A 67,998-nucleotide genomic window follows, 5' to 3' on the forward strand; every position below is an offset into this window, starting at 1 on the left:
GCTTTACTATACCAAGGTTCAGGAGAAGGAGGCATAGACAACAAATGTTTTATATTTCTGTTCATTTTAGTGCTGTAGATTGTTTTTTTTTTTTAATTACCTAGGGAGCGTAAAGCTTATATTCATAGATGAGTTGTTGTTGAATGCCTACCCCAAATGGTTTCCTTCCTTAACTAGTTATCACTTAACCCAGAATACTATAATACAAAGGTCAAAGCTCCAGAATTCAAACAAGGAAAACCACCTTCCTGTTGCTCAAGCAAATACCAGTTTTAAAAAACAAAATTAAGCAAAAAAGACCTTTCCCAAAATAGGCTTGTTATCAACTAGCTTTATACGACCCATTCCTAAAAAAGCCACATTCCATTTCAGAAAACATGACTGCTTAGGACAGAGCCCTTGCCTTTAGGTGCTTAGTTTTCTTTTGCTTAGTTTCTGTAAGTAAGTAACCTCCGAAATGCTTATTTGTGCTGCCTTCCTGAAAACTGTAACTTGTTTTTACAAAGGAGAAAGAAAATCGCAAAGAGGTGTCTAACTTGGCAGGTAGCATGTTATGACCAGCCGCTAAATGTCTTCCTCACCCTTTCTTATTCAACAAGATGGGTTCTGTGGTGTCGCATGAGGTGTGAGTTCGAAATGAAAGCCGCACCGCACTTCTCACATTCGTAGGGCTTCTCCCCAGTGTGGGTTCTCTGATGCACAGTAAGGCTTGACCTCTGCCTGAAGGCCTTGCCACACTCGTTACATGTGTAAGGTTTTTCCCCATTATGTATTCTCTGATGAATAAGTAGATAGGAACTACACGTGAAGGCCTTCCCACACTCATTACACACATAAGGAAGATCTCCACTGTGAATTCTCTGGTGGACAATAAGGCAAGAGAGCTGACTGAAGGCTTTCCCACATTCACTGCAGTCATAAGGTTTCTCTGCAGTGTGAATTCTCTGGTGCACAATAAGGTGTGAAAAACAACTGAAGGCTTTCCCACACTCTTTACACTCATATGGCTTCTCACCAGTATGGCTTCGCTGATGGACGATAAGATTTGCACTCTGGGTGAAGGCTTTGCCACAGTCATTACAAGCAAAGGGCTTCTCCCCAGTGTGGATCCTCTGGTGGACAATGAGGTTTGAGCTCCGCGTAAATGTCTTTCCACATTCATTGCATTCATAACACTTTTCCGTAATGTGGACTTTCTGGTGCCGGGCAAGCTGCGAGCTGTAACTGAAGGCTTTCTCACATTCACTGCACTTAAAGGTTTTTTCTAAAGAGTGAATTTTTTGGTGGACAGTCAGATTTGAACTCTGAGTGAAAGCTTTCCCACATTTTGCACAAACGTAAGGTTTCTGTCCAGTGTGGATTCTCTGATGTACAACAAGGTTTGCACTCTGGATGAAGGCCTTCCCACACTCATGGCACTCAAAGGGCTTCTCCCCAGTGTGGATTCGCTGATGCACGACAAGGTTTGCACTCTGACTAAAGCCTTTCCCACATACGCTACATGTAAAAGGCTTCTGCCCGGGCTGGATTTTCTGATTTTTCATACAGCCAGAACTAAGGCTATATTTACCCCCAGATTTCTTACATTTTTGGTCTTTCTCTTCTTTGAAGTTTTCAGGTAAGTGACAATCCTCCACTGTCACTTGTCTGAAATCTTTCTTTTCCTTCTTTATTTTCTGCCTCTTTTCCATGTTTCCTGTTTCACATGATTCTCTTAATTCAGGTCCTTGAGTGTCAACTTTCTGGATTCTTCCTGACACTACAAGGGGTTTTTCAGTTTCATCACATATCTCAGATTTTGGAACAAATAACTGTAGATTCTTGGTTTCAGCATCTGAAATGAAAAAAGAAAAATACAAATGTTAGCTTAGTCTGGCCTAGATAAAAAAATATCAAGTCAAAAAGGCCAGGAAGCATATGACTTCAGAACCTTTACAAATTTGCTTCATTAAAGGAAGGAATCCCTTCATGTTACTCCTCCGCTGTAGATTCTTCTGCAGGGACCATGTTCTGCCCCATACCTGGCACTGAATGTGCTCACTCATGCTCTTTTTGGCTTTTCCACTTACCTCCATGAGATATTAACCCACTGCCTCATAACAGAGAAGCCCATGCACTTCAGACCCCTTTGTACACCGGCATGAAGGTAATTTTGTATGGATCTCACACTAAGACTAGTTATGAAGGACACCAGCCTCTCCCTAAGCTTGCCTTTTACCTGAGCTACTGGTGTGCATTTGCTCCCAATTCACCATTTGATTAGATACAATCTCCCCCTGTGAACAAAAAACTACCAAGTTGAGCCTTACCGTGTGAGGATGGTGAATATCATAGACAGAGTAAACATGGACAGAAAGGTCACGCTGGATGTCAAGAAGTCCAAAGAAGTCAATAGCATCTGAAACATGAAGAGGCTGTATAGCTCAGAGGTTAAAAACATGGACTCTGGAGCCAGACCGCCTGGTTTCAAATCCCTACTCTACTATTAACTAGCTACGACTTTGGGCTAGTTAACTTCTTTGTTCCTCAGTGTCCTAATATCTAAAACAGGGATAATAATACTATCTACCTCAAAAGGCTATGATTGGATTAATGCAATTACTCTGTCAACTGCTCAGAACAGTACATGGGACACATCAAGTATTCTGATGTCTGCAGTGACTTTCAGTCTGATGGATGGTGCTGTTAGGGGCCAGGAGGAAAGATGAACCCTTAAGGGATGGGAGCTGCTATGATGACAATCAGCTACAGTAGGAAGGATTAAAGAAGAAATTGAACATAGTAAACCTTTATTATGTTCCTTGTATCAAGGAACAGCTTAGTATTTCATCAAGGAAAGCTGACATTCCGGTGGAGTTAACTGTTTAGAAATATATAATCTATAAAACTTGAAACTTAACTGAACATGAATTAAGGAAAAAGTATAAGTGTTCTCACTTTTATAAAAGTACTTTTAAATGTACAGATGAAAGTACAGTAAGTTATGTTTAAAGGTGTAAAAAATGGTTTTTAAGGGAATAAACTTTAATTCAACATTAATTAAAACTGAGACATTTAAAACCCAGTGATCACTTCCAAAATATTTTGTATATCATAGGTTGAACATTCCTTATCCAAAATGCTTATGACCCAAAGTGATTTGGTTTTTCAGATTTTAGATTATTTAGAGACATGCACGTGTGCGCGCGCACACACACACACACACACACACACAAAATGAGATATCTTAGATGGGACCAACGTATAAACTTGGAATTCACTTATGGCTCATATACACCTTATACACATGGTATGAAGGTAATTTTGTACATTTTTTACCATACCTGTGTTTTGACTAGAACGAGTCATAGGAGGAAAGTGTAAATTTTCTGTTTGTCATGCTAGTACTCAAAAAGTTTTGGATTTTGGAGTATTTTGGAATTTTGGATTAGGGAAGCTCAACTTTATCATTGAGATGCAAATGTTCTTCTTCAATTGTGTGGGAACTAAAAAGGCATAAGACTGTGTCTTATTTAATTCTGTTTCCCCAGCCCTTATTTTACTGCCCATCACCCAGGAAGTAGGCCTTTAACAAACCCTGTACCTTATTCAATCAATGTACCCTAGTTTGTAGAATAGGAAACACAGGTCCCAAGGGGACTTAATCAAGATCAGAATTACTAGAGGCAGGGCAACAACTACATTCAGGTCTCTCTAACAATTCCTAGAGCTTGGTGTTCCTGCTATTACTTGCAGCTCTGGAAATGGTCTGTAGCACAAAATGGTAAGTCTTGGGTGGGAATAGTCTTGGGGTAAAGAGGCAGAGAAGGAAAACTGGCTGTTCCTGATGAATGAGTGCAGCTCTTGGAGCCCACTATGAACAGATAATAAAGCAAGACAGAATAGACATATGGGGGAATACACCAGAAAGAATGGAACAGAAAGCAGGAAGTATGGATAATGCTGAGAGTGTAGGGAATAATTGAAGACAAGAAAAAGAAAGGTGGAGATTTGAACTGTTTCCACAGCCTTGGTTTAAGAAAACAACTTGGTCTGCAAATGCCTGAGGAATTGTCTAGGGAGGAGAATGGGTTTAAAATGTTCAGATATTGGTCTCTATCAGACAGACACATAAAACATGAGTATCTAGGGACCTGAAAGCCATCCAGGTGATTGCTTATGCAACTCTGGGTCAAAACTGTGGTAGCCATGAGCCCTTAGTTACACATCACTCCTCCACAGGCTAGCTTCTGTCACAGTCATGACATTTATTTGATAAATGAAGGCAATGTCTCATTGTTTTAATTAGTCTTTTCTTTTTACAATCAACAAAGTTAAATGTTTTCATCTACTTCTTAAATATTTTTGTTATTTTGGAAGAATAATATCCATATGCATTATAACTATTTTTAATTAATTATTTTTCCTTTTGGGGAGGACAGGGGTACTGGTACTGAACCCAGAGGCACTTTACCAATGACCTACACCCTCAGGCCTTTTTCAATTTTTATTTTGAGATCGGTTTGCACTAAATTACCCAGAATGGCCTCAAACTTGCCATCTTCCTGAATCAGCTTCCCAAATTGCTGGGATTAGAAGCATGTGCCACTGTGCCCAGCACAGCTATTTTTAAATAGGGCAGTTTTTTTCATTCTTTTTTGGGGACGGAGGGGAGGGCACCAGGGATTGAACTCAGGGGCACTTAATCACTGAGCCACATCTACAGCCCTATTTTGTATTTTATTTAGAGACAGGGTCTCACTGAGTTGCTTAGTGCCTTGCTTTTGCTGAGAGTGGCTTTGAACTCGCAATCCTCCTGCTTCAGCCTCCCTAGATGCTGGGATTACAGGTGTATACCACTGTGCCCAGCAATTTTTTTTTTTCATACTAATGGTTTATAATAGCTCTTCATATGTTAAAGGTATTTGTTTTTAGCGAGCACGCACACACACATACACGCACACACACACAAAGACATTTAGAAAATACTACCCTTTGCTGAGTCCAGTTTGGAGAGAACCAGGTGATAAGCCATCAGTATCCTCCACAAAGACCTAGTTTTGACCATAATTATGGTTGACACAGCTGTTCAAAATCCTCCAGAATTTGCACAAAGATCTATGAAAACAGAACATCTCCAGGACATTTTTTCAAAATCAGCACAAAAGTTGACCTTTTCTACCTTTGCTAGCTTCTTCTGCAGGCTCACCAACCTATAATAACCATAAAAAATATGAAGAAAACACATGTCTATGCATATGCATAGATATGAAACTCACTGAGCAATAAATATAATTAAAAGGAGAATTCAGAATTTATGTCTGTCTGGTATCTTCAGATTGTGTGCAAATAAGACATTTCCTAAGATAACTGCACAGGCATCTCTCAGCTATCCTCTCCAGCTCTCCTTAGCACTTTCAACACCTCAATACTCTTGTTGCTCACACGGAGAAACCAGATACCCACCCACACTCTTGAAAAGATTCTAAACCCCAATGGTCAGAATCTGAATAAGGGAGTTTAAACCTTACCCAGAGAGTTCAGGTTCTCATGAGTCTCCAGTATCTCCCTCTTGGCCAGAGTCCTTGGTAATGAGTAACTGCCAAGTGGTGCAGCAGCAGGGGCCTCTTGTGTTGCTTTTAGGACTACTGCCATATCCCAGAACATATTCGGATCCTATAGACAAGCAGGCATTTATGAAGGGATTGATGGTAGGAATACTGTGATTGTAGCTTTGAGGATGCATACACAATCATCTATTTCTGGAGGTCAAAAACCACTTAAAAAAAAAAAAACAAAACAAAACCGAAAGGAAGCCAGAATCTTCCTCTTCCCCAAGGTGAGAGACAAAGAAACAAATTTGCTACTTTGATTTCATCCCATCACTCACTCCAGCAGCCAAACCTAACTTACCAATGAGTATGTGACAAGAGAGCACATGAGGGTGTTTTTCAAAGGAGACTTTTCTGGGTCCTAAAGATCAAAGAATCAAGGTTCTAATCATATTTTTTTTTCCTTTTCTTTTCTTTTTTTTTGCAGTACTGGGGATGGAATCCAGGGTCTCATACATGCTAGGAAAGTGCTCCATCACTGAGCTATTTCCTCAGCCGGCCCCCCCTTTTTTTTTTGAAACAAGGTCTCACTGACTTACTCTAGCTGGCCTCAAACTTGCAATCCTACTGCATCAACCTCCTGAGAAACCAGAATTACAGGTGTACACCACTGTGTCCAGCCTGATTGTGTTCTCATATAACTTTTCTGGGACCATTCCAGCCCTTCTTTGCCTAGTGCTGGTAATGGGTGTGTTTAAAAACATTAAGAACACAGTATCATTTATAGCCTCATTACTGAAAACGTGGTCTATGGGAGCTTGTGAGAAATACAGAATCTCAGATCATACCCCAGGCCTCCTGAAACAGGATTAGCATTTTAGTAAGACCCCAAGTGATTCCTATGCATACTAAAGTTTGAGAAGCACTGAGAGCTTTCAAAATACAACTGGAATTACCTGAGGAGTGTTCTTAAATACACAGAAACCCAGAACTTATCCCCAGATTCTGATTTCCTTAGAATAGTCTACAACATGGCCAGAAAGATTTTATAAAAGTTCCCCATGTTCTTTATAGGAAAGTTTGAGAACTACATGGTTATAAAAAATACTGAATAATGCATCAATCAGAAGGGAACATCTCAATTATGTTCCAAAGGACTTACGGTCAGAAACCTAGCTAGGAAATAAGATGCTGTGTTTTAAAGCAGAGAAGCAGTTTTCCTGAAACCTTTCCTGAAAGGTCTCTCCTTCTTTCCTCCCAGGTCATCATTTACCTTTTCCTCCTCTTCGGATATATCAAGGCCTGTCTGAGGCCCCTCATGTGGGGCCCAGACTTTGAAGTTCTCAGAATGTGCTTGTTGGCTGGATTCCTGATTTAGGAAATTGTCCTCCTCTTCCTCCTCCTTTTTCACCTTCACTGGGCCCCAAGGGTCTGGAATCATGGCCTCTCTCAGTTCCATAGTCATCTTCTCTGCACAGCAGAACAACTCCTATAACTAGGGTTGCCCAGCAGAGGTCAAGCCCCATCTAATCTCTTAAGTTTCAAAAGCTTCTTCTTGATTTTATTCTCAGGGCCAAGATGAGTACTGTCAACTGAGAAATGAAAAACATTGTTAGCAATGAGCACAGATTTGTCAGGATGCCACTCAGTCTCCAAGCCAATTTCACCAATGACTGGCCAGTGATCACTATAGTGCAAAGAATATTCTACTTCTATAGATGGAAAGAGTTAAAATATAAATATGTTGGGGCTCGGGATGTGGCTCAAGTGGTGGCGCACTGGCCTGGCATGCATGAGGCACTGGGTTCGATCCTCAGCACCACATAAAAATAAAGATATTGTGTCCACCTAAAACTAAAAAATAAACATTTTTTTAAAAAAAATATATATATATGTAAATGCAAATTGCTGAATACATCAATCATTGATTTTTTTTTAACTAAAGGTTCACTTTTTAATTATAAAAACTTTTAAACTATAGAATGATTAGGAAAACTCACTCGACTACCTCCAAAGGAATAATCACCATGTGTTGTAAACTGAAAATTTTTTTAAGGGAAAATCTTCAAACATACTAACAATAATTATGACTTTATAAACATTTTGTTTTTGACAGGTATGTTCACAATTATTATCAGTGGTCTTAAAAATAGGAATATTACAACACAAATGTTTCTATATTGTCAAGGATGAAAAATTAGCATGAGAAAGAAGTGCCAAGCAAACGACTGGAAGTATATAGACATCATGTTAGGAATAAGTGGGTGGATAGCTCCAGGTGGTGGAATTACAAATTGTTTCAAGGTTCTTTTTGTTTTTTTACATTTTCCAAATGTCAGTAAGACCAAGTATTAGTCTTAAGATTTAAAAAAAGAAATCATTTTCCATTGTCATTGTTCATGCTTATTTTGATTTCCTACACAATATCCTACAGTATTGAGATTGGGGACTTAGTTCAGTGGCCAGAGCACTTGCCTAGCACACACAGGGGTGGGGTTGAATCCCCTGCACTGCGGGACAAAAAGTGAGCAACAACTGCCCCCCCCCAAAAAAAAAGACAAGGCAAAAATAATCTATGGTATTGACAAATTTTCACTCTCATTGAAAAGGACCTATTCACAAACATAAAACATTAAATGTATTTCTTTTTTTTTTTTTTTATACTGGGGATTAAACCCACAGGGGCTTAATCACTGAACTCCCTATCCTCCAGCCCTTTTTTATATTTTATTTAGAGACAGGGTCTCCCTGAGTTCTTAGGGCCCCCATCTTTTTAAAATTCTTTTAGTTGTAGATAGACACAATGTCTTTATTTATTTATTTTTCTGTGGTGCTAAGGATCAAATCCAGTACCTCACCCATATGACGCAAGTGCTCCACCACTGAGCCATAACCCCAGCCCTAAATATATTCCTTATACATACGTACACACAGAAATTAGTCATTAGTTGAATGGACATCCTAGTCCTTTTTATGTTATTTACATTCATATGTGCATTCGATGCTTATTTTTCTAAATCATACTTTAAAACTCACTGTACACTGTTCAGCAAGTTGCACTATTTGTCTTTTGAACTAATCTCCTTATTTCATAAGTATTGGTGATCCTTCAATACACAGTACACACATGCCTCATTCTGGCAGAATATTCTGAATCAGTGCTATACTATAATTTACCCCATTAATGAACCATTCCTTTAGTAAAAGGAGTCTTAACTGTTTTCAGTGTATTCTCTTACAAAAACGTTTGAAATGTTTATGGCAACGTTTTTTCTTCTGCTCCATTATTCCTTTAGAATAAAGAGAGGGATCACTATCTTGAGGACTGTGTAGTTGGAACATTTTTTCAATGCTTTCCAGAAGCACCACATCAACTCAAGTCACACCGAGACTAATTAGCAGGACCCCTTGACCACAGATGAGCCAGCAGGGTTTTTGTTTCTGCGAGTCAAATAGCGAACTATTTTAGATAAATATGAGAATGATATTTTTCTATTTCTCTTTGGAAGTTTTACTAAAAAAAAAAAAAAGGTTTGCTGAATTTTACTAAATCCCCTTTTGCAGCTGAAATGATCACATTCGTTTTTCTGTTAATTACTGGCAATTTTTTGCACAATTGAATTCCTAGAGTAATGAAATATACTTACATTCCTACGACAATTCTTAATTGTGAAGCTTAAGGTATCCATGACTAGTAGATTTGGAGGTTTTCATGACTAGCTTAATTCTACCTCATAATTTTCCCCAAAACATTCAAGGACGGCTTTGAAGACCGTCCCATCTTTTGTAGACAGAATTGTCTACTTCGCTTACTGTCATCAGACTCCTGGTAAGATTCAAATGGATCCCCCAACCCAAGGCGACAGAGAGCCCTCTATCAAAGGCTTCCTTTTTAATGTCCTTTTTCCAATTCTGAACGTGGCAATCCGTTCCCTCCACCTGTATGCCCTGGCTCCGGGTCTCCGGGATCCTCCTGGCCCCTGGGCGGTGCGCCTCGGTCCTCTGCCTGCCCAGGCGCCCGTCAGATGGCCACACGGACGGCGAAGCGAAGGGGCGCGGAGCCGCTCTGGGACTGCCGGGGCTAAATCCCGAGGCAAAGACTCCTGGGCCGCTTCGGGACCGCCGTTCCGGGCACCGCCCTGCTCCCCGTGGTCCCTGGCCACCCCGTAAATCCGCTCACCATATGGAGTGAAGAGGCCTAGCTCGGCGCACCGACTCAGAGTAAGAAGCTGGCGCTGCAGGACCCCTGCCCTTCCAGGCGCTAGAACAATGACCGGACAGGAAGTGCCTCGGGATGGGCTTCCGGCTCCCAGATCGCCAGGCCGGCCTCTCTAGGAATCTCGGAGGAGCCTTCTTCTCGATGGGCGTCCAACTCAGTCCTCGACCAGGGAAAGGGCGCTCTAAAGCCCTTTGTTTTGGGACGAAACGATGGGACCTTCCCAGGATGGGCAAGTGGCTCGTGCAAAGATGGCACCCGGGAGTCTGATGCTTAAAGATTAATCTAGAAATACCGGATAATTTTCCCCAAAACATTTTATTTTGAAAATATCAAACGGTACAGAAAAGTTGAGAATGATATAAAGAATACCCGTATCCTCCATCTGGGCTCAACAATTAACATTATGCTATGTTTGCCTTATCTCTATTTAAGGTTATCTTTTCAGAAAGCTGTAAACATCAAAGCGCTTCATTCCAAATAGCATGCATACCTTAAGAATATTCTCCAAACTAACACCACCATCATCACACGTAAGAAAACAGTAATATTCTAAAACCACTTAATATACAGTCAGTATTCAAATTTCTCCTAAGGTACTGAAACACATTTCAAAGGTTTTTTTTTTTTCCAATTCAGTTTCACAACACTGTTTTTTAGTTATGGCTCTTTTGTGTATTCATATTTTATGTTAAAATGACAATTCCACAGGAAGTTGCAAAGACTTTCCCCCCAATGGTTACATCTTATGTAATTAGAATGACAAAATCGGCAAGCATATATTGGTACAGTGCGTGCCTATGCATTTGTCATTGTATTGCATGAGATTTGTGTAATTGCCACTATTACACAACTATTCCATCACCAACCTCCCTGGTGCTACCCTTTTTATAGTTACATCCCAATCCTCTCCCTCACACCATCCCTAATATATGGGATTCCCTAGAAATCCATTCTAGTTGTGACAAGCTGTAGGTCATCTGTCTTATTGCCAAGTACTAAGTACTCCATGGTATAGACATACCATAGTTTATTTTAACCACCTGATACCTAAAGGTTTTGAATATTAATATAGATTGTATGAACATTATGTACAAGTCTTTGTGAACATAAGCTTTCATTTCCTGGGACAAATGCTAGGGAATGGAATTACTGAGGCATATAGTTAAGTGCATGTTTGGTTTTGTAAGAAACTGCCAAACTGTTTTCCAAAGTGATTGTGCCATTTTGCATTTCCAAAAATGTATGAAATCCAGTTTCTCGGCATCCTTGTCAGAACTGGTGTAATCACTTTATTTTAAAAAGTTTGCTAATTCTGATAGGTGCATTGAAGTATCTCAAGATTTTAATTTACATTTCCCTAATGGATAATGTCGAATATCTTTTCATTTGCTTATCTGTCAACTACAGTGAAATGTCTGTTGATATCTTGTGCATTTCTAATTTTTTTTTTTATCAATAAGTTTTCAGAGTTCTTTATATAGTCTAGATACAAATCCTTTGATGGATATGTGATTTGCAAATAGTTCTCTCCCAGTCTGTAGTGTCTTTTCATCCCCTTAAAAGTATCTTTGTAGAGAAAAGTTATCTTAATTTTGATGAGGTCCGATTGATCATTTTCCCCTTTTACAAAACATGCTTAGCTTGATGACATCTGCAAGTTCTTTCCTTAATCCTAGTTCTCAAAGTTGTGAGGGGTTTTCCCCTTATGGATAGCTTCATTAATGATCACTCTTCTTTCCTTTATATCATGACTTTTTGAAGAATCCAGAGCAATTTTCTAATATCCCATGTTCTGAAATTTTCTGTTTCTTATGGCATCTTTTATATTATCCCTATGCTTTCTGTATTTCCTACAAACTGCCAATTAGGTTTAAAAAACTTGATTAAAATCAGGCTAAAGATCTTTTGGCTTATTACACTACAAGAGGAGGCACATCATATGGGCTCAGTTAGCTATATTGTATTTTTACTTGGTTACAAGGTAAATGCTAGCTCTCTCCTTTGTTAAAATATGTCCTTTTGCAATTATTATATAAGCTATGGTGATTCTTGTATAGCATTAATAGGAAGAATTTTCATACTCATTACCTCATAACAACTTTGTGAGGTAGATATTTTTCCTCCTGTTTGACAGATGTGGAAATCATGTCTCCAAGAAGTGAAGAGATTTGTCCAAGGCAAGTGGCAGAACCTGACTCATCCAGATCTTAAAGAGTTCAAACTATGGGTCCCTTCCAGTTTTCAGTATACATTTCAGTATAATGAGGAACCAGCCCTCAAAGGAGCTTTGGGGTTGAATTAATAACATGTCATAATCAACATACCACTCTGATATTGCTTGTATTAGAAAACACCATCCTGATATACATTTACATTCTACCTGCAAAACTGGAATTTGGAGAATTAGAAGATAAAATATAGGAATACAGAATGAATTAACCCAAATAAATGTACAATAGGGCTCGAGCTGAATGAACAACTGGTTCATAGGGAGTAAAGCGCAGTGGCTGCCTAGAAGTGGATTCTGCATTGGCTAAATCAGAACTTGAAGGCTTGGCTGTGTAAAAATTTAGATAGTAAATTAAGTGCTGGGACAGAAAGTCTTTTTGTAAGTGACAATCTATCACATGACAGCAACAATTAAATGTTGACTACAATGGAAAATGGCTGTGGCAAGGATCATCAGCTCAGCTAATGGGGTTATGTATTTCTCCCAATAAAAAGAAAAAGCAACATAGGACTGTCCTTCAATTTTGATGTTCTATTAAGTTCCATATTCAAAGATCAAAAAACAAATAGCTTTCCTTGGCATCACTGTTAATGGCTGGCCATAATATATTTTCCATAAAAACAAAGTAGACATTTTATACATTAACTCCCTTAGACATTTTAAAATTATATTTTTCAAAAGTCTTTAGAGTACTAAATCCCAAAGTTAGCTATCCGTCATACATCCCCTCATAAAAATGACTACCTTTGAGGTTCATGGAATCCTCTTCATTCTAATATTGACTTAATGAACAAACTTAGATTATGCCATGTCCTAGACTCTGGCCATACCTCTCTCTCTCATCTAACTTTATTGTAAAATGGTTTCATAAACATCCTTTCACTTACTCCTCACAACAACCCTGTGAGGTAGGCATTCTGAGGCTTAGAGGTGGGCTTAACATTAACATAGTAAGGGAAAGAGAATCCAAACCTAGCTCTTCTAATTTTACATCTAGTCTTAAGGATGAGCCAGGTAATCTCTTGCCCACTGAATTCCACATCTCAGTGTCTGCATTTTACTGTCTATACAGACATTCTGCAGCAGAGATGCTATCTTTAAACTGTATAATATACATATTTTCAGAAACAATGTCCACTTTAATAAAGACATTTTTGCTATCACTTACAACTGCACCATTATCTCTTATAAGACCCAAATCCAGTTTCTTCTGTCTTCAATTGCTCCAAGGTCTATTTCCAAGGTCATAATAAATGATCTGGAATACAGTATCCTTGAACTAGAATTTGGATTATGTTTTTCTACACTTGAAGGTCTAGACTAACTTTCTTTCACTTGTTCATAAGAAATGGTCATGATTTTTTTCTTATAGAAACTATATATCATTCATCTAACGGTTAAATAGGATTCTATTCCATTTTACAAATGACACTATTTTTTTTTTCTTTTTTGCAGTGCTGGGGGTTGTACATGCAAGGCAGTACTCTACCACTTAGCCACAATGCCAGATCTCCACTAGATTTTTTGAATCTCTATCTTAGACTCACTGGCATTTTTTAGCCAAGAGAATTCCTCCACAGTATGGACTTTTTGTTGAAAATGAAGTTTTGAAGTCTGAGAAAATTCCTTTTCAGCCTCACCACATTCACAGGGTTTTTCCTCTGTATGAACTTTCTGATGTACAGTGAGGTTTTTTCTTTGTCTAAAAACTTTGCTACAATCATTACACCCATAGGGTTTCTCCCCTGTGTGGATTCTCTGGTGACCAACTAAATTCCTCTTGGAGGTAAAAGATTTCCTACATTTCTCACACTCATAAGGCTTCTCTCCAGTATGCATTCTCTGATGTACAACAAGGTTTTTATTCTGACTAAAGTCTTTTCCACACTCATTACATTTATAAGGTTTCTCTCCAGTGTGTATTCTTTGATGTACCATAAGATTTCTACTAGAGGTGAGAACTTTTCTACAGATATGACATTCATATGTTTTTTCCCCACTGTGAATTCTTTGATGTTCAATAAGATTTCTGTTGTAGGTGAAGCCTTTCCCACACTCATTACATGCATAGGGCTTCTCACCAGTGTGGATTCTCTGATGGGCTATCAGGTTTGAGCGGTAACTAAAGACTTTCCCACAGTCATTGCATTTATAAGATTTTTCCCTTGTGTGAATCCTCTGATGTCCAATGAGGCTTTTTTTCAAGATGAAGCACTTGCCACACTCATTACACTCATAGGGTTTTTCACCACTGTGGATTCTCTTATGTTCAATGAGGTTTCTGTTGGAACTGAAAGCTCTTCCACACTCACTACATTCAAAAGGCTTTTCTCCAGTGTGGATTCTTCGATGTACGAGCAGGCTTGAATTGTAACTGAAAGCCTTCCCACAATCCTCACATTTGTAGGCTTTCTCCTGTGTATGAAGTTTCTGGTGGACCATGAAACTCTTGCTCATAATAAAGGTTTTCCCACATTCTCGACATTCATATGGCTTCTCCCCATTGTGGAGTCTCTCATGGTCAATGAGATTCCTGTTAGAACCAAAGACCTTACCACAGTCTTTACATTCATAGAGATTCTCTCCAGTGTGGAACCTTTGATGTAACAGGAGGCTCTTCTTCAGAATAAAAACTTTTCCACATTCATTACATTCATAGGGCTTCTCTCCATTGTGGAGTCTCTGATGATCAAAAAGGTAAGCACTCTGAGTGAAGGCTTTCCCACATTCAGTGCATTTGTAAGGTTTCTCTCTGCTGTGCATCCGCTTGTGGTCAATGAGGTTTGACTTAGAACTAAAAATTTTCCCACATTTTTTACAACCAAAGGTTTTCTTTTCTGTGTGGACTCGCTGATGTAAAAGGAGGCTTTTACTTCGAATGAAAACTTTCCCACATTCTTTACACTTGTAAGGGTTCTCTGCACTGTGGAGTCGCTGATGGTCGACAAGGTAGGTTGTCTGAGCAAAGGTTTTTCCACATTCATCACATTTATAGGGTTTTTCCCCAGAGTGAATTCTCTGGTGCAGAATGAGGCTCTTCTTCAGAATGAAAGCTTTCTGGCATTTATTACATTTATAAGGTTCTTCTCCTTTATGGAGCCTCTGGTGGTCAATGAGGTAAGCGTTTTGAGAGAAAACTTTCCCACACTCATTACATTTGTAAGGTCTCTCCCCTGAATGGCGTCTTAGATGTATAATGAGGCCTGAATGCCTATAGAAGCCCTTTCCACATTCCTTACATTTATAAGGTTTCTCCCCAGTGTGGATCCTCTGATGGTTTAAAAGGTAAGCACTTTGAGAGAATGCTTTCCCACATTCATTACATTTATATGGTTTCTCCCCAGAATGGTTTCGAAGGTGCATTAGAAGGCTTGAGCGCTGAATAAAGCCCTTTCCACACTCCTTACATTTATGAGGTTTCTCACCAGTATGGATTCTCCGATGGTTTATGAGATGTGAAATTTTATTTAAATGTTTACAACATATGTCACACTTATAGTACTTCTTTCCCTCAGTACCTATTAAACTTTCAGAAACAGCTGAACCTAAAGTCAAGCTTTCTCCAAATTCCTTCCACTTCTGGCCCCGTTTTTCTGGTAAAATCCTTTTCTTCTTGTCTTGTTCACACAGGGAACCTTTTTTCATTGCATCTACCCTTTCTCCTGTTTCATTTCCCCACTGACTTTCCAAAACTTGCCATTCACATTCTTCCTCAAAACCAGGGACCTGGGAAACACTGCCTTGAAGTCTTTTTGATATTCCTTTCTGAGCATCTGCTCTTTGAGAAATACTTGGCTTTGATGTCACCTCCTCATTTTCAGTCATGGTCTCCCATTCTGGTAAAAGAAATTAAAACACAAATGTTATCAGGTTCCTAAATTTGTGAGAATAGGATCTTCAAGTTTCTTAAAACCATGTTTCTAGTGATAGAGTGAGTGTCTAGAAAGTGTGAGACCCTGGCCTTGATTCCCAATACTGGGGCAAAGAAAGTATCCATCTAGGGGTTAGGGGTGTAGCTCTGTGGTAGGCATGTCACCCATGGGGTTGAGCTACACTCACCTATTCTTTTGTAATACTACCCCTTTGCCCTGTTTAGGATAGAATGTTCCATGGAAGCTCCCTTTGTGTGTCCCCTTCTCTTGCTCTGCCTTTGGGTGTGGCCTTTCTAGATGTTCAGTCAGCCTGCTGACAGCAGACATCAAGAAGCTAGACTCAACCCCTGAAACTTGACCCATTGCCTCATTTGAATGGCTTCTCCCCTTGGAGCCATTAGGACCCAAAGAAAAAGGTATCTCTGTCTCTTGTATGATTATTTCATGCATCATAGTTCACTTGGAGTGACCTTGAGTGTTTTAGTTGTTAGAAATGCAACACCCCTGAGTTCAATCTCCGGTACCACCACCCAAAAAAGAATGTTTTCAGGGCTGGAGTTGTAGCTCAGCGGTAGCGCACTTGCCTAGCATATGTGAGGTACTGGGTTTGATCCTCAGCACCACATAAAGATAAATAAATAAAGATATTGTGCCCATCTAAAACTCAAAAATATTTTTTTAAAAAAGAATATGGGAGAAAGGATAGCATCTTCAACAAATGGTGCTGGGAGAACTGGAAATCCATATGCAACAAAATGAAATTGAATCCCTTTCTCTCACCATGCACAAAAGTCAACTCAAAATGGATCAAGGAGCTAGGAATCAGACAAGAAACTCTGCGTCTAATAGAATATAAAGTTGGTCCTAATCTTCATCACGTGGGGGCAGGCCCCAAATTTCTCAATAAGACACCTATAGCACAAGAGTTAAAACCAAGAATCAACAAATGGGATGAATTCAAACTAAAAAGTTTTTTCTCAGCAAGAGAAATAATATGCGAGGTGAATAGGGAGCCTACATCCTGGGAACAAATTTTTACCCCTCAAACATCAGATAGAGCTCTAATCTCTAGAATATACAAAGAACTCAAAAAGTTAAACAACAAAAAAGCTAATAACCCAATCAACAAATGGGCCAAGGACTTGAACAGAAACTTCTCTGAAGAGGATATACAGTCAATTAACAAATACATGAAAAAAATGCTCACCATCTCTAGCAATTAGAGAAATGCAAATTAAAACTACTCTAAGATACCATCTCACTCCAATAAGAATGGCAGCCATTATGAAGTCAAACAACAATAAGTGCTGGCAAGAATGGGGGGGGGGAGGTACACTCATACATTGCTGGTAGGACTGCAAATTGGTGCAGCCAATTTGGAGAGTAGTATGGAGATTCCTTGGAAAGCTGGGAATGGAACCACCATTTGACCCAGCTATTCCCCTTCTCGGACTATACCCAAAAGACCTAAGAAGAGCATACTACAGGGACACAGCCACATCAATGTTTATAGCAGCACAATTCACAATAGCTAGAATGTGGAACCAACCTAGATGCCCTTCAATAGATGAATGGATTAAAAAAATGTGGCATTTATACACAATGGAATATTACTCAGCACTAAAAAATAATAAAATCATGGCATTTGCAGGCAAATGGATGGCATTAGAGCAGATTATGCTAAGTGAAGTTAGCCAATCCCTAAAAAACAAATGCCGAATGTCTTCTCTGATATAAAGGGGGTGACTCAAAATGGGATAGGGAGGAAGAGCATGAGAAGAAAACTACCACTAAATAGGGAAGAGAGGTAGGAGGGGGAAAGAGGGAGAAAGGGAGTTACACAGAAGATGGAAGGAGAACCTCATTGTTATACAGAATACATATATGATGTTGTAATGGGAAAAAGAAAAAAAAAGTGTGTCACATTAAATTGGATAGAGAGAAAGGATGGGAGAGGAGAGGAGGAGTAGGGAGGATAGGAAGGGCAGCAGAATAGACAATATGATTGATGTATGTACATTCCATGTATGTATTATATATCAAAATGCATTCTACTGTCATGTATGACTAAAAAAATAAATAAATAAAAATTTAAAAAATAAAAAACAAAACAATATGTTTTCATAAGTGTAAAAGTACACAGTATAAGTTACTATGGACAATAAAATAATAAGGCTGCTAGATACAAAATTAATATACAAAAACATCAGCACTTTCTATATGCAAATGAAGTCAATTATAAAATATTAAAGACTAATTCTAAAGAATAAATATCACTAGAAGTATATAAGATCTAGACAAATGTGATTTTAAAATATTCCTGAAACACAGAGAAAAATGCAGTACAGAAAAAATGAAAGGGTATGTAAGGTTCCTGAATGGAAACACTCAGAATAAAACTGTCAATGTAAAGCATGATCACACATAATGAAATATTATGCAGCCATTTAAACTAGTACTACAGATAATGTATATTCCAGTCAAAATTCAATTGTGTGGCTGATTCTCAGTTCTCAATGTCTACTTCTCTGTACAATCCTACTTTTCCAGTAACACCTCACATGCTACCTCCTTTATGGCCTTTCCTGATCTCCAGGAATGAGTTTGGTTGCTCTATCTTCTGTATTTCCACATATCAGATTTATGTCACTATTGCATCAATTATTTTATTCTGCCTTGTATTTGTTTATTCTTTCTATAATCATCTCCCAAACCATGATAAATTATTTGTGGGCAGAATCATATCATTTTCACAGGAACACCACAAGATACGTGTTTTTAAAGTTTGTTGGAAGCACAAATGGCTGAATTTTTTTTCTTTCAAGTCAGGATTTCTTTGTTACCTAGGCTGATCTCAAATGATCCTCTTGGCTCTGTCTCCCAAGTAGTTAGCACTATAGATATGTATCACTGCACCCAGCGAAAAAGTTTTTAAATATTTTTATTTTATTACTAATTAAAGAAATCTACTTTATATTTTTTAACCTTAAAAAATTAGCAATAGTTTAAAACAATGGGATTACTAAGTACAAACAAGAGCAGAATAAAAGGAGTATTTGTAAGAACTGCTGAGAAGAGTAGAGAGGGTATGGGTCACTATGGAAAGCAATTTGGTAGTATGAAGCAAAAGCCTTAAAGCAAATCAATCACATAGGCCCAGTTGTACTTCTAAAAAATAAGGAGGAATAAAGAAAGGTTTTAGCCACAGAGATGAGGATTATGACAGCAATTATCCAAAATATGAAAAAAATAAGAAAATGGCTAACTAAATTTAAATTATGGTACAAATTATGTAGCCAATATAGTGACTGCAAAGAAAGAAAGCTATAAATATATATACATGTATGTGTGAGTGTGTGTGTGTGTGTATTTTTTTTTTCAATATACACTGAACAACATATTTAAAAACCCTCTAAACACATAGGAAAAAACACATGGGATATATCAAAATGTTGACAGCAGTTGTCTGCAAATAATGAGGTTGAAGTGAATATTCTTTCTAATAGTCTGTTTTCTTTTTGTTTTTTTTTGCAGGGGTACTAAAGATTGAACTTAGGGTACTTGGCTACTGAGTCACATCCCCAGCCCTATTTTATATTTTATTGAGAGACAAGGTCTCACTGAGTTGCTTAGTGTCTCGGTTTTGCTGAGGTTGGCTTTGAACTTTCGATCCTGCTGACTCAGCTTCCCCAGCTGCTGGACTAATAGTTTGTTTTCTTAAATAAGCATAAACTACTTTTATAATCAAAACAGATAAGATAAAGGTAAGAATTATGGGAAGACGTCCTTACCTAGAGAGGTCACATTTCCATAATTCTCCAGCATAACATCCCAGTACAAGGCTCTCTGAATTGGGCCCAGACATGCCCATTCCTCTGAAGTGAAGCATACAGACACCTCCTCAAACATTACCAACTCCTGAAATAACAGGTTTGTGTTATGGGTATGAGTAGATTCCAATGTTTAGGAGCTCCCCTATCAAAAGGTTCCTTTCACTTCTGGGGAAGAAATACACTGTCAGGTCACGAGGAGAGCTGTGGATATCAGGAAGACATAAAGCGACCCCACAAGGTCGGTTTTCCAAAAGCATGGACCTTGATTTGGATATGGGAAATGATGGGACACTCCAGCACCAGGATGAGAGAGGATCCTTCAGCAACAATTAACGCAGTTCAGACAAGAAGGAAAGAGGATGCAAACCTTACCTGGGGCTGGGCAGTTAGGAGCATAAGTGCCATCAACTGATTTCTTGGGTTCTCTTCCTGGGATAGGGCAGAAGCCTCAGGGGCAGGAGAATCTGAGAAAGAACAAACTGCATGTGAGAATATTGCTGTTGTGGCTTACTACCCCAGTCTAATATCTTCTACAAATTAGGAATTCAGATGATCCAGAGGGGTGGGGATACAGCTCAGTGGTAAAGTGCTTGCCTGGCATGCATGAGGCCCTTGGTTCAATCCCCAGCACCACAAAAGAAACAAACAAACAGAAACAAACAAAAAAACAATAAAACCCAGAATGATCTAGAACTCCAAGTCTAAGCAATGATGTCTACAAAATGACCTACAACCCTTTTCTGAGTGACTCTCATGTCCAGGACTGGAAAAACAGAATTATAGCAATAAGAATGGATACAAGTCAGAAGAACCTAGGAAGGGACAAGAGAGAGAACCATCAGAACAGCAGACAGAGACTGTCACTATAAGGGATTCCCTTATAGGGTAGGAATTCTGTTTAGGAAACACTTAAAAATATTCTCCTCTTTACAGTGTTCAACCAAACTCAGCATTAGCATCATCCAGAGAGACATTCTGGAAGCAGGGAGATGAGCCACACAAAGGGTTCTAGAAAAATGAGTACCATGTGGAGGATCCTGGAGGTTGAACACCACTGTGTCAGAAAGAGGATTCAGATGAATTTCAGCTGATAAATGGCTGCTGGGAGATGCAGGAACAAATGCTGTTCCTGGAGCACTCAACCCCTCCTGGAGAATGTCCTGGTCCTGGACAAGGAATGGACCCTGAAAAAAGCAAAATAAAATAAGCCGGCTCTTCTTGTATCTCTAGAAAAGGGACTCACCTAACCATTATGGACCTCTTTCTGCCCTCAATCTAGAACTGCGAGATCACAAAGACCCACCTCAAATATGGAGCATCAAACCAGCAGTAAAGCTTTGCATTGAGAACAATGGAGCTGCCCTCTAGCCCCCTCACGGCACTGGTGACCTCTCCCACAGGAGACTGTACAGAACGGTGGCAACAGAAGCCAGACCTGGGTGTGGGTTAAGGAGGGAATGGAAGTAACAAGCAGTAATTAAGAGCATGGATTTAGCTTCAGACCTAATTTTTTATCAGAATTGGATTCAATCACATCTCTTCTATTTATTTACCCCTTTAATTATTCCTTCCTGCTCCAACACAAGTAACATTGGAGTAGGCAGCTAGATACTTAGCTTTGCTGCTAGCTCCATGTCTGACCTAAGGCAATCCACAGAATCTTTTTCTGTTTCAGTTTTCTTGTCTCTCAAATGAAAAAGGATGGGTTAATAATTTGTAAAGATATAAGCTCTAAACTTCTTCATTTTTATGATTAAAACAAAGAAGCCTATCCTTGTGGCCAATGCCAAGTTTGAGTTATGGTTCAGACTTCTTCACAGAAATATTTTTAGTGGGCTACAGATTTATAGAAAAAAAAATTAAACACATGAGAGGCTATCTTAAAAGTCCCAATCTAAAGGTCAAGAATGTAAAATCTTATCAGAAACAAATATCTCAACCTAACCCCTTGTCTTGCAGAATTCTCAGTAAGGGGGACACAAGGGGAGGTTTGGTTAGATCTGGAAAGCTTCGTTCTGCCTATGCCTTTTATGCTCCAAGCTTTTACCACCATTTCAATCGGAATTATAGAAATAGCACATATGCTCATATGCTTCTGTTTAGGGGAATACTTATAACTATCATCTTCTTCAAGGTGTTCAACTAGACTCAGCATGAGCAGGTTTCATCTAGGGTGGCAAAGTGGAAACAATGCTTTTGTTTTGATTGAATTGGGCCCAAAAACCTCAATCATAAATCCACTTCTCTGCAAATATGTTCTGTAATCTGAATAGCATATGAACCTGCTTTAATTTGCATTAAGTTGCTAATTATTAATGAAAATTACAGGGTCACCCACCAGCCCCACCTCAATTCTTTTCTTCCCTCCATTCACTCCCTACTCCCAGCCTTTCTCACTTTTAGTGCTGGTCCATCAAGGTCTTTCTGCAGCTCCTCTACCAGGGCCACAGCCTCCTCGCCACTGCCAGGACGATGGAGCTGCACCCAGGTCCGAATCTCCCCAGGCAGGATGCTCAGAAACTGCTCCAGCACCAGCAGCTCTAGGATCTGAGCCTTGGTGCGTGCTTCTGGCCTCAGCCACCGGCGACAGAGCTCTCGGAGCCGGCTCAGAGCCTCCTGGGGTCCAGATGTCTCATGGTAACGTAACTGTCTAAAGTGCATGTGAGAGGTCTCCCAAACAGAGGAGCTGCTCCCTTGGAAGCTGGTTCCCCATTTCCAGGTATCATCCTTCCCTTTCACAAGACCCTCTTGTCTCAGAGCATTGTGGGCCCAATTTTCTCTCGTCATTGTTGCCTTTTTAGAAAGGTTCCTCTCCACGTCCCCTTAATTCTTGCTTGATTTCTTCCTTAGAACTTGGAGAACTTCATCTATAAGACCTCAAAAAATCATTGTTAAAGTTAGCCCACAGAAACAACCAAGTTTTCCAGACCCGTCAACTGCCAGTAATAAACAGAATTCTGAAAGCAAGTGTCTACGCTCCAGAGAGTGCTTCCTCTAATAGAAACCCTCTGCCTAAGGCCAGAGGACACAATACTCCTGAAACCAAACACATGGAATTCCTTTGGTCTTTATTCATAAGAGCTCTTCCATTTAATTACAATAAACTATTTACCATTTTAGATTTTTAGATATTTCTGTAATATCTTTTTAGATATTTCTGTAATCTGATATGGGCTTTTTAGATATTTCTGTAATCTGAACACATTACCTCACTCCTAAACCTTAGTTTCTTTTAAAAAATTTAAATATATTTTTTAGTAGTAGATGAACACAATACCTTTATTTGTCTTTATGCAGTGCTGGGGATTGAACCCAGTGCCTCACATGTGCTAGGCAAGAGCTCTACCACTGAGCTACACCCCCAGCCCAAGCCTTAGTTTCTTGACTTGTAACACAGGGATAATAGCCGTTCTTACTTTACAGCACTGCAGGGTTGTTGTGAGAATATGATGTCTAAATACATTTCAAGTTGTTTTTTTAATTGGTGCATAATTGGACAGAATAGTAGGTTTCACTGTGGCATACTCATACATGCAGATAACATAATTTGATCAATTTCATTCCCTAATCTTACGCTCTTTCTCACGCGCGCTCTCTCTCTCTCTCCACTTCCTTCCCTCCCTTTCTCCCTCCCTCCCTATCTCTCTCTCTGGTGATACTGGAGACAGAAGCCAGAGAAACACTTTATCACTGAGACATACCCAGCCCTCATTTCAAGTTTTGAACAACACCTGATACATAGATTCCAATGTTAGTTATCTTTCTATAACAAGCACTCTTTCCTATGTTATACAGTCAACAAGTAATCATGATTTTAACTCTTATAATGGAAAAAAATTCTAAAATTCAATTAACAAAAAAGGCTGAATTGATTTCTGTGTAGTTTGCTATATATACTATCTAATTAATTACTGATAACCATTTATTCTGTTAAAATATTTGGATAACTATGAATAAAGTTTCATTATATAGAACTTTGGCTTACTGCTCTCTAGAAGTCACCTGATCTTTAAAACTATTATTTATTTTTCTGATTATAAAACAGAAAGTTTGTAAAACTGGGAAACATGCAAAAAAAGAAACCCGAAAATAATAATTGCTATTGTTCTGGAGTATGTCCTTTTTCAACGCACCAATTTGTATCACAAGACTGGATCTGACTATATTATTCTATAACTTGCTTTTCTTGCACAGTACGTTGTGAAAAAGACATTAAGTATTGCTTGTTGCTTTTGAAAGCTGTATGAGTCCAATCATATTTAAGTAGTTCCCTGATCACTAGATATTTAAGATTATTTGTAATTCTCCCCTATTACAAATAAGGATACAAAGAGTATCCTTGCTGATGAATTTGGGGTTTCATAGCTGATTATTTCTTCAGGAAAAATTTCTAAATACAAATGTTTTTAATCTTTTAAGGTGATAACAGTTACATCACCACCAGTGACATATGAAAGCATTTTCATCAATTTTATTTAACAGAGACATTTAAAAATAACTAAACAAGGGAGGCAGAAATATAAACACAATTTTAATAAAATATGTAAATACAACTAATAGAATAAAGACAGAAAGTATTTGTGAAAAGTAATTTTAGATTGGGCTTTAATGAAAAAAAAATCAGGGAAGCCATTCCAGGAAGAAAGGTACTGCATTTTCAAAAACAAGGAGTAACAAGCACATATCCCTCTATTAAAAATGGGTTTTCCAGAGCTGAGCATTGTACCACATGCCTGTAATCCCATCTACTGGGGAAGCTGGTGCAGGAGGATTGCCTATTTCAAGGCCAACCTGGCAAATGTGTCAAAATAAAAATTTTAAAAGGGATTAGGAATAGCTTAGTGGTAGAGCACTTGCCTAGCATGTGTGAGGCCATGGGTTCAATCATTAGTACCAGCAAAAAAAAAAAAAAAAAAAGGAAGAAATGGACTTTGCAGTGCTTACCTAGCATATATTTGATCAAGCTCTGGATTTGATCCCCAGAACCACACACAAACACACAAAAAAGAGAGAGGTGGGGAAAAAAAAGAAAGAAGAGGAAAAAAGATAGAAAAATTTTTAAAAAGAAAGAAATGGGCTTTGCAAACCAGAAGAGTAAAGTAAACTTCAGAGGCAAGATTATAGATATAGACTGGGGTTGTGGCTCAGCTGTAGAGCGCTCGCCTACCATGTGCGAGGCCCTGGGTTCGATCCTCAGCACCACATAAAAAAAATAAAATGAAGGTATTGTGTCCAACTACAACTAAAAAATAAACTAAAAAAAAAAGATTACAGGTATAGAGCAGGAAAAAAAGATTACAAGTATTGAGAGGCAGAATAAGGAGAGATCATGTCCTATGAGTAATGGGCAACTATTAGAATTTGTCCCGCATTTTCCCCTTTTATTCTTAAAAACATAACAAATTTACTTGGTTAAACATTTACTTGGTTTAAAATTACAAAACACATGCTGTGTTATTTCCCTCTCCCTGTTAGTTTTTTATGTAGTTTTTCTAGTTATTTGTGTCATACACATATACACATAAGGTTTTGTATTTCCCTGTTTTCACAATGGTAGAATACCATGAATAATGTGCTGTTTTCCTTTTCTCAATTTTCCTGTCCATACATATCCCCTCCCCCTCGTTTTTGTAGATGCACTATAATTTATTTATCCATTTATGGGACATTTAGGCAGTTTTTAATTTTTTCCTAATACCAGTAATATTATCATTAACAACCCTGGGCATACATCAATTTGCACGTGTGAGGGCACACATCAATTTGCATGTGTGTAGGCACACATAGAACAATTACTTAAAGCAGGATTACTGGGTCCAAAATTGTGTGCATTTGAAATTCTGATCTTACCATTAGGCCTCATAAGGATTGTACCAAATCACAATTTACAATTCACAGCATGAACTGTGAGGGAATGCCTGCTTCCTCACTCTCTCACCAATGTGACTGTCAAAGATTGGGATCTCTGCCAAATTTTTAACTGGCACTTTGGGTGAAGAGTCATTTTGTTAACTATTCACATATTTTGCCCATGATTCTATTGAGTGCTGGATCTTGTTAATTTGTGTACTCTTTGTATCATAGGAAAATCATTTATTTGCTTACTATGGGAATTGCAAATTGTGTCTTTGCAACTTTGTCACAGATCATGTGACTTTACTTATCATGTTTTTGCCATGCAACTAATCTTTTCTTTTTATTGCTTCTGGGTTTTATGCCATGGTTACACAGACTTTTCCCACTCTGGGCCCTGAAGGGCGTCTTATATGGCATCAGGAATTGATAAAGGAGGAATGATGGGGGAGGGAGGTTCATATATCAGGAAGGCCAGTTAGGTTTTTGCAACAGTCTAAACAAATGATTAAATTCTAAAAGCAGCAGCAGCAGGGATAAAACAATTGAGAAAACTTAGCAGTGTTTGGTGATCAACCTGAGTGATGGAGTGGAGTCTTTTAAAAGAATGTTAAATAATTTCCTACAGTAAGTTATCAGTACTCTATCCACATGTAATTTACCAATAAAAATAATATATTTTAAACACAGATTTCTGTTGCTTCTCACAAAAGGTTTATGAAGCAGAAATTACAAATAAAAGATACAGAGGATTCACACAAGTCCTCTCAGTTAAGTTTTGGGAGCAAATTGTGAATTCAGGAACCTAACTCCAAAGTCCAAAATAATTCTATCTACTTATGAAACCCAAACAACAGCTGTTCTAAAACAATGGTTTCCAAACATGAATCCATGATAAAACTTTAATCTGGCAAGCTGCAAAAAGAGAAAAGCAATGGCCATACATAGTCACTGACAGGTTGGCAGTGACTTTTTGTTTTTCTCTGCAAAGGTCAGCATGTATTCTGAGTTTACAGTCTTAGTATGTGTGTTCTCTGAAAGAACAGCAGTACACACGGTTCCGCTCTTCCAATACCGATATATTACAAAAGTAAAAGATGGCAACTGGTCCAGCCTAAAAATCAAAACAAAAGCGTCTCCAGCAGTGGCCGGCCACTGCTCTAGGGAAGTTTCAAATTGTTAATGAGCATCAGCCTCAGAGAAGACTGAGCAAGAGCAGAAAGGCCTGAGCTGGGGAACCTGGCTATTGAGGCAGCTGTCCTGTTTGACTCCACACCAGTCCATCACCACGTACAGACCCAGGTCCGGTCGTCAACACCTCTCCCGCGCCGGCCGTGTGCCCAAGCCAGGCCACGGCGCTGACCCCGGCGATGACCCGGCATCCAGCTGAGGAGCGTCTGCGAGGAGGGTCAGTGCCCCGGAGGGCCGGCAAGGGCGCGAACCTCCCTCCGCGCATGCCCACCCGCCGACCCCACCCCGACCCCACCCCGCTCACCAGGGTTCCTCTCGCAGTCTAGCCCTGGGTACTGTCGCCTCGGTGGCAGGCCGCTAGGAGATGACACTAGAACCCTACGCGGCACCGGACCAGTCCCAAAATAATGGCCGAGCCCGGGACATCCCGACTTCCGGTTGCTCACCACCCCAATCGCCGACTCTCTATGAAGCCACGTCTCTATGGTCCGTGGTTTTCCCCAGAGGAGGCGAGGAGGGGCGGAGCTCCTAGGCCTATGGATCTTCAGATTGTTGGTCTGTAGGCCAATTTTCTGATACAAGGCTGGGGATACCTCGAGGAATCACAAGATGTTTGACCCTTGAAAGATGTCTATTGCTGGTCCCCAAAATTAGCCGACTGCACGTCCTGCGTCTCCACCCCCGAGACAGACAGACACACACACACACACACACACACACACACTTTTCAGTTGTATATGGCCAGCAAATGCAGAACATTTAAATTGAATGAAGCTAAAGTTCAAACCAGAACTGGGATATTACTAAAAGAATATAACATAACTTATGGGTCACCCTCTCACATTTCATTTACTTCCTACATGAGTCCTTTGAAATAGATAATATTGTCATAGCTTTAATGACACTTAAAGTGTTTCATAATTCTCTGCCTAATAACTAGCAAGTTATTGAAATTCAAGGAAAGTGCTCTTTCCACCAACATATGTAGGCTTTTGTCCACACTGAGGCAAGCAAACCACTCAGGATTGGAAGGCAAGACGCAGATGGGGAGAAAAGTCAGGAAAACCAGTGTGAAGAGTGTCTTCAACCTCCTGAATGTTTTAGCCATGGTTGGCTTTTAGAGAACTCATGTCAATGTGAATGAAAACCTTCGTTAATATGCCCTGTTCACAAGGAATCCATCTAAATGTTTGACAATCTGATGTAGGGTAGAAAGCAGGGAGGTTGCTACTGGAGTTCACACCAACTGGATTTTCATGTAAGTTATAACTATTGAATACACTCTGCTCTGGAGAGGCCCAAAAGTGGTGGGTTAAAAAAAATTTTCTTAAAAGGTATAGTAAAGAAAATGTTAACTGAGGCCCTTTCTTGCTTTAGGGTTTTGGAAAAATAATGGATCAAGTTACAACACAGAAAGGGAATATTTTCAAACACTAGAATTCTTTGACAGATATTAAAAGTAGATTCTGCTTGCTATTTAAAGAATATGCCCTTTTGCTCTATTACATGGTCAGCTCTCCTACCCTTTAATTTTTTGTACAGCTGTGAAGAAATGTCTGATACCCATCTTGGGTCAGGAATGGATCCTTGTTCCCCAGTGTTGAAGATGAAAAACCTGAGAAATGCTGAGGCAAGCATAGAAAGCAAGTTGTATTTAAGAAAGTGATAGCGACTGACTTCTCCGAAGAGAAAGGGGGCTTCAGAGCTGGAAAACCCACGTGTGTGTGTGTGTGTGTGTGTGTGTGTAGGGATCAGCACAGTGGGCTCATTTTATAGGATTGTTCTCTTAGCCTCATGTTCCCTCCATCCTCATCTATCTGTCCCTTTACCACTCTACCCATCAAACGGCTATAGAGCTCTGATTTATGAGTATGAAAATAACAAGCTTCATATAGAAGAAAGTCAGAATCACTTAATTCTAAAAAGTCAGCTCCTTGAAGAAAAGCAGATTGAATTGCTTTCTTCCTACTCTGAAAGGTAGAAAAGAAAAGGCCAGTAATATAAGAATAGCAGACGTTTATTGGAAGAATTATCACTATTTCCTGCAAAAACAATTTTATGACTCCAGTTTAATAATAATCGAAGTGACTAAAACCAGTCTGGTAACTAAAAACCATTTAATAATATGAGCATCCTTTTATTTACACTGGATGGAAAAATTAAAAAAGGAAGTCTGTCACTGAAGCTATAGACCTGCAATAAAATCCAGTCTTCTGGAATTTACATACAATACAATTACTCAACTAAATCAAGTTTTTGGTTTCAATTTTCTATGAAAATTGTATAGTATACACCATCTATGAAAGAAACCTCTAAATCCAGGGAAATGACATTTTTCTAAGCAGGTTTCTTTATGTGTTTCCCTATAATTGCAGTTATATTAAATGAGATTTCACATCTTCCTCTCATCTAAGAAAGCACACATTTTTATTCCACAGAGAGCAGTTCTACATAATCAGGATATAGTGGCTAAAAATAGTACCTCTTCATATGCCTCAGGAAAATTCAGGGAACTAAAACCATGAGATAAGGTGACAACACAGGAAGCCAGCAGATGACAAAAACAAGGACGGATAATACACAGTACTGTCATGATGTACATTTCAAGAGGGCAAGGTTTCTGATGGAGAATAGGAAAGAAATGGCAGTACAGAGAGGCACACGGCTTGAGGGAGACAAAAACTAGTAATTGAGGGACTTCAGAGGAAGCACTGCCCTAGGGAATAGCCAGGTTCCACTGGAACAATGTGAAGAAAACACACTCAGAAATAGCCCCTGAATTCAGAGGATATTATGAGAGGAGTTTAAGAATGGTCATAGCTGCAGGTTTAAACTCCAAGGCAAGAGCTGACAGTAAGGGTTTCAAGGGACTATGTTCCTAACATTCCTGGGCCAAGAAAGTGATCTTTTGTATTCAGATCCTGGATATTGGATAACATGATATCCATCCTAGAAGGATACTCTGTTTACTCTATTTAATCTTAAAGATCACAGAGTCTTTCTCGACGTAAAAGAAAGCCTATCTGAATTCTAGATAATATGACATAGCAATGGGAAAATGATGACATCATGATCAGAGAATAGCCGCTCAGCAATGAATGCTCCCGAATGCAGCAAATCTGTTCCACACTGCACAAACCTGCTTTGACTATGCAAAGAGGACTATTATGTCACAAAATTGTGTAAAAACCACTATCCAAAAATCAGGACAAAGCCAAACAATCCTGTTTTACACAAATATACACCTTTCACACTCTTCACTTCTTTCTTTCCAGTAACTGCAAGATATATATATATGTGTGTGTGTGTGTGTGTGTGTGTGTGTGTGTGTGTATCCCTTTAAAACTAAATTATGAGGTAGAGATGGGCCATACATCTCAGAAAAAAATAGCATCTTCCTTATGAAACCAATGTCAAATAATTGTCCAGATACAACCACCTTTCATAGAGGTGGATGCCCAGGAGAACCCCACTCATACACAGAATCACCATGGCAGAAGCACTTTGGTATAATGAAGAAATTATGGACTTCAAAGTCAGATCTCGGCTTAAATCTTGGCTCCAAGCACTAATTAGCTTGTCACCTAACCTCACAAATTTTCTTGTACAAAATGTTGGATTGAATAAGATAACAAATCATTAATAATTCCTAAAACAATGAATCACTGTGTATAAGACAAATGACAATGGGCTTCGGAACTTATTATATACAAAGAAAAGGAATGTGGAGATTCAGGGCATGATGGTGGTGCATGCCAGAATCTCAGTGACTCGGAAGGCGGAGGCAGGAGGATCGCAAGTTTAATGTCAGTCTCAGCAATTTAACAAGACTCTCAGCAACTTTGCAATACCTGTCTCCAAATAAAAAGGAGTAGGGATGGAGCTCAGTGGGAAAGCATCCCTGGGTTCAGTCCCCAGGGCTGCTCCCCCACTATGGCAGAAAAAAAAAAAAAAGAATGGAGAGAGTCTAACTGTTGCCGGATGCATTTTGAATAGGACTTAAAACATTTTGAATACTGGTTGAAAATGGGTATAGGCCTTCTTAAAGTGTTGGCCATAAAGAAGGCAGAGAAAGCTGGTGAGCATGCGTCTGAAGTACTGACTACTCAGCATTCTTCCCTCCCTGCTTCTGAGGAAGATTTTTCTCAATGATAAAAGAAAGAAACCAGATTGGAAAGCCTCAGCTCCTTTCCCCAATTCCTAGCTTTATAAGAGTTGTATGAAGAAAAGAAACTTGCAGCAACCAAGATTATGAAAAATGAGCCAATATGGCTAAAAATCATGGTATTAAATTGAAAGTTTGTTGAGTTGCCAAACCAAACTCAGAACTGCTTACTACTAGACTTCCTCTTAAGTTTTTATACTTGGTATTCTGTTCATTACCTGAAAACACACTGTTACCTTTGGCAAAAGTTCTGTCAAGTGTTTCAAAACATTGCTATAATACTTATATACCACTACAATAGCCTACTCTTGGGCTATTATTATTTACCATGTATCAGGCTTGTCATCCATTATATGCAGCATTTTATTTAATCTTCACAGCAATCCTGTGAGGCAGAGAATTATTCCCTTTTTACAGAAAAGTCTGAGCGTTTAAATTGACTTGTCTAAAATTGACAAGTGAATACTTGGCAGACTTGATATTAGAACACAGATCACCTACTAAGCTCTATACAAGATGTGAAGGCAGTCTTTCACTACTTTTATTATGTAATGATTCCTGGAACTCTTGATAGTTTTTGAGCCTAGGATTGATTCAATTTCATAAAGGAACATGTTTTTCTAGTTGCCCAGACACATATTGGAAAGATGGAGCCTATATAGTTCTTCATCATCTGCAGATCCTTCCACTACTGAGGGAAAGTAAGATGCCCTAAATATTTTCCTGTTCTTTTCACCTAACAGTGATCACACACTTTGTTGACAACTCTATAGTCAATTTATCTTAAAACTGCAAAAGACAAAGTATAATTTTACTACCAGGAAATCACCTGTAGAAGGAATTGACTCACTCATGGTTCCACTACAGCTAAATGCCAGTATTCAAGACGTAATTCTGAGACTTTAGACTGTATACTATGCGCCTTTCCTAGAACAGTTGAGTGAAAATGAGCATGGACTTACTGTATTTAAAAAATACTATACTTTTTTCCCTAAATATAAAAGTAGAACATTTTCATTGTAGAAAATCTAGAAAGCATAGAAAAGTATACAAAAGAAAATAGAAATAATCTACAATTCTATCACATAGAGATAACATTTTAGTTTGCTTTAAGGTTTTAAAATTTTTGATATTTCATTGAAATTTTTCTTTTTTTTTTCTTACTAGAGGTTAAACCCAGAGGTGCTTAACCACTGAGCAACATCCTTAGCCCTTTTTATTTTTTTATTTTGAGACAGTCTCTTTAAGTTGCTTAGGCTTTGCCTCATTGCTAAGGCTGGCCTCAAACTTGTGATCCTCCTGCCTCAGCCCCTGAGTCACTGGGATTACAGGCATGTGCCAACATGTCCAGCTTTATCTTCTATTTTATCCAAATCATTTCCCCATGACATCACATATTCTAGGGCTATTATGTTTACAGTGGCTGCAGAACCATCATATAGATAGAGCAGCATTCATTTAACCCCATCCTATTGAAAACTGAGGTCTCTCTCCTTCTCATACATTTATGTACGATGCTAGCATGAATATCCCTTTTGTTAACCTTTGTCTATTATTATTTTCCCTATATGGATTCTTAGAAATAGAGTTAAAATTAACACTGAAAAATTGTTTTTTAGAAGCATTTAGCTATATTACTGCCAATGTTTGTTATTTACAAGGTTTCTTTCTCTTCATTATGTTTTCTCTGATGTTGAATAAGTTGTGAGCTGTAACGATAGGCTTTCCCACACTCACTACACTTATAGGGTTTCTCTTTAGTGTGGGTTCTCAAATGTAGAATAACTTGAGAAGTCTGCCTGAAGGTTTTCCCACACTCATTACATTTATAGGGTTTCTCTCCAGTGTGGACTCTCTGATGATCAATAAGGTTTCGATTAGAAGTAAATGCTTTCCCACACTCATTACATTTGTAAGGCTTCTCTCTTCGATGAAGTCTCTGATGTTCATTAAGGGTCTTCCTTAAGATGAAAGCTTTTCCACATTCATCACATTCATAGGGTTTCTCCCCCGTGTGAATTCTCTGATGGTCCATAATCTTCGTATTAGAACCACAAGTTTTCCCACACTCCTTGCACTTGTAAATTTTTTTTCCTTTGTGCATTCTCTGATGTTGTGTAAGGTTTGAACTGCGACTAAAGGCTTTCCCACACTCAATACAAGTGTAGGGCTTCTCCCCAGTGTGAACTCTGTGGTGTGAAATAAGCCCTGAACTCCGACTAAAAGCTTTCCCACACTCCTTACATTCAAACGTCTTTTCCCCACTGTGGATTCCCTGGTGCCGAATGAGATGTGACTTACCACTGAAAGATTTCCCACATTCACTACAAGTATAAGGCTTCAGTCCAGTGTGGATTCTCCGATGAACCACAAGGTTGGAGCTATGACTGAAGGCTTTCCCACACTCCTTACACTTATAGGGTTTCTCCCCTGTATGGATCCGCTCATGCACTGTAAGGTTGGCACTCTGACTAAAGGCTTTCCCACACTCAGTACATACATATTGTCTCTTTTCAGCCTGAACTCTGTCATGTGTTGTCGGGTCATAGCATTGACTACCATCTTTTTCAGATTCTTGATCACTCACTTCTGTGAATGTTTTACTGTCTTTAACTGCCTTATGTTTGAAGTTTCTTGTCTTTCTCTTCATTTTCTATTGCTTGGAACATTCCAACAGCCTTGATAATCGTCTCTTTTCCTTCAGAGGAGCTTTTGAAATTCTGAATTCCTTGGCAACACCTATGTGAAATTCTCTTGAGAGTACAATTCAATTCTGATTTTCCTAGATTGATGCTTTGGAATCAACACCTCCTCAGTCCCAGTTTCAGCATCTGATGGGAGAAACAGAAATTGTACATGTCACCTGTTCTCTGTGCTAGACCCTGTGGTAGATCGCAGATCACAGGGTCTTACCTGGAAGGGTAAGTATTCAAAGGCAGAGGAACTAATCAAAAAGATGAGAAAACTTAGCCATAAAGACCAAGTTAAAGGGTTCTGGAAAATCATGAGCTCCTCTTGGCAATAACTAGTACAAAGGGTATCCTGTTTTCCTCTTGCTTCACTTTCAGAACTGTAACCATTTAACTCCTAATGACAGGCTCAAGTATAATCTGGTACCCAGAAAAAGTAAAATGAAAGATCCTTAGTTCAGTAACTGAAATGATTAATTTTCAGATCACTTTGATTTTTGGTCCTTGCTGACATATTCCTAAGTACTAGTGATATACTGGTAGGCATACAATAGGCATTCAAAATTTATTTTATAGGATAGTGACTGGGACTCTTTTTTTGTGTGTGTGTGTGGCACTGGGGATCAAACCCAAGGCCTTGTATATGTTAGGCAAGTGTTCCAACACTGAGCCATATCCCCAGCTCTTAGCAACTGAAATTCTGTCTTAGGATATAACTAAGATTTCATCTTTTGCTCTAGGTCCAGGTACTAGGCTCCAGTCTAGGTCTCTGGATTTAAGTCCTATTTTGATAAATGTTGATACATTCTTTCAATACTGAATATTAGTCACATCACAGCCTACTTTGTAGAGGCTGATCTGTAGCTAGAGCCAGCATAATATGCTAGTTTTATGTGTCTGCTTTTCACCATTTACCACACTGGCAGATTGGTCTACTGGATGAACCTGAGAGGCTAAACTGGGAAAGAAGATTAGTTATAATATGACAGAGGAACTCTGATAGGACCTTGCATGTTAACAATCTAAGTGTGGCAAAAGGGAGAGAGTAGGGGACAGGACAACCAAGAGGGCCCAAGACAAGGGTTTTTTGTTTGTTTGTTTGTTTTTTGTTTTTAATTCCCTTGCAGTACTGGGGATGGAACCCAGGGGCATTCTTACTACTGAACTAAAAGCCCAGCACGCCCCCTTTTTTCTGAGATAGGGTCTTGCTAAGTGGCTGACGCTAGCCTCGAATCTGCCATCCCCCACCTCAGCTTCTCAAGTTCCTGAATTACAGATATATGCCATCATACCCAGCTTCTTTTCCATTTCTAAGCTTCTCTGAAATTTACCTTTTCTTCATACAATTCTTAAATTAATAATTATTTAGCACCCTATTCTGTACCCATCACTGTTCTAAGTGTAACCCAAAGAAAATATAAAGAAACATTGTTATGAACTGAATGTTTGTGTTTTTAAAATTCCTAAGTTGGAGCCCTGATCCCTGCAATGTTACCATATTTGGAGATTGGGCCTCTAAGGAGATAATTATGGTTAAATAAGGATGGTCACTTAGCCAAAAGAATCAGTGTCATAAATTATAAGAAGAAACACCAAAGTGAGCTCTCGCTCTCCTGTACTTGGATGAGCAAAGGCCATGTGAACAACACAGAAAGTGGCCATTCACAAACCAGGATGTGACCCCTCAACAGAAACCAAATTGACTGATTTCAGACTTCTAGCCTCCAGAATTTTAACAAAATAATGGTGGCTAAAGGAAGCTAATATAAGCATAAAATATATTTACCTCTAAGAAGCTCTCAATGGAGTAGTATAATAAAACAATAAGAAAGTAAATTACAAATTTACAAATTACCCAAGTGGGAGATGAAGTGGAAGGGAGGAGCAATTACTGGGACTTAGAATGCTAGGAGAAAGGTCTTCAAAAGGCAGAACTTTAGTTGAGCTTCAAAAGAGAAACAGGAATTTTTTTTCTCAAAAGGAAGGTGCACAGGGTTGGTGTACTCACAAATAAGTGGGAAATTACACTACAGCATACACTTCATGCTGGCAGGGATTTTGTTTTGGAAACTTTTTTTTAATATATATACTGGAATTGAACTCAGGGGCATTCAACCATTGAGGCACATTCCCAGCCTTTTTTTGTGTTTTATTTAGAGGCAGGATCTCACTGAGTTGTTTAGGGCTTTGCTAAATTGCTGAGACTGGCTTTGAACACAGGATCCTTCTGCCTCAGCCTCCTGAGTTGCTAGGATTACAGGTGTGTGCCACCAAGTCTGGCAGGGATTTTGTTTTGTTTACAAGTGTATTTCCTAGGGTCTAGAACAGATATAAGAACTTAGTCTGCACTCAAAATTCTTTTGTTGCTCAATCAACAAAATGAATATATGAAAGAATCAAGTTGCCTGAAGTGAATCCAGTCACAACACTAAAACTGCAAGACCAAAAAAAAAAAAAAAAATATATATATATATATATATAAATAGATAGATAGATAGATATAGATATAGATATAATTTGATGGTCAATGAGAAACAAGTTCTAAAACAAAGAATGAAATCTACTCTTAATTTTCTTTCCCCATTTTATATTCTGTTTTTCTATCTTGTTTTTCTCCTCTCCTGTTACTCTCGTCTTTCTTACTTATAAATTCAGTTTTTTAAGTCTTACCATTCATTTCTCCTAAGGCTCATATTTCCTTCTTCTCTGCTACCTCTGAAAACATTCATGTTTCTCTCAGCTTTATTAAGCGGAAAGCAGAGGAGACAGGCAGCTGAGGTATTCCACAGGAAGTAAACTGAGAGAAATAAAAAGGAAAGAGTTCAAGAGATGTAGCCTAAGAGTAGAGTGATCATATATTTTGGTTTTCCCAGAACCGTGCTGGTTTATAACTGCTATCCCAATATCATATTTAATAGTGCCTCTCTTTAACTCACTAAAGCATCCCAGTTTGGATAATAAACTTTGTATTACTCTCTCCAAAAGTGAAAATAGGAAAAGAATATTCTAGGAAGATTAGCCCAGGTGGCTTAAACGGAGGAAAGAAGAATGGAGGAAGAGAAATGAATTAGGAAAAATGTTTAGAAATGTGATATGGATGACCATTGCAGGATCTAGCACTTTGTAGATGCTCAATAAATGTTTGTTAAATGAATGAACTATGAATGAGACAACAAGGAAGATTGTGACAGGGCAGAGGACAATGAAATCCAGCTATTCCAAGAAAGCATCCACATACATCAGATTGGATACAGAGGATGACTGATGGAAACAATCTAAGGTCATCTGATGCATATCTGATGTATCAAGAATGGTAGTACAGGGGGCTGGGGTTGTGGCTCAGTGGTAGAGCACTTGCATAGCATGTGGGAGACATTGGGTTCGATTCTCAGCACTACATAAAAATAACTGAATAAAATAAAGGTCCATCAACATCTAAAAAAAGAATGGTAGAATTGCCAAGCAAGATTGGGAAACAGGAAAACACTTCAGACAAAAGGAGAAGAAATGGAAAAATGTCAAGGATGCAAATTTGAGAATAAGACAGAAAACAGAGAAAGTAATGGAAATGTATAATCTTACAAGCTAGGGATTGGGTTAGAAGGGGCAGGTAGGGGAAAAGAAATGCATAGGGATACACTATGAGAAGGTCCAGGATGTTTCTGCAGGACCCCAGTAGGAAATAGGACTAGACAGGAGATCAAGGAGGGTCACTCTAAAGAGAGTTTGATCAAAAGGAAACCTAACTACAGGCTGCCCTTTGCCCAGCTGAATGGAAAACTCCTTCAGAAGTCCTGTAAGAACCTACAGGCATGAGAGAGGTGTGGGCTTTACTGGAGAAGCAGTAAGAGGGGAAGATGAGGCCATTGGGCTAGTAGGACACTATGGGTATTTAGGTAACTGTGCACATAAACTCAGTTTGGGGCAGCCAGCAAATGGATAAAGCCCAAGAAGACAGAACAGATTTTCTACTTATTAATCTCTGAGACTGGTAGGTAAGTTTTCTGATCCCAAGAAAACCATCCATTTCAGGCTGTGAGGAACTTGCAAAGGGCAGAGTCCTTTTCCCACAAAGAGCAAAAGCAAAAGTGTCTTTACCCAGAGAAGCTGTATTCCTTTAATTCACTCGTGTCATCTGTCCCTCTGAGTACTGGTCACATGGTCCTTGGTCATTAACTGCAATGTAGGGAAGGAATGAGAGGAAATACATGAAAATATATTCAAAAGACAGATGGGTAAAATATGAAAATTGGAAGGAAAAAAACATAAAATAACAACAATAACAAGAAAATATCAAGGGAGTACTTGACCTTAGGTAAAGACAAGCCTTTAGGATTCAAGCAAAAAATAAAGGCTGTATCCACAATGCAAAAGCTGATATATTTGACTATATAAAAATTTCTACACTTAAAAAAAAACCCTGACCATAACATATATACAATATAAACTGGGCTTTATGCTAGAATTGCTCATGTGTATTCTATGCCCCTCATACTCACATGTACACATTAAACAATAAGTCACAAGAGAGCAGGGCTCATGATATTTGTCTGTGGATACCATACATCACCTGATACGAAGAAAGCTCAGTAAACATTGCTTAATTTGCAATGTTCAACAATTTCAAAATTCTATCCAATATTTGGAGTACATACCAGGAGGGTGAGAAGTGAGTCCACTGAACATTACCTCCTCTGCCTGTTCATCCTTTTGTGCTTCCAATTTTCTAATAAACTCCATGATAGTATATTTGTATCTTTGTCAATTCTATCTCAATATGGCCATCCAAGGGCCTAAATTCCCTAAGAAACTGACCAGTCCCACTAGTCACAGCTTCTCAGAATATAAGAGCTAGGAGGGACCTCCCAGGCTACTTGGCCTCGTAACCAAATATGCCAATGGGGAAACTGGAACTTAGAGGAGAGCTGGGACTGAAATCTAAATTTCATGACAACCAAATTTGAGTCCCACTTCATCACCCTTTGATATCATCCCCAAATTCTGCTCCTCAGGGTCCAGAGCTCCCCCTTGCGTTTCTGTATTTTTATCCCCATTTGAAAAATAACCCATCCAGTAATACTCCATTTCATCCCATGTCCCCACATCCTTTAGCAGGCCGGATTCCTGTCCCCAGACTAACTTCACAGTCTGGCTCTCACCTGCTTAGAAGAGAAGGGAAGGGCTCCCCTTACTCCTTGTGCACAGCAGTTTCACTCCAAAGGGCCTGCCCAGCATAGATCTGGACAGATCATCTCCTGGGGTTCAGTGAGGAAGTTCCCAATGGGTTCCTGAATCACCGTAAACAGATATAAAGGATGGAGTTCTCTGAGACTTCAACTTTCTAAGGCTACTCAGGGCAGTATCCTATCCTTGGGTAATTTCCTTTCCTATAGAACTATGAGCAGGATGATCTCCCATATTAAAGAGGAAATGAGATTCTCAGGGATTAAATGACTTGCCCAAGATTGTATGACTAGTGACAAGCCTTGTGTGTCTGAAGGATGTTCTAATTCTAACCTATCAAAGCCCTGCTTCTCACCCGTTCAATACCCTTTGCTATCTAAAAACCTCTATATAGTCTAACTACAAAATGCATTCCAATTGGGAATTTCTTTGCAGTGTAATGATGGGGCAGTGGATGAAAGGGGACCTTAGCTGAGTTAAATGTTTTTAATGAGACAGAAAAAATTGAAGCCCAAAGGGACACTAGAAGACACCCTCCCCCATTACCCATTTTTTAAAATTATTAGGCCTCAAAATGTTTTGTGTCTCCCCCTCCAGATGCTCAGGCTCCGCTTCTAACCCTTCGTTTCATTTCTTCCCTCCCAGAACACAAATCTGCCTTATACACAAATGTATCCCCAGGATCTACCTAGCACGCTCATGGGCAGGTGGTCAATAAATATTTGTGGAGTGAATAAATGAATGAATGACCTTGTGCAAAACCCTGACCTCCTCCCCAGGTCCCAGTGAACTCATTGGTAATTGCCGAGATCCCACTGGTGATCGAGGTCAAAGACTCAGAGGCTGTGGAGTCTTCAGAGAGCCCCAGTAGCCAACAGGATGGGAGGATATGGGATGACACAGTTCTGTCACCAGCCCCGCTGCTCCGAGGGAGCAGCTGTGCGGAATTAGAGACTAGACCCAAGACAAAGGGGCATCGCGAAACAAGAGAAGACGGCCCACCACGAGCCCTCCGTTGCGGCGCGCTGCCGAGCAGCAGCCGCGAACTATGCCAGGTTCCCGGTCTGTGCGCCCCACACACTCCCAGAACCCGGTTCGCCCCTAGTCAGGAGCGCCGCACCCCTCACCGAAAGCGCCAGAAGCACACCTCGGAACACTGTAGCGAAGGAACTGCGTCAAGGACTACCCACTAACTACCCTCCGACCCTCTGGCCCTTCTAGGCTCTGGGAGGCTTCCGCGTCTCAGTGCCCCCAGGCCGGAGTCCTCCCGGGCCGCGAAGCCCAGCGGAGCACACCCGCACTACGACTCCGCCTCCAGGCGGGGCTTTGCGCTACTATTGGTTGCGAGGACGGGAGGACAGCCTATGAGAGGAGAGCCTGGAAAGGGTGGAACCCTGGGAGCAGCTCCGCTAGCGCGGGAAGAATAACCTGTCAATTACTCTGCTGGCTAGCTCCTGGGACTGCCCCCTCCCTGAAGTCGCACCGACCGTGGGCTCTGGCTGCTGAGCTGAGTTTAAATTTTCGTCCACAGAGTACGTCTTTCAACCTCAAATCCAGGGTTAGCTATCGTTTGTCAACAGTATATAAAATATGTACTGGGAGCCTACCACGCCCCATTGGAGAGCCATTCATAACATAGTGCTGAAAAATTCACCTAAGACATTTCCTATTAGGTGAAAGTTTCAATTGAGAGTAAAATATATACATCGGCTAGCCATTTGGAATACAACCCAGTAGCCAGAGGCCACAGTGTTCCACCCAAAAGAGAGTTATGGATATTTGTTTTTGGGACAGAGGTAAATGGTGTTCTACCTAACCTTCCCCCAAGAAGCTATGTCTGAATTTGATAGCAAGGGAAAAGTCATGCTCTGTTATGCCACTTTCTCTGCATCTCCAGGTTCTGGACCAACTTTTATCTTCTCATTGCGGGAATCACAAAGTAGTCACCACCAAATAGTAGTTCCTCAATGGAAATCAGGCGTTATTTGCTAGGGTTGCCATAACAAAGCACCACCAACTTTTGTGGTTTGCACAGAAATTCATTTTTAAGTCTTTCAAAAAAGAGTTGCTTGAGGAACACCAATTTATATTACTGCTAGATAAGGAGAAAAAAATTTTCTGATTACCCATTTCTTATAATTATTAGTCCTCAAAAAATATTTTGTTTCCCCCTCCAGATGCTCTAGCTCTGCTTCTAACCCTTCAAGCATGTTTCATCTCTTCCCTCCCAGAGCACAGTTCTGCCTTGTACATAACTGAACTCCAGGCTCTGGCACACTCCTGTGTAGGTGTTCAATAAATATTTGTTGAGTGAGCAAATGAACAAATGACTTTGTGCCTCTAACCTCTTCTTTAGGTCCCAGTGAAGTCATTGATAATAGCTGGGATCCCACTGGTGATTAGAGCCAAACACTCAGAGGGTGTGGAGTCCTCGAAGAGCCTCCGCAACCCACAGTTCTGTCAAGAGAGACAAGACCCACTGTGGCTGTCTTTGGAAAGACTTTCTAAAAGTAACTATAACTACCTCATTGTTCTGAGTCACTTTGTAAGAATAGATGCTGACAATGGATAGCCATTATTAAATGCAGAGCTTAAACTGGAATGAATACAATTATTGGTGGTCATGGTAGCAACTGCCGTGAATACCTTCTACCAAAAGTGGCCCCTATAATAGGATACTTACATCTCAAACTTAAGGACACTAGTGGTTCCCTTTTGACAGCTTAAGCAATGTCAGTTTCTCCTCATTATCAAGGCAGCCTGAATGCTGACTGGAGAGGTTTCACTGATGGTCTCTTCCTGACATCAGGACTTACCAGGGCTGCTATGGGTATAGTATCCTTGCAATTGTTCTGACCTCTCCTCCTTTGGTGAGCTTTATATAGTCTTAGAGGAGGGATATAGCATTTTTCAATCTCTCAAAATGGGAATTAAAGCATGTATTTAATGTATTCCACGTGGTGTTTAGATATGTTCAAATGGCCTAAAACATGAAGTCGTAGCTGTCATTCCTTATTCAGTCTAAGGGAAGCATATATTGTCCTGGGATTACTCTTCAGTGATTTCATTTAATCCAAACCATGAGAAATGATTGGCCTCTTTGCAACTCTATCTACAATCCACATAGTGTTAAGCTCGAATTCAGGACCCCCAAAAGACCACCAGAGACCAAGATCGATGTAAACAGCAAAGAGATGTTTATTGTGAGCTAGCTTGGTCCTCCGTGCACGCACACACAGCAACTGGTGAGGCTGAGAGGCCCTGAGCCCAGGGTTTGCAGCAGTTTTATACATTCTTTGGAGAAGGCAGGGACCCCCACATACATCATAGCATCTCTTAGCAAATCATCACACACCGTGGGAAAATCAAATAACAACTCTAAAACATGATTAGCACATTCACTGGTGGGAACAAGTTGGGTAGGGGTGATTGGTTACTACAAAAGGGGGATTCATTTGAACTGATTGGTTTAAGCCAAGAGGGGTGTACGTGCTAAACTACATGGTTTCCCAACATGTTATCAACCACCATAAACTACTGGGAGGGTCATTTGGCATCCCAGGTATTTCCCTGTCTCATGCTGATTGGTGGCTGCTAGGGGGTTACTATGGGTCTCCACCTAGCCTGACTGAGTCAGGGACATCTGGCACAGCAGATCTCTCCTGTTATTCTTAGATAAACAACTTAGCAGGGTGGAAATGTGCCTAGGAGTGCTCTGTGGGGCTTTCCAAGGATACAGGTCATGTCCCTTCCTTGGACAGGCTTTGCTCTGAGGTAGAGGCTGGTTTTTCAATAGTACCATTTGGGAAACCAAATATTCTGCCTCTGTAACTGTAAGTCAAAATAAACCTTTCTTCCTTGAAGCTATGTCAAATATTTTTGCCACAGTGGCAAAGAGCTGACTAACACAGGAAATTAGTACCAGGAAATGGGGTTGTTTTGATTATACCTGACAATGTGGTTCAGAAGCATATGGAACTAGTGTGTGGGAGGAGTTTGGAAAAGATTTGAGGTGCAGGATAGGGAAGACTTAACATGTTGTAAACAGAGCTTACTGAACAATTCTGATGTAATTTCAGAAGACCATAGTGCCCAAAGGAATAAAGACAGTAAAGACCATGCTTATAAGGTTTCAGATGGGAATGAGCATTCTATTGGGAATTGCTATAGAGGCCATATATGCCACTTTCTGGCAAAGAACTTTTTTACATTTTATCCCTGCCCTGAGACTTTGTGTGAGACTGAATTGAAAGGTGACAGAATAATTAATCTAGTGGAGAAAATTTCAAGGCACCACAGCATTTGGGCAGTGGCATGATTATTGCTGGAAGCTTTTAGTCAGGATTTCTATGATAACCACAAGCAAAAAGCAGAGCAGAAAAAAATTGAACAAAATTGGACAAAAAAAAAAAAGCAAATGTGAAATAGGCCAATAAAGATGTGGCCCTGAGAAGATTAGCACCATTAAAGAGAAACCAAGTACTCTGCAAAGAGACAATAGAAGAAATGCCTTGAGGGCATCTCAGGAATCAGTAAGACTCCACCCATCACAATCTTGAAGAAGAAAAAGTGAAAGTTCACTTTAAAGACATCCCTTTGAGAGCACTAGGAAGTCCTGCTCACACAGGACAGACTAGGAAGCTGCTTCCGCAGAATTTGTTTCACAATGCTAAGCCCAGCAGGTATTCAGAGGCTGCTGCAGCCATCATCTGATGAGGCGGGGCTACTTCCTGAGTTGGTGGGATACCTTGGCATTATTCACATGGTGCTGGTAATTTTTTTTAACTTCTTTTTAGTGGGGCTGGCGATGTGCCTCAAGCGGTAGCGCGCTCACCTAGCGTGCGTGCGGCCCGGGTTCGATCCTCAGCACCACATACAAACGAAGATGTTGTGTCCGCCTAGAACTAAGAATAAATAAATGTTAAAATTCTCTCTCTCTCTGTCCCCCTCTCTCTTTAAAAAAAAAAATTTTTTTAAATTAGTTACACATGACAGTACAATGATCTTGACATATCATCATTTGAATCAGATGGGATATAATTTCTCATTTTTCTGAGTATACAGTCTGCAGAATTACATTGGTCATGCAGTCACGTATATACCCACAGCAATAATAATGTCTATTTTATTCTGGTGCTGGTTTTGTAGGAATGCAAATTATTGAGACTTGGGAGTCATGGAGTCTTCCACCAAGATTTCAAAGGAGGGTCTGAGAGGCCAAGCAATGCGTTTCAGGGTCAGAAATCCCTGCAGCCCTTGAGAGAGCAATGTGTGAAGCTTTGAAAGTGGTGACAATAATGCAATGAAGACTCCAAGAAGTTAGAGATGCCAGGAATATGGAATGCCTGCAGAGGAAAGTTACAGGCAGAAAGTGGAGCTAGCCCAAGAGAGAAGTCACGTGGGATAGCCAACATGGCCATAGGGGTGGGCTGCTATAGTCCTTTGGAGCCACCTCATACCATCTTGTGGCATGGATCTAAACATGGATCTACAGAATTTAGTGTTTGCTTTGCTGGATTACATTTGTGTTGGAAAAAAATCCCTTCTTTCATACCCCTATTCCTCACTTTTAAAATGGGAATGTTTTAGTCTGTGCCATTGTATATTGCAAGATGGAATTTTATTTTCAAAAAAATATTTATTTCAGTTGTAGATGGACACAATACCTTTATTTTATTTTTATGTAGTGCAGAGGATTGAACCCACGGTCTCACACATGCTAGGCGAGCGCTCTACCGCTGAGCCACAACCCCAGTCCCCATGATGAGTGGTTTCTTAAAATCAAAAAGGCCCATAGATATTCCCATGTCAAGTAAGAAATGAGCTACAACCAAAGGCTTTGCTAGCCACAAATGAGAAGACTTTCTTGTAGGTGTAGTCTTTGGTGGATGATATCTGCTATAATCAAATGCCCCCTCACAAACACACTAAGAATAGGTTATTTTCCCAATGTACAGCCACAAAAGCAAAATAAAGTCTAACTGAAGTCTTTTGCATATTGAGCTCTTTCACAATAAAGCTATGTATTCCCACTGAGGCAGAGAACTTGGAAACAGGCTCCATTGGATAGCCAGTGTAGAGGCTGAGCCAAAAGCATGCTAGATATAAAAGCTGGTCCTAGATGGTTTTTAGCCAACTCACCAAATGGGAAACCATTTCATTGCTGAAGCATATAATTATGCAAATTCACCACTAAATCTTCTAGCTTCAGATCTAAACATCTAATTAGACTATGAAGGGATTCAAAGAAAATCTATTTTCCCTGTTTTATGGCCAATCTCAGGATGGGAAAACTCTCATCATTCACTAATGAGGAAACAACAAATGTAATGCAAGGCCAATAAAAATGTTCTTCAACTTGAGGCAAAAAGAGAACATATTAAAAAAATACATTCAAGAAAAAATACAATTTAAAATAAGAAAGGAGTGGCACTTGGAAATCCCAACAGAGAAGAAACTGAAAGGAAACAAAGATGAAAAACACCATATATGAAAAAGGAATTTTAACCACATATATGGAAATAAAGGATTTTACAGTTTACTAGGTGCAAATTTATGCCTATGTTTCACATGACAGTAAACATGATGATTCTTTGCTATATATTAGCAAAATTTAGATAGAGCACCACTAGAAAAAATTCAAAGTATAATAATTGCTATATTGTATACTATGTGCCGAGCACTGTTTTAAGTATCTTATACGTATTAACTAATTTAAACTTTACAATCCTATGAAGTAGCTCCATTTTATAGATGGAGGAACTGAGAAACATGGAAGCAAAGTGATCTGTCCAGGATCACACACCTAAAAAAGCAATGAAGCCAGGATTTGAATGCATGATGCCAGGAACCAAACCTATGCTCTTAACCACTACACTGCTTCTTCTAAAGATAGAAACAGAAGGAAACTTACTAAATTCAATGAAAAGAAAAAAATCAACCCAAAATGAACCCTTTGATAATGCAAAATGCTAAAAACATTACCTCTAACAGGAAGACATGGAATACCTGTTATGCACTATTCAACATTTTGAAGTTCTTACTGATGCATAAGCAATGGATTGGAAAACGAGATAAATGAATATTTAACAAATTGTATACTTACAAAACTAAGAAATAAAACTATGAGAAAAGATAATATAGTCAAATAACTGGATCCAAACAATTTATAACAGTAATTTTATTTAATTAGCAATAACTAATAGGGAGAGGAATGACTTTCAAATGTAGCCACTTTTCATCCCCTCCCCTCCCAAAAGCCTGAGGCTTTCCCAGGAAGTTAGGACATTCATTTCTATTTAACACTGACACCAGGATGGTGGTAGTGGGCAAATAACATTATGACTAGAACTGTTCCTCACCCCCAAGAGACTCAGTGTGATAGAGGATGAATAGATAAGAACCAGATGATAAAATTGCAGTATTCAATAAGCAGGGCAGTTCTATGGATGATAGAACCAATAAGGCCAACTCGAGGTGGAAGGTTGCCCATGTGCAGCCCACATGGCTATGTACTGGTACAGGGTCAGCTCTTCTTTGGATCTGGAAGCTCCCAAAGTAACTCTCTTGACATACACATTCCTATGTGCAGAACTCTTTCATAACTTTCAAAGGAAAATGGAGACAAATACCAAAAATATAGTTGAGGCACTCTTGCCCCTCCCTGGCACTGCACTGGGAGCTGTGATTGTTTCGTTCACTTTGCTTTTTAATAAAATTCCTGCTTGCAAAAAAAAAAAAAAAAAGTTGAAAACAAATATAATTCACAAATTATATATTTCAAGTTGTATCCTGAATTCAGTAATCTTTTTAAGTGCCCCCCCTACAAAAATTTATACTTCCAAGAATCTTTTTGAAGTTTGTCTGAGATGTCTCCCCTAGAATCACATCTGATTATTTTCTTAAACATCAACTCTTCCCTTTCTTTTCCAGTATTAGACATAAACCACAGTTCACAAAATCTCCCCTTCAGGCTGTATGTCTGACACTGTACCTCTAGCCTCTTCAGCCATTTCTGCTATATTGCCAGTACTCTCTTTCTGTTAAGAAGAAATTTGAGGATGGAAATTGAAAGAGACAGACACTGGAGGTGAAGTCTTTTGGCACTAGGGCCCCCTGGTAACAGTGGAAAGGAAAAGACAATAAAGTTCATGATTGGTGAATGACTACAGAAAAAAGTTCTGAGACTTTCTGTTTCTTATGTCTTTGAGGAATGAAAGATGGACCTAAAATTGTCTGAATGTATAGCTTTCATCTTGAAATTAGGATGACAACTGAATTTAAATAGGTCTGGTTGATAAGGAAAAAATTTATCCATTTGACTCTACTATATAATCTTACCACAAAACTCATCACTGTGAATTCCAATCATCTAGGAATGCATCTCACTGAATTCTCAATTCTCTGTATTGTTCTTAACCTGTTTATTGAGGAAGTAGGATGCAGTCAACAAGTTTGGAACTGCAGTCAGTATGCAGGGCAATATATATCTCAGTGGGACATGACTGCCCTAGACAACACCTAGACACTCTGTCATACACACACACACACACACACACACACACACACACACAATTTTGAGGCAGAAATACCAGTAATAATAAGATTTCTAGGAACATATACAGAGATATCAGTGAGACCTTTGTATATGATAGTCCATGATAGGATACCCTTTCACCTTTAGAAGCTTGAAGGAGAGAAGAAACTGCATAACTCAATTCAGAGTTGAGGTTTAAAACTTATTTATTTAACAGCTAGTATATACAAACTATTATCTATATGCTGAAAGATATAGATATATACTTGACCTCAATGAGCTAAAAGTAAGGGGGTATGAAAGTAAACACTGTGCACTGAAAACATTTACAAAGCAATTTAACACAGTTACACCTGATAGCACCAGTCATTTAAAGCACTGAGGTCAAATCAATAGATGTTTAAGAGGAATAAAGAAGCAGGTGACGAAAATCCTTAAGACATGAGATAGACTTTTGAAGGTTATGAAAGAATGTTAGATTATCAAACAGGAAGAAAAAAGTTTTCTAGGCAGAGAACACAGATGATAAGCTACAGATGGCAGAAAGCTTAAACACTACATGGAGACAAGCCAAGAGGAAGAGAAGGAATCATAGCTTGAAGAATGCCTTTGGGAAATGGTGAACAGGGGACCTAAAATACACAGAAATTACCTTTGTCCTTGAGAAGCACACAGTCTGATTGTGGGATGGATAAATAAAAAATGAGATAGACATTAAAACAGTTTCAAAAAATAAAGGAATAGGGAAACCAACAAGTAAATGAAATGCATAGTCCTACTTTCCCAATAATGGAGAAGGACTGCAGTAAGTTATTCCCAATTTGGTGACTCAATGAAAATTGACAATGGTCCACTTAGATGAAAGGTTCCAAGGGAGACCAGGATGAACATGATTCTTATAAAGAAAGCTTCAAGTTGGGCACAGTGGTGCATACCTGTAATTCCAGCTAATCTAAAAGCTGAGGAAGGAGGATTGAAAGTTCAAAGCCAGCGGGAGAAACTTAGTGAGACTCTGTCTCAAAAATAAAAATTTTGAAAAAGAGCTAGGACACAGCATAGTAGCAGAATGCTTGACTAGCATGTGAAAGGCCTATTACCATTATCAATCCCCAGTATCACCAAGGAAAAAAAAAAAACTTCACTGAAGTTCCTTATTCTCTTTTTCAAGAAAACCATGCCTTATGATGCTGAGTGAGACATACCCGAGGGTTTCTCACCAGTGTGAGTTCGCTGGTGGTGATTAAAAGTGGAACGCTGACTAAAAGCTTTCCCACATTCAATACATTCATAAGGTTTCTCTCCAGTGTGAACTCTCTGGTGCACAATAAGCTGTGAACTGTCACTAAAGGCTTTCCCACAATCATTGCATTTGTAGGGCTTTTCCCCAGTATGGGTTCTCTGATGTACCATAAGGCTGGAGCTGTAACTGAACACCTTCCCACACTCATGACATTCATAGGGCTTCTCACCAGTGTGGATTCTCTGGTGTATAATGAGGTGAGAGTTTTGATTGAAGGATTTTCCACACTCATTGCATTTATAGGGTTTTTCACCTGTGTGAAGCCTCTGGTGCCGAATAAGGCACTTACTCAGACTGAAAGCCTTACCACACTCACTACATTCAAAGGGCTTTTCTCCAGTATGAATTCGTTCATGGTCAATGAGTTGAGAATTCTGACTGAAGGCTTTCCCACATTCACTGCATTTGTATGGTTTCTCCTCAGTGTGGAGGCTCTGATGTCGAATAAGACATTTACTCTGACTAAAGGCCTTGCCACATTCATTACATTCATAAGGCTTCTCTCCAGTGTGGATCCTCTGATGGTCAATAAGATTTCTGTTAGAACAGAAGGCTTTCCCACACTCAGTACACTTGTAAGGTTTCTTACCAGTGTGAAGAACCTGATGTCGGACAAGACTTTTGCTCCGAATGAATGCTTCTCCACACTCATTGCATTCGTAAGGTTTCTCCCCAGTATGGGTTCTTTGGTGATCAATGAGTTGAGAACTCTGAGTGAAAGCTTTTGCACAATCATTACATTTATAGGGTTTCTCCCCATTATGAAGTCTCTGGTGTTGAATGAGATGGGAGCTATGCCGATAGGTCTTCCCACACTCACTGCATTCATAGGGTTTTTCCCCAGTGTGAGTTCTGAGGTGAACGATTAGCTGGGAGGTCTGCCTGAAGGTCTTACCACACTCATTACACTCATAGGGTTTCTCTCCAGTGTGGATTCTCTGGTGGCCAATGAGGTGTGAACTCCAATTGAACACTTTGCCACATTCATCACACTGAAAGAATTTCTGTCCCTTTGGGACTCCTTGATATTCCTCAGGACTGGGGGACAGATTTGGATGTTCCCCTACTTCCTTATAATCCTCACATCTGTCTTTTGTGGAGTTCTTCTTATCCTCATCTGTTATCTCCAAAAAATTGATTTCCAAACTGTTCCCCTCTTCATCTGAGGGCTGCCCTTCCAGCTTCCTCAAAGTATCTTCACAGACATCTTCAACTTCTGGTCCCATAGAAGTCACCCCAAAGAGTCCCCCTGGTGACCTATCAGATGACTCTGATCCTTTAGAAATGGTCTGCTTTGGAGTGAATTCAAAACTCTCCATCTTGTTCTCACCTGCTGCCAAAAGAAAGAAGAAAATAACCTTTACTCACTTCATGTCCTGTTCTGGAAACAGAACCAAGAGCTTAGTGTCAAAAAAAAAAAAAAAAAAAGTCACCTTTATGGTTAAGGAATAAAAGAACAACTTGAGAAGGGAAGAGGAAATAGGAAATATCTCAATTTGTTAATTTTTTAAAAATTCAGGATAAACAAAAGTGGAAGAGGGTAGAAAAAGAGATACCAGGACAGACAAGATGTTGAGCCAGAACAGATAGACAGACAATCAAAAAGCAAGGGCTGAGGTGGCAAAGCATAGTACACTCTTCCAGAAGTTACTATGATGCTGTCTCCTGGGGAAAACGACAAACTCTACATTCCTTTCCAGCCATGGCTACCAGAAAAGATGTTGGGAGAGAGAAAGCTAGCAAACACTTCAAGTTAAATACAAGAGAGGGGGCAAAGATAGGAGTGAGTTGGTGGGAGATTATGTTGTGAGAATATGACTAGGAAAGTTTATAAAAAGGAGATTCTGTATGACAGTACAGTGACAAGATGTGGGTATGGGTTCAGAAATATTGTGGAACAGTGTTGAAGGAGATGGCAGAACTCAAAAGTGGATAGGCTGGGTCCCCAAGCAGTGAATGCTAGGAGAAAGTTCTGTACTCCCATAAAACCAAAAATTATCAATAATTTCAAATATGAATCAAATGTCTTAAAGATCTTGATTTTTTAGAATAAGGAAACTGAAGAGTTAAGCATTTGCCTTGAAATCTTGGGAAAGGCCCAGTAGTATAGGTTATCACTAAAAACTAGGTGGGTTCCCTTCAATCCTCTTTTAGCTACAGTTAGGCTATAACACCATTTAGTATATAGAAAATCACAAGATGATTCTCATGTTCACCCTCGGACAAGTTGGCTAGTGTCATAAGTTTGTAAATCACAGGATCTAACCTTCCCTGGTTTTTGCAGAGAGAGAAATTCATGCAACCATACTTGGCAGCAAGTGACCCTGGGCATTCCACCCCAGATGATTGGACCAAGGCCAGGCACTAGGCCCAAGTACAATCTGTCTGTAGGTTAGTCATTAGATTCTGCTGCGGCTGGGCCAGACACTACCAAAGTATAGATGATATTTCGTGCCTGTAGCAATTAGAACCCTCTCTAAGTAAATTTTGTCCTGGAAACTGAGCAAAATTATAGCAATTAGAAGTAAGACCTAAGGCTGAAATGATGCATGGGCCAAGTCAAACCATTAGAATCCACAATAAGAATGTATGAGGAAATCAAAAACAGAATTGAGGAACTATGATGGGGATAAAAGTTTTAGAGTAAATAAATGGGTAAGAGAGGAACCAGACACAAGGAGTAGCTATGTTACATTCATATTGGACCACTCGTGTAAAATTTATTTGCCTGTGATGCTGAGGCTTCTGGGCTGTCCTGGGATGTAGCTCATTCTTCTTGAGGCTGTTTCCTACGTTCTAGTCTAGCTGATCAATTTGTTCTAGGTTCCCATTACTGTAAGCCTTAAAACACATAGCTCTTTACCGACCATAGACTGAGTGACTCTCTATTCCTTACAACTTAGAAAATCCAAACTAGCCACCATATAGACATCAAACATGATATAACGGAAATATTGATCATTGTTAAAGCTAGGTGGTAAGTGCAGCAAGGTTCACTATACTTTGTTTGGAAATGTAAATGTTTGTAATAAAAGTCAAAATGAAAGAAAAATAACAGGGCTGGGGATGTGGCTCAAGCGGTAGCGCGCTCGTCTGGCATGCGTGCGGCCCGGGTTGGATCCTCAGCACCACATACCAACAAAGATGTTCTGTCTGCCGAGAACTAAAAAATAAATATTAAAAAAAAATAATAATAATAAAAAAAAGAAAAATAACATAGCCAAGAAAACGTATAAAATGCAGACTGTTAAGTTAATAGGAAAGAAAATCATTACCCAGTGAGTTCATGATGCTGTAGTTTTCCAGTATTGTGTTCCGGTACAGGGCTCTCTGCCTGATAGCAGGGCCTTTCCACTTCTTCTGTGTACAGTCCACTGACAGGTCCTCATTTGTGGCAGTCTCCTGGAATAACAAGCTTCTACTGCTCAGGTACAGTCCCAGGCTGAAGGGCAGAGTCATCAGGGTGTAGATGTCACAGGGTACTGGTTCTTGGTGGGCAAAGGGGCAGGGGAAAGGAGTTTGGATGACTCATTGGAAAGGCCAAGTCCAGGGCAAGACAAAAATTCCTTAACTACAAGTAGGAACCCAGCTCCAATGTAACAAGTTAGGCAAGAGTTATAGTAGCTGGCTCTTATGTGGCAGTCTCACAGATAAGCTCTAGACATTCTTGGGCCAAAGGCACAGGAACTTGGGAAAAAGAGAAAGAGCCACACTCACCTGGGCCTTGACCATCTGAAGTACAGTGGCCATTACTTGGTCTCCTGAGTTCCCCATCTGGGAATGAGCCGGAACTATAGATGCAAGTTGAGCTGAGGGAGGAAAGAAAGCACTGAGTGGGCTGACTCCAGCCCTCAGCTCCCATAAGAACTATATTCCCAAGGAGAGGATTCAAGAGAACCCAAGCAGCTCCATGCACACTGACTCTTGGCTCTCCTCCTAAAGGCTTTATCCCAAGTGTGCTGTGGCTGTTCCCTGGAGGGCACAGTGAGAATTCCCTAGTCAAACTAAGAACTGGGTTTGCTCCTAAACTGCACTCTCCTCAATCTCTCTGAAGGAAGCCATGTCTGACCATGTTCTCTCTGCAATGGCTTCCCTATCACTGGCCAAACCTGATTTCCTCTCAGGTCTCTGGTTCCTCATGTCCAGCTGTCTCTTCCTGTCCCTGCCATGTCATTATGGACACGCTTGGAAGCCCAGCTCAGTGTTCTTTATTTGTCCACGAGCTCACTGGCTCTCATACTTCTCACTTCTCCTTTCAGACCCCTATCACAGCTATGTATTGGGCATTTCACTTTGATCTCTGAAGATACCTTAAATTGATTTTCTAAGATGCAGTTTCTTACCACCTTCCTTTCCTGATTTCCTACATTTTGTCCATAAGTCCTTCATTGAGAAAAAGCCTACTATTCCCCCATCTATGAATTTGTCCATTCCTGTATTTCTCAGACCTATCCTTTTCCATGTTACCCACCATGTTCAGGTAGTTATTTGCATATTTTACTGCACTAGTCCTCTATTGAGGCTCCATATAATTCAATACACAATATTTCCCTACAGCTGTGTAATCCTCCTGAGAAACTATTTCTTCAACCACCCCTCAATTTTGCTAGCCTCGATGTCAAAATTCCAATACAAGCAGGGCTTTGAATCCCAAATACAGCTCTCCTTGACTCCACCTCAATGACTGCTGAAGGGTCTTTGCCTAAATCCTCTACTAACAGTCTACCACTTTCCTCTTGCCTTCATTGTTCATTTGTGAGAGGATCAAATGCCAGAGATATCATTCATATATATCTTATAAGGTTGACTTTTTTTTACATATTCGATTAACTCCTTGCTACATACATAATAACTTTTTTGAGGGGAGGGGTAGTGGGGATTGAACTCATGGGCACTCAGCCACTGAGCCATATCCCCAGCCCTATTTTGTATTTTATTTAGAGACAGGGTCTCAATGAGTTGCTTAGCACCTTGTTTTCTGCTGAGGCTGGCTTTGAACTCCCGATCCTCTGTCTCAGCCTCCCAAGCCGCTGGGATTACAGGCGTGCACCACCACGCCTGGGCTACATAATAACTCTTTTTAAAAAAAATTTGTTTTAATTAGTTACACATGACAGTATGCATAATAATTCTTTAAAGATACAGTACTGTATCTCTTTGGTCCCCAGCAGTGTGTTTCCTATGTGCTTGAAAAAACTTGCTAAATGCACACATGATTGGAGAATAAGTAAAAGGAACAGATGAGGTCATTAAAGGAAGGAGGCCAGATAGCAGGGCAATGCAGGATTCCAGTAGGTGTGAGACGTAAAGATGAAGGAAAGGAGACCCTAGAGGACAGATGAGAAGTGTAGCTTGAGGTATGAGTTGGGGATATGAGTACCGAAATGCCCATTGGGGAGGTGGTGTGCCCCTGGATCATGAGGAGGTTCCAGGTGGGCTCCAGGGGCTGAACCCCCACTGAGAGGTGAGGTAGGAGATTCCTCTGTTGTACCCAGAACTGTTGTCTCCTCCATATGTATTTCCTGTTCCTGTGCTGAGGCTGAAACCTAGAGATAAGAAAATATAATTTGGGTTCAAAAAGAGCATCCTTGAAGGTACAGAACCCAAAACCTCTATGAAGCCCCCTCTAGGAAGAAACCCAGGGAAAGAAAAGCCACAGTGTTCTTCTGACAAAATCTGAAGCTTGCACTCCTACTTGCCATCCCTCTGTTGAGTCTCTTGGTAAGAGCTTGAGGAACAGATTCTATAATCATTTCCACTCGGTATTAGGTCTTCAGACACAAATTTGCTTACAAAGAACCATCTAGAAATGTGAGCAAGAATAGCAATTCAGTACATTCTCTAGGGCCTTAGACTACATAAGAGAACAATAAGAAGTAGAGAAGTAAGAAATAACAGGCATGTGACACCTGATTACGTAAAATAGCTTCTGAAGCTGACAGATGAAACAATTCCCCAGAACACTGGACAAAAAACCTTAAGAAAGCTTTTCCAACTTCTTTCAAAGTGTCTCCTCTTCAGAGAAGTCTTCCCTGAACACATTAACAAAGCAGGGATAGTCATTCTCTCTTAAATTACCCAGTTATAATTTCCAGATATATATAATACTCTTTATCTTATTTACATCCCTATTGTCATTTTTACCCACTGGAATATTAAGTTTTGTGAGTATAAGAACTTTGTCTTGATCACTAGCTCCTAAAGAAATGCTTGGACCAACACTAGTGTTCAATTAATATTTGCTGACTGACTTCCCCCTTGAAATGTTGCTAAGGGTCTTTAGGGTTACCTGCAAACTCAGTTTTCAATATATTCTACCTCTCACCAAAAATTGATATTAAAAAGTCAAATAAGGTCAGATAACATCCATCTTTAGAGATCTTGAAGACACCTTAGAACATAGCCATTTTATTTCCAACCTGTGCTAGTCACCAAACCAGCTCCCCACAATCTCATGATTACTATTTTTAGCAGTACTTGGAGCAGAAAACACAAATCATTATCTATATAAAAAAAAAAAAAGTACATTTATGCTGAGTGTGGTTGTGTATGCCTATAATCCTACTGACTTGGGAGTAGATACAGGAGGATCACACATTCAAGGCCTGCCTCTGCAACTTAGTGAAGCCCTGTCTCAAAATAAAAAGTAAAAAGGAATGGAGAGGTAGCTTAGTGGTTAACTACCCTGGTTTGATACCCAGTAATGAAGTGAATTTTTAAAAAAGTAAAATGCACTTGCTCTGGCATGTATGAGACAGCATGAAAATAACTTCTTTAATAAACCATGCCAGATTAGCTTCTTGGCAACATCTGCTGAGATGTCAAGGGACTTGTCCTTTAATAAATCTCAACAGTGTGGTTCCCAAGTTCTTCACTGGAAGGTTCTTACAAATAGGATTCACAGCTTTTCAGTACAGTAGCTATGGGTATGGGCAGATGATAGAACTTAACTGCACTGTGTTAACACAACCTTGTGATTTGCTGACAATTAAATTCTAGTACACGTCCAATTCCTTATCAGGGATGTATTGGTTTTCTTTCCTTGAAAGCATGAAAATCTCATTTCAATTTCCATTCTAAATTGGTATTCTACAGCAAGAGACTAGAGAAAGATGTAGTGGCTCAGAATGTAGGGAGGCAGAAAATCTTGGTCCTGACACTTGGTGGTAATCAGCAATAACAATACTTTGGCTAAAATCAATGCGTACTAGATGCTTAATCTGGATAAGTCAATCAACCTCCCTGGGCTTACTTCACTTTTCAAATGGAGATGATGACTGCTACAACACCAATTTTGTAAGCCTCGTAGGAGCTGAAATAAGATACAAGACACAAGAACATTTTGTTAATTGCATGATTCTGCTGCTCCACAGGAATTACTCTATAACTCTCTCTAGCTCCCAGGGACATTCATGTCCATGCTCTTCCTCCAGCAATAAAGTGACTTGCTCCTGATGGGAAGAATGGCTCTGATTTGCCCTAAACTTCCCTAATCTCTTCCTGGCAAACTACCCTAGAAAAGTGTATGTATTCCTTTAGTTATTCTATATACATTTTATGAAAGCCTGCTAGGAAAGACAATCTTGCCCTCATGTGTTCACGTCAGAAAATATAACACTGACCAGGAACCCCAGGCTTAGGCTGGAGCCATGAGTGTTTTGCTCCTTACCTGTTAACCTGAGCTGTGATGATTGATTTACTCACGTATGCTTACTTGTTTACACAAAGGAAATGACAGCTGACAACAAATTCAATCAAATATGCATTGACTGGACAACATCTAGTCCCAGGACTCCAATCACCTGGGATGATTAGGTAGACATATTTATAGATATGCAATTATTTGTTTAAAAAACACTGAATAAAATGGCCTGCTTGGTATTTGGGAAATTTTTTGTACTAGTTTTCCCTGGTAAAGCACAAAGAGGCAATGTTGAAGGGATGAAGGGGAGCAGCTAGAAGCTCAACAGGAGGAACTAACTTAATGGTGTCATGTGTCAATATGGCATTCACCAAACACTAATCCAGGTGTTGCTTCGAAGTACTTTGTAGATCTGATTAAAGTCCACACTCAGTTTACTTTAAATAAGGGAGATTACCCTAGATGATGGATGAATGGGCTTGACTTTATCAGTTCCAAGGCCTTAAAAGCAGAGCTGAAGGTTTCATGAAGAAAATCTCTGCCTGTGCACTGCAGCTTCATTCAGCCTATACCGGAGAGTTCCAGCTTGCCCTTGTTAATGGTTTCCCTGTGAATTTCAGACTTATCTAGCTAGCCACAATCACATTAGCCACTTTTCAGCAATAAATCTCTTCACAGACACACAAACATCTTCTACTTGTTCTGCTGTTCTGGCTGAACCCTAACTAATACACACGGTTACAGATGTATTTAGCTCTGTGGTCCTACAAGTCAGATTTTCCAATGTACCATACTTCTGACTCTTTCCAACTATTCCTCTGGTTCAAGCTACCTTGGCCTTAAATTGAGAGAACCCCAGAAATAAAGAAAACTGAAATTAGAATTAAAGAGGTAAAAAGATGCCAGTTGGGCCAGGTACACTGGTACACACTTATAATTCCAGCTATAATCCCAGTTAAGGCAGAAGAATAATAAGTTTGAGGTCAGCCTAGACAACTTAGTGAGACCCTGTTTCAAATATTTTTAAAAGCGCTGGTGATGTAACTTAGTAGTAGAGTGCTTGCCTAACATGCATGAGGCTCTGGATTTAATCCCTAGTACTGAAGAAAAAAAGTCCCTGTTGGGCTTGGAAAAGCTAGCAAAAGGAAGAACTAATCAGGAGGCTCTGAAACGTCATTTCTCATAAAGGACCTAAGAGGCAGGAAGAGAGAGAACTGACTTTCAGAAGTTCACAAAACTAATGAGAACTTCTCAAATGAAGGCCCCTTCTCATCTATCCCCATATTCTAACCACTGTGCAGATGCCCTGCCTGCCAGGAGTCCTGTGTGATCTCCAGGCTATAGCCAGGCTCACAGCATAGTATTTCACAAAGTCATTCAGGGCTTAGCTGGGATTTGCATTTTTGTTTATGGACTGGAGCACAAAATTATTTATCCTTTCTCCATGGATTAGGTTTGGAAATCCTAAAGGCAAATCAGCCTAGAACCTAAGGAACAGAGGATGCCTATTCCCCAAGCTAACTCAAGCACTAGAGAATGGTTTCCAGATGCTATTCTAGACTCCACTGTTTACCTCTTCCTGTACACTGAGGTGTCTCTGGAAATCCTCCACCACAGCCACAGCCTCCTCACCACTCTCAGGGTGACGAAGCTGCACCCAGGTTCGGAGCTCCACAGGAAGGATGCTCAAGAACTGTTCCAGCACCAGTAGCTCCAGGATCTGCTCCTTGGTGTGAACTTCTGGCATTAGCCACCAGCGACAAAGCTCCCTGAGCCGGCTTAGTGCCTCCTGAGGCCCAGACATCTCATGGTAACATAACTGCCTAAAGTGCAGCCTGAAGATTTCACAGACAGGAGGGTGGTTCTTCAGGAGACTGCAGCTCAGTCCCCTGGTCTGGTTCCCTGGCTGCTGCTTCACAGTCAGACACCCAGCCTGCTTCTGGAAAACAGAGCTCCTGGGGATGAGGCCTAAAGTTCCCCTGCCTTCTGTGGTCATTATGATTCCAAAGAGAAGCTTGTTCCAGTTGCAGGTAGTCCAATTAAAATGAAAGACTACAGTTCAGATCTCAGGAGATATTTCTTCAGGGTTGGGGAAGAAGGTGGAGTGTCACCTAAAGAAACATCAAGAAAGAAATCAGAGTTCTCAGAGTATTTAATTCCAGGATGATGACAGATCCTCCACATAGTTAAAAAAACAAAGTTCCAGGAAAAAGAGCACAATGAGAGCCATCTCTCTGTGCATCTCTTGGGACTTACTTACCTTACTAAACTTTTAATCCCATCATCTACAGGATAAAACCTCAATGTCTATGCCTGGCATTCACAACTCTTGGCAGCCCAGCCAACCCCCTGCCTTTTCCCCATGTATGCAGACTAGAAAAACAGCAATGGTCTCCAATGTGGGATATGCAAGATATCCCAAAGGATGGGGCGGGGGGACCTAAGATGTAATTCAACTCCTCTATTTATTTATGCTTTATAATATGTATTGAAATTTGTATAGTAGTACATATCTTTAAATTATGAATAAGCGTGCCGGGAGTGCATGTTAAAACTTACTGATAGAGGTGCACACTAAAATTTGGGGCTAACATTGTGGAGAAACAAGTTGAAGCCACATACACTTTCCCTGTTTTCCTTTTCTCAATTTCTAACAAACTGTTACTAATGCTTCCAGACCCAAAACAAATACCATTTTCTCATTAAGGCTTTCCTGATTGCTCCCTTAGGAACAGAGCTGGTAGCTTTCCTTGCTGTACCTCTCATTATGATACTGTATTTTAACTGTTCTATGCGCAATTCACCACTCATGTCCTCCAAAACTGCTGAATGGCCACCAAAATAAAGGAACCAGAAAATTCCAGTTCTTTTCTAGTCTTCCCTACAAAGCTTTCCTCTCCAGCTTCAGACTGGTTATTGCCTCAGTGAACCCACAGGGTGTTTTTCACTCATACCTCTGCCAGATCGCTTCTTTACACTGTAATCATAGTTGACACGGGTCTCCCTCAACCACCACAACCACTTCCTGGGAAGATTCACTGGGAGGACTCAAGGGCAGGGCTGGCTTCCAGGCATCTTTGTACGTGTGTGTACAAGGCACAGAGGAGCGCATATCTGGTAAACCAAAGAATGAGGTTCATTTAGCTGATATTGAAGTTTGGGGAAAACGTTTGTCCAGTTTATACACTGTAAAATGGCTATCTGAAAACCAGCACCCGGGTGATATCTAGGGTGTAGATGTTATGCTGCCCAATCACCATGCTCCCGAATCCCTGGGTAAGCTATTTTTCTCTGGACTTCAATTTCCTCAAAAAGACAAAGATGGACTTATCTGTGAAGTCTACTGAGATTCCACACAGGTAGGAAGTGCAGGCCATCTTCCTGCTTCCCTGACTGTTCGAATGCTCAGCAGCGCATCTCAAATTGGGCTTTTGCGTTTCCAAGTCACGATTCACGTTTGAAATGCCAAGGCTGGGTCGGACCCATTTCTGACGCTCCTTATCATCTCGCGGTGCAGGGCTGGGCACACAGTACCTACATCTCGTGTTTAGACCAGGCTTCTGCAGCGCCGCTCACCTGGCCACGTCTGCCCTGCTCATCGTTCCGCCGGCTCCAAGCCAGACACGGCTGGTCAGATGACCGCGACAAAGAGGCGCCTCCGGAGCGCCGCAGGGATCGCGCCGCCCCAGGCTCTGGCCACCGCAGCGCGGGTCCGGCGACCCCGGCGGCCGACCCTCCCTCTCCGCACCGGTCCACATACGCGACCACTAAGCGCCGACACGGTACACTTTCCCCGGCCCAAACAAGTGAAAATAATGGCCGAGTCGGAAGTGAGAGAGCCCCGCTTCCGGCCTCTATGGGATCCCGGAAGTCTAGTTGGGAGGTGTGCGCGCCCTCCCAGGCTAGAGTTGGGGGAGTCCTGGGCGGGGTGGTGTGGGGCGGGACCGCCAGCGACTGGAGCCAGAGCCTGGCTCACCTGAGGCGTCCGGCTGCCCACATCCGGTTCTCAGGCAATTCAATGTAGGGGAGACCTTTGCTCACCCCGGTTGTGGCCCTTCACCTCCTGGTGACCTTGGTGAAAGAGTCGCTGGGTCTGTTCACCCTATCTGAAAAGTGCAAAACATAACTCATGCCTTAAGGGGCAGGTAGTAATGCACGAGTACACTCGCGACAAAACAGAAAGGCTGGCATATTCTCAGCATGACCAGTTAGACTGTGTGTTATAAGTAAAGACATAGGCCCAGAAATGTGGTTAATGTTTTCCTGAGGCAGTGCCAGAGACGGACAAAGAGCAGATAAAAAGTAGGAAGGTATGAGGACTATTTATAATCTGAGATGCAGTTGTCTTGTTTTGGGGGACAAGTGTTAACCCAGTTGTATTCTTCACCTTGAAGAATAGTTGACATATAAAACTAGGGATGTCAACACGTCCTTGCTGTTAACATGATGGAGCAGGCCTTGGAGGCACAATCGCTGGGTGCAATGGCATGGAGAGAAGGACAGAAGATAAGATGGACCACTTCCAGATGGAATTGACTATATATATTTTATGTATCTCCTCATAGCCCAGTAAGTGGGTTCTTTATGGGATCCAAAGTAAATAGTCTCCTGGGCTGTCCAGGGATCAGCAATATTGGGAGGAGTCCTGGGCCTACCTCAGGCTCTGACATCTGTCCCTCATATATATATGTGAAGGCAATAATAGAGACAAAGGCAGGGGAAGTCGTACCTCAGAGTTTTCACAGGATTAGAGATCTTTCAGAACAGTCTTTGTCCACTGAGCCTAATGTGACCTTCTGACATCAAAGTCACCACTATATTTGGAAATTTGACAGACAGTGTCTTGGAAGAAGAGATATCTTTGAAGAAGTGTCTGAGAAATTCCTGGAGAAAAGGGAGAACTCAACCCAGGACCAAAGGATTCTTGGCATATGATAGAAAAAATTTTCATTACTCACTAAAGGCTTAGACAGACAGTTGTTTATTTAGGAAAGTGGATATATATTCAAGGGAGATTGGGGGCAATCTCAAAAGAGACAGTAACCCATTGATGTGGATGTTAAAATTTATTAAGGACATGGGTCAAAGGCCTGAGCTAAGGGCATGTCCCTCAGGAGTTGCAATTGTTTGTTTGTGTGCTTTCTGCATTTCCATGGTTTATGGGAATTTCCTTTGAAACTCAGTATCTTTCTCTTTATTCCCCCAATTCCTATCTGAGGAGGTCAAGGCAGTCTGGGCCTATTTGCATGGCATTGCGGCTGGATATAGCCTATTGGTCCATCAAAGCCTTAGAGGTCCATGGATTTGCTTTTTTTTTTTTTTTTTTTTTTTTTTTTTTTTTTTTGCCAGTTTTGTGTTTTATTGCAGCATGACACTCAGGCCTTTACTGCCTAGTTTTGTAGAGGATACAGCTGTTCTTTCTGCTGCTGCTTCTTGGATCTCAAATCTTTCTTGTGCTTGTTGATTCAGTGGCATGTAGCTCACATCTTCTTGGGCCACAGGTCCAGGGGCTTGTACTGCATGCCCTTGTAGAATTTTCTGAGGTTTTTCTTTCTGAGTCTGGCTAATAATGGGAAGAACACCAGGGATGGATTTGCAGACAACTTGAGTCTTGGAGAGCTTGGATGCCTTACTCACACGTTGAAAAAGAATGTTGAAAAAGAACAAGGCCCAGGGTTCTTGAGCAGGAATTATTTTTGGTACTGGAGATTGAACCCAGTGGTGCTTAACAACTGAGCCACATCCCCAGCCCTTTTTATTATTTTATTTAGAGACTGGGTCTTTGCTGAATTACTTAAGGTCTCACTAAGTTGCTGAGGTTGGCTTTGAACTTTTGATCTTCCATTCTGCAAGCTGCTAGGGTTACAGCATGTGCCACCATGCCTGGCAGGAATTCTCTTAAGGACAGGTCAAAAGCTGTCAGTTCTTTTTTTAATATATTTTTTTTAGTTATAGATGAACACAATGACTTTATTTATTTTTATGTGAGGCTGAGGATCCAACCCAGTGCCTCGCCCATGCTAAGTGAGTGCCCTACCACTAAGCCACAACCCCAGCCCCAAAAGCTGTCAGTTCTTATCTCCAAGTTTCTCTGACCAAGTGCTGTCCTGCAGTTCTGGCTGCCTAATGTAGGAGATTCCTACATTAGGCAATGCACAGGCAATAATAGAGGGTTTTGTTTTGTTTTGTTTTGTTTGTTTTTAATTCCTCAGAGGTATTTCGTGCTCAGCTAGTTGGCTTTCATTGTCTGTGATGGCTGGAGACATCTAAGCAGTGTTTCTGGACTTCAGAAAAAGCTCATCTATGTTTGGCATTGTGGACCTTATCTACCACAGCTGAGCTGGGTCAAAATAGGCAAGACATGCCTCACTATGCTTCCATATAACACTTTGGGAGACCTACATTTTGGCCAAAAATGACCTTGAGAAGGCTTGCAGTAATTCTGTAACCTATCCTGATTTTTATTGGAAACCATCAAAAAAAGTTTGGTATGAGAGCTACCACACAAGGAACCCAAGTTCTACTTTTCTAATGCAAAATACACTATCTAACCCAAAGCCTTGAAGCTCTACCCATGATGCCATCTATTTTAGAAAAACACAGTCTTGGTGTATTCTTTTAAGATACGTATACCACTTACTATGCTGCTCTTATCTCCTCTTCTTGTTAAGTCCTACCTGGGGTAGGGGAAGCTTTGAAAAGTGTCCCCTTAGGGACCATTTAGATTAAGAAGACCACAAAGAAAGGAGCACAGTCAGGTCAGTGGATTTGCTGCCTGCAAACTACTCAGACCTTCTGACATCATCTTGGTGGACATCCCTTTTCAACAGTCAGAACATTCATGTACACCCTAAAAAAAGTTGGGGTCTTAGACACCCCAAAGGAGGTTTGCTGATATAGGAAGAAAATCTCAGCTACCTTGCTTCAATGGGAGTGGATGGGGCCCAAGCTCAGCAAGGAGAGCACAAAGACTCTCCTTTCATCTCAAAAACTCTTACTCATCCTTTAAGACTTAACTGAGAAGCCCCTTCTCTGGGAAAATCTTCTTTGTACACCTTCCCAACCTAAATTAGGTACCTCTTCTTTTGTGCCTCTGCAGTAACCTCCCATATTCTTGTCATGGACCTTTCTTGCCTTACTGTATTAACACCGACTTATTACTACAACTCCCTTACTGTAAGCCCCATGTGAGCAAGTCTCTTTAATTCACAATCAAGTCCCTAGGTGAAAGGACACTCGCAGAGTCCACGCAAAGTCCACGCAAAGTCCAAAGACCACACCACACACCAGAATTCCACTCGAGAGATTTATTGTCAGAGCAAACTGACCAGGCTTTCCCTCCAAGAAGAGCAGCAGCAGGTGGGCACTCACAGGGCAGCTTTATAGCCCGCAAGAGGAATTTCACAAGCATACTTTGGGGGTCATGGGCTGGGATGGCATTGACCCTTTAGCAGGCACAGGCCAAGCAGCATTGCCTTAGGATCTCTAGATAAAATGGCTCCTAAATTGAAACTTAGGAGTCACTAGATAAAAATGGCTCCTGAACTAAAATGGCAGGTCTGATGCCAATACCAGCTGCTAACTCCTCGCTTTGTTGGATGTCTTGCTTTGTTTTGTTTAGGAGGAGAACTCCTTAGGAGGAGAACTCTATACAGCCAGGCCACCTTTGTTTCCCTGATATCCAGCAAAGAGCCTAATTTGGCCACCAAGAAATGTGTCCTTGATTAAAGCTTCAAGGCTGAGAAGGAAACTGATAAGACTCAGTCATGGCAAGTTGCCTGTGATATCCAGCTCTCTTGAGGGATTTGGAGAGAAAGAGACAGGAACAACTCTCATATCTGTATGTCTGCTGTGCACTCCCAGAGCCTGTGTAAGACAGCATCATTAGTTTGCAGGCGAGGATCTGGAGGCTTGGCAATATTTTGCTGGCTGAAAATGTTAAGGAAGCCCTTGAATTGAGGTCTTTAGACCTGCCCTCTTCTCCCATTGCTCTGACTCTTTCATTCCTGTTTTTTTAAATTCCTTTCAGATTTCTTCCGCATGGAGGATTAACGATGTCACAAAACATTGTCTCAAGGGAAACGGGGGGCGGGGGGAATGTGTTTTCTTTATCCACTGGCCTCTAGGAACCCCGCAGAGACCCAAGCCCAGGTCTAAAGACCAACGAGATGCGCAGAGCTCCGACTTCCTAGACGAAACCGGAAGTTTCTCAAAGCACGCGAAAACCGCGGAAGGATTCACTTCGGTGATCTTGAGTTCAGGACTTCCTTGGCCAGTGCGGTTGGGGGCGTGGGGATCTGGGTGGGGAGTTGGTGGATAAACTGCTGGAGTCCCCGGCTTGGGGCTACCTCCTCCTCCCCATATCCGCCGCTGGTGCTGGTATCAACTCCCTCTTGATACAGATGGGGCGACAGATGCAGCGAGAGGTGGAGACATGCTAGGGATCAGCGAGGGCGTTTGGCGGGAACTTAGGCTTCTTCCTTCCAACCGAGTACCGCAAGCACTCTGCTTCCCTGTGGGTTCTGTTCCAGTGGTCTCCTGGGGTTGGGGACAGATCTGAAGCATCCTACATCTAGTACCCTGTTCTGGCCAAATCACCCGCTGGGGCCTGTAGTCCATTCCCCCACGCTCTCCACCGGTCTTTGAGATGCAAATCTGCGAGGGGGGAGGAACATTTTCAGGCCGTCCTAACTACAGCTCTCAACCAGCTTAGTTGTTACCTTCCTTTCTTGCTGGTGGAGAAACAGACCCACAGAGAAAAAGGAACCCAGGTCTCCTGCCTCCCACTATTAGCAACCTTGTCTCTTTGTGAGCCTGTTTTCAGTGAGCTTGATTTTCCTAAAGCATAGCTTTAGACTTGGAAATAATAAACCTGACGTTATTGGTTGTAATTTATCAGTTTCTGGGTACTCTTGGGCCTCATATTTGAAAATCAAATTCTTCCTGAATGTCTCAAAACGGGCTGGAAATACTTTCCAGCATATAAATATGGCAAAATCCAGCTATGGCCATCACCCGCTAAAATTTAAATTCCTTAATTGAGAAATGGAACAACAAAAAGCAATCCATGCTTGCTTTCCCCCACATAGTTGGGAGGATTAAGTAAGGTAAAAGGTGAGCTTTGACATATCCTATCAAGCATTATACATCATAATTTATAGACAACATCTATGGAAGAAAATAGGTGGGAAACAAGGAAGATTTTTACCTCAGAAATAGTAAGAACCAGGAGTGGATGGATACTGATGACTTTAAAAAAAGGCAACATAAGAGAAGTTAAGAGAGCCAAAGGAAGTATTGATCCTGAAAGGGATTAGATGAAATTCAAAAGGAATAGCATTGAGTTGGGTCTTGGATAGGAATCTGGAGAGAGGGAGGAGCATTCTTGGTAAGAGGGAACAAATTGATCAAATGTCAAGAGATAGTGATTGCTTGGGAAGGTTCATTATCTCAGTTCAGGTTATTTCATACTGTAGTCTATAGGGAATTTTAAACAACAGCAAAGGTGTTTGGATGTATAAAAATTGTGCCTTTAAGCAACCATAACGTCACCTGATGATTCTGTTCTACCAGTCTAGAGATAGAAGATGATAGTTTTCTTTTTTCCCCTCTCCTTTCTTTCCCCCATCTCTTTTACCCTCTTCCTGTCTTCCCTCTTTTTTTTTTTTTTTTTTTTTTTAAACAGGGTCTTTCTATGTTGCCCAGGCTGGACTTGGGACTACAGGCATGTGCTACCATGCCAGGGTACAATCCTTATTTCTTAATTGAAAAACAGGCAGAGATCCAATGAGAATAAGACTTGACACTCCAGGGAATTTCTAAATTCCCTTTACATACAAGACCTCCAGTATACTTCCATGTGCTATTAGAGCTCTGCCAGAATAAGCTCATATCTTCTATGAGTATCTGGAAGAGCATTCTGTGCCCTGATAACACCAATGTCCTACACACTAATATTTCTCCAGATTAAATGTGTCTAACTCCCAAAGTCAACCTAACACTCCTCTCTCAATGTGTTCTGGAGGGCCAAGCTGGTTCTCAGTTTGCAGATGGTCAGGAGTATTATTTCCTCTCTCCCTTTTTCCTAAGTAATGTCTGAGAAAAGTATCCCCAGGAATCACACACTTGGAAAAAAAAAATGAGCCTTTTCCCTTTTTTTTAATCCAGGTTCCCTGTTGTTTCTGCTTTCCACTGCTCAGTAGCTGATGAAACCTGGGAAGGGAATGATCATGTGATACCTCCTGAAGTAGTTCATAGGATTAGAAGAAACATACTTTTCAATCATGCATATATTTGGAGAGTAAAGCTATAGTAGGAGCTACTATATGTGAAAGGGCCAATTGTTTAGCAATTTGGTTTATTTCCTCTTTATTTTTTTGGACTAGGATAAATGCTACAACTCTTCTCTAAAAGAAACACTTTTGATCATTTCATGTATCTTTTTTCATGAGACTTTTCTAGGCCTCTTGCTAGAATTTTGTTTCATCTTATTAATCCTAATCACTCACCCCTGTTCTGAACAATTCTCTGCTCCTACAGTTTCAAAATCCATAGCAAAAGCCAACCTCTAAAAATTTCTGGAAATATCACTTGGGAAACTAACTTGTTATAGCTGGCTTCCATTTATGTGTTTAGACTCCTTCCTCTAATTTACATTATACCAAGCAATTTCTGAACTGTCACCTTCATTTGGTTTAGCCTATCATTGTGTACAAACACACACACACACACACAGTCACACACACGTATTAGTGTTCTCCAGATAGCATGGATATATCCTACAACTACCATTTGTAAGCTAGAGCCAAATTGAGATACACAATTGACCATTTAAATTTTTTTTTTTTTAGTTTTAGATACGTTTATTTTATTTTTGTGTAGTGCTAAGGATCAAACTCAGTGCCTCATAGTGCTAGCAAATGCTCTGCCACTGAGCTGTAACAACACCCCCACAACTGATCTTGTCACATACAGTCATTTATATTAAATTTCATATGGTTTCTAAATATATTTTATTTATTACATGTTATATATAATCTATATATATAGTGAATTTATTATAGAAATCGGGTTCCTATAATGGCTGAGAAGTCCCACAGTCTACTCTCTGTGAGCTAAATACCCAAGGAAGCCTGTGGGGAGGAAATCAGAATTATTCAAGCACTGTTTCTGAAAAGGTGGAGTGGGCTATCATCCTCAAAGTACCAACTTAGGGAACTCAGGTACAGAAAAGGACTTTAACGGGGGAAGAAAGAAGGTGCAGGGACAATGGGCAGAAAGGATAGGTGCTGAGCAGGGTCTTCATCATTCAGGGCTTCTGATTTCTTTCCTATTCTATTGGGATATCCTTGAGATAACAATCTGCTTTAATTTCTTAGGCCAGTCCCTGTAATTCTTTAGCATTATTGGTGTGTTACCCCATGCTGGTGAAGGCATGTAGACCTTCAACACAGAACAACACAGTTCTGATGATTCTAGGTGAAAGAAGGGGGCTGGCAGTTTGTCTCAGCTGCAGAATGGGTTGTTAGTTATATATTAAACTTTTCAAAAAACTCAAGCAGTTATATATCTTGAAATAACCCAAAATCCTAGAGGTGCTAAGCTATGCACCTTCCTGTCACATTCCATCTTGGTATGAACTTTGAATCCTTGAGTGGGTTTGTCCACCTCTTTAGGTGTGTGGTGTGTTAAAAAGTGACATTTGACCCCATTTATAAAAATAATGCATGGCAATTCCAAAAAAATAATCCAG

General features: G+C 40.3%; 3 protein-coding genes across 10 annotated transcripts in view; all 3 read right to left on the minus strand.

Moving 5' to 3' along the window:
* The window catches only part of LOC308643320 (uncharacterized protein), a 35,342-nt gene extending 8,175 nt beyond the window's left edge, over positions 1-27,167 (minus strand). Inside the window, exons 1-11 of the mRNA XM_081283221.1 lie at positions 27,034-27,167; positions 22,083-22,561; positions 20,710-20,869; positions 20,058-20,149; positions 19,644-19,770; positions 13,497-15,816; positions 12,131-12,138; positions 9,386-9,792; positions 6,805-7,020; positions 5,511-5,655; positions 1-1,834 (exon numbers count right to left, since the gene is read on the minus strand). The exon at positions 1-1,834 is cut by the window's left edge and continues 8,175 nt beyond it. Of these exons, the coding sequence (XP_081139347.1) occupies positions 588-1,834; positions 5,511-5,655; positions 6,805-7,020; positions 9,386-9,792; positions 12,131-12,138; positions 13,497-15,816; positions 19,644-19,770; positions 20,058-20,149; positions 20,710-20,869; positions 22,083-22,472 (5,112 nt within the window). The 5' untranslated portion in view covers positions 22,473-22,561; positions 27,034-27,167 and the 3' untranslated portion in view covers positions 1-587. The remainder of the gene's footprint in view (positions 1,835-5,510; positions 5,656-6,804; positions 7,021-9,385; positions 9,793-12,130; positions 12,139-13,496; positions 15,817-19,643; positions 19,771-20,057; positions 20,150-20,709; positions 20,870-22,082; positions 22,562-27,033) is intronic.
* Positions 27,168-31,239: 4,072 nt separating this feature from the next.
* On the minus strand, positions 31,240-40,012 carry ZNF660 (zinc finger protein 660). 5 transcript variants are annotated; one of them, XM_081282827.1, is made up of 5 exons: positions 39,916-40,012; positions 38,744-38,872; positions 37,683-37,760; positions 36,255-36,381; positions 31,240-33,725 (listed from the first exon to the last, which is right to left on the minus strand). In XM_081282827.1, the coding sequence occupies exon 5, from the start codon at positions 33,542-33,544 to the stop codon at positions 32,549-32,551; it is 996 nt and encodes a 331-aa protein (XP_081138953.1). In that variant the 5' UTR covers positions 33,545-33,725; positions 36,255-36,381; positions 37,683-37,760; positions 38,744-38,872; positions 39,916-40,012; the 3' UTR covers positions 31,240-32,548. The 5 variants fall into 5 exon arrangements, with proteins under 5 accessions (XP_081138953.1, XP_081138952.1, XP_081138954.1 ...); XM_081282826.1 differs by having other exon boundaries at positions 39,896-39,997; XM_081282828.1 differs by lacking the exon at positions 36,255-36,381 and having other exon boundaries at positions 39,896-39,997.
* Positions 40,013-46,112: 6,100 nt separating this feature from the next.
* ZKSCAN7 (zinc finger with KRAB and SCAN domains 7) lies at positions 46,113-60,064 on the minus strand. Of its 4 annotated transcripts, none has more exons than XM_081282820.1 (8): positions 59,823-60,064; positions 59,201-59,360; positions 57,820-58,357; positions 55,857-55,916; positions 53,985-54,150; positions 52,322-52,413; positions 51,880-52,006; positions 46,113-49,934 (listed from the first exon to the last, which is right to left on the minus strand). In XM_081282820.1, the coding sequence occupies exons 3-8, from the start codon at positions 58,240-58,242 to the stop codon at positions 48,484-48,486; spliced, it is 2,319 nt and encodes a 772-aa protein (XP_081138946.1). In that variant the 5' UTR covers positions 58,243-58,357; positions 59,201-59,360; positions 59,823-60,064; the 3' UTR covers positions 46,113-48,483. The 4 variants fall into 4 exon arrangements, with proteins under 4 accessions (XP_081138946.1, XP_081138944.1, XP_081138945.1 ...); XM_081282818.1 differs by having other exon boundaries at positions 46,113-49,937; XM_081282819.1 differs by having other exon boundaries at positions 46,113-49,937; positions 59,781-60,064.
* Between the last annotated feature and the right edge of the window lie 7,934 nt (positions 60,065-67,998).

Source organism: Spermophilus citellus (assembly GCF_964194105.1).
Source record: "Spermophilus citellus genome assembly, chromosome: 3".
In the NCBI taxonomy this organism is placed as follows: Eukaryota; Metazoa; Chordata; class Mammalia; order Rodentia; family Sciuridae; genus Spermophilus; species Spermophilus citellus.

Bases quoted from the DNA above. Each gene is read 5' to 3' on its own strand.
- ZNF660 (XM_081282827.1), bottom strand. From the start codon at position 33,544: ATGAAGAGAAAGACAAGAAACTTCAAACATAAGGCAGTTAAAGACAGT.
- ZKSCAN7 (XM_081282818.1), bottom strand. From the start codon at position 58,242: ATGACCACAGAAGGCAGGGGAACTTTAGGCCTCATCCCCAGGAGCTCT. The intron at 54,151-55,856 runs GTAAGCCCAGGG...TCTTATCTCTAG, and splicing joins ATCTCCATTTGAAAAGTGAA to GTTTCAGCCTCAGCACAGGA. The intron at 52,007-52,321 runs GTGAGTGTGGCT...TTGTTATTCCAG, and splicing joins TTCAGATGGTCAAGGCCCAG to GAGACTGCCACAAATGAGGA.